Raw genomic sequence first — 52811 nt, 5'->3', positions numbered from 1 at the left:
AGGAGACTTCAGGAGAGGTTTGTAACGAGCTGTCACTCCTACCGAGTGTGTTTGCCCGTTCACCGTAGTCCTGTCGGACATACATTTCCAGATAAAAAATAAACATGTTTTAGAAGAAACCTCTAACTTTCAGACCGCTCCTTTTCCCCCATCTACTCCCCGCCCCCTACGCCTCCCGGTGACCCACAACCCCTTCACGCGCCATCTGGTGACACAGTCGGAGTTACCTCAACCACATAGTGAACCAGGCCGTTGTTGAACCACCTGTGACTAAGACCTGAGGAGGTCAGCACAACGAGGACTCAATAATAATAAATTATGTTGATGATAACGACACCCTAGTTAGTGCACAAAGGAGCGGTGTGCAAATAAATTAACATTTGTTTGTTTGTGAGTGCGGTCGGTCATGTAATATAGGGTTTCAAGTCAGGTCGGGCAGATGGTCGCACTGAGGTGCTAGCAGACGATCAGAACAATGAAGGAAGTCGATGAAAGACTGAAAGACTGACTAATCCGGAACATTTCGCAGACAGATGGCAAGAGAGGTAGATGAGGACGAGACACAGAGACAGACGACGGTCATAGTTGTTCTCCTGAATCAGGAGACAGAAAAAAAGTCTATTTTATAGTAACAGTCAGCGAGGCAACGATAAAACTTTATGGAAACAAAATAGAAATATGGTATACGGATATATATTTGACATAGACATGCGCACAAGAACATTGTATATCAACGTGCAAAACTTAAAATAGCAAAATGTACACGATGATTTCGGGACAAAGTTTTCGTCTTTGTGGCTCACAGCGGATTTAGAAAATATCTTATTACCTGACGATGAATCAAGAGTTGCTACATCATCTGTAAAATCTGTCTCCTCTTAAGAACCAGTTGTGAAAATTTGCAGAAACTTGAAACTTAAAAGCGACAGTGTTTGTTGTAAGTTGCCTAGCAACCAAACTGTTCATCTCCCCAAACATCTTGTTGCCCCTTTATCTCCCCTTCCCCACCCCTATCTCCCAGCTCGCCCTCCCAGCGATGCTTAGTTACAGAATTGCCATCCATCTACCTTATCGTCTCCTCCCACCATCCTCCTTCCAGCTGCACCCGCGCTTCTTACAAATCTGCGGCGGTATCAGCAACATTGCTGTGCCACGTCACCACAAAAACGTTGATTACCTTGTCAGGTATCTCACGAGCTCCGGGTGGCTGTAACCCGCCTGCTTTAGTAACTGCCGAGCACCGGCGCCCAACACCCGACTCAGCAGCACCCGGGTAGCAGCAGGCACGTGCGTGTGCTGGGTGGAAGATGCTGGTTGGTGTCCATACCTTCTACACACTCAGAGCCAGAAACCTTCAGGTCCATGAACAGACTTTGCTTGTTGCCGTGGCGAGGACAGGTCTGTCAACAAAATTTCAGTCCTCCTGTGTCAGGCAGACTAACATGTGTTGTCAGTTGGTAAGATGTGCAGACAGACATACAAACAACTGTCAAAGTAAATTCTCCCTGTGAGGATGATAACGATCATGGAAATGTTCCAAAACCGAAGACATAAAACATTTCTCCATCAAGACGGAGAGAGTGACAGCGCCATTTTTCACTGGCTTAATTATTATTTTATTCTAGGATCTGAAGCTGCCTGGAATTTCAAGAAAATATTCTCTTTTCAAGGAAACTAATGGCCTTGACTTCTGTGCATGGCCACGAGGCTAGAAATGTCTTGAAGATCGTCAGAATATTTCAGTTTGTCGATCTTATCAAGAGATTTGCTGCTGTCTGAAGATTGCGCCTTGATGTTCCGCTTGGCCGGCGCTTGAGAGGCTCAGCTAAGTGTTTTAACAAAGACATGATAAAGTAGCTAGCTTGATGATGATGATGATGATGATGATGATGATGATGATGATGATGATGATGATGATGATGATGATGATGATTGATGATGATGCATCAAAGTATTTGTTGCGAGTGGGGGTTAAACAGGGATATAATTTGGAAGGAATGTTATTTGGCCAGCGGCTTCATATCTGAAACACATATAAGCAGACTGATGAATTCTATATAATTTTTGTAACCAGCGACGGGTTCTTCAGAATATTATCACAGCCTCATCTTTTATGTCTACTGCTCTCAAAAGCTGACAATTTTTATTTTTAAAAAATCTATGCACATTTGAGATGTTCTAACATCCTCTAGACGGTAATGATAAATAATGAATTGCCTGGACGGAGGACCTTATAAAAAGTTTTGAAAGGACATTGGGATCACAGACTTCTGAACAAAGCCTCGCCATTGTTCACATGACAAGGTTTATTTTATAGTTTATTCCTTTGTTATATCTCGAGGAACCACACTCCACATGAAAGGACCGTCTGGAAAACCTTTGTAACTTAAAATCTCACCCCGCGGCCTGCCCGTCCAACTTGAAAATTATATCGCAAACACATCTTCCCCACTCAAAGACAGTTTCATTCATCAACTTAAAAGAATTTTAAGAATATTCTTAAAAGATTTTAAGATTTTCATCTTTGTTTGTCCGTAATAATAGATATTTGAAAACTACTCGGTGCATGCGAGAATAAACTCAAACACTGTGCAGGCCAAGCTTGCGTCTTCGTCAATCAACAATACTATGGAGGGACAAAGAGTTCGCCACCCGGCACTCATTTCACCGAGCAGAAAACTCATCCAGGGGGGAAACCTCAAGATCTGTGAAGTTGATTGCCGTGCAAACATGTCTGGCCTGCAGAGACTGGCTATAAAAGTGGGAGGAAGGAGAAAGAGCGATGTCGATATTGTGGACGTTGATGACCGTCCACAACAAGTTGACTCCCTGTGAGTCCCAGAACAAAGGGCGGGGGGCAAGTGCAGGCTGCCATGTGTGGACACCACCATCACTTTCCCATCCACCCAGCCAGTCGTCTGCAGCGGGCAGGGAAAGGGTGGGGTTGGGGGTTGGGAGGGATTCACTCGGAGAAACGATGTCTCACATTTCATCACAAATGTAATGGCTGGAAAGTGGAAATCTTGGGACTTTCATCTCATATGGTCAATTTGTCAGTGAAAGAATAAAGGAAGAATTAATAAGCGTTTGAGCAAATCGCTAGTTCAAAAGTGAAATGTAAACAAGGTGCGGGGATCAGCTCAGGAGTACTTCAGGGAGCACCACACACTTCACTCGCAATGTCGTCTTCGTCTTTGCTGTCTAGGGGTCAACGGGTGCTCCTGTCATTTCTCGGTATCCCCATCCTCCAGCTCTAAGTTGTCATCCTTTTTTGCGACTTTTTGAAGTTATTGTTTTCTGGCCAACACACACACGCACAAAAACTATAAAAACAATTTTTTATTTCCAATGTTTTCGTGGCTTTCTAAAATCAGATAAATGGACAAGCGTATTGCAATATCCGTAAGTTTTCAAAGTTAAGTTTTTAATTAATTAATAAATAATTAACAATGAAAAGTCACGTGGTTGTAATATCATTTTCGAGCCAGAAACTAAGACTATATATCAAGCCCTGTAAACGGATGCTGCATGCAGAGAAAAAAACAGAGTGCCCGAGACGAGAGCTGAACACAGGACACCAACTTTCCCTGACCTGGTCGCAGGCGCTGACAACCCTAGCGACAGAAAAGGAGCAAACAAACATATCCATCAGCAACTAATGAAGTGTCTACAAACAGCTTTGAGGTCAATAAAGGAAATCCGTAACAACAATCATGATTGTGTGAAATATTTATGTGGCTTACATGTCCAGGCTCAATATTGAAGTTCATCATCACACGCTGTCAGCTGATTGGTCCTCCAACTGCACACATCATCGTCTTCTCTACTTCCGTATGTTTCCCACACACCCATCATCACTTTGCTATGATTTAATAGTTTAAAATCATTCATAAGGTACAACAAGTACTGGATACGATAGTGTTTTTACTTGTGTGGAGTGCGAATGTCTGATGTTCCTAATAAAACGAATTGCTTCAAAGTTTATTCTAAATTTTTATTCAGTGGGTGTTAAAAATCTACCCGGCCTTTGATATTCAGCAGCTTTTGAACACCAACATGACATTTAAACACGAAAAATAACTTTACAAGTTACACGAAATAAGTGATAAAAAATTGTTAATGCCGATGATTGAAATACAAGAAAAGAAAAGATGACAGTTCTAGAAAATTCTGAGAATATGTATATTTTATTACATATTATATAAAACAAATTTAACTTGATTTTTTTTCATTTCACGTCGCAGACAGATGTTTCATGAAGCATTTCAATCTAAAATATGTTTTGTCTCTGTGAAACATGAGAAAACTAACTAGAAAATTGATATCGAGACAAAATATTTATTGGCACAATTTTAAAAATGCAAAACAGATATTATCTTTTATCAACGTCTCTTACAATGTCCAAAAGATTTCACTAGAATCTGTGAATGTGTTTCAGGTGAAAAATTTCTAAAGGAACCAGTCCACTGACATACCAAAGACGAAAGAGCATTTTAAAACTAGTCTGTCACGTGACACTAGACCCACAAAAAGTAGCTGCCAAGATAAAATACAAATTAGTTTAAAATGTCTGTGGGTTACAGGGTCTTGGCTTTCATACTCATCGCCTTTAGAGTGGAATGGCTGACTTTCTCACCTGTAGATTATCCATCGCTGAGGTCACGTAAAGTCTTCGACCTCCCAGGTGTAAATTACAGGTTTGGCATCCTTCTAATATTAACATCACCTAAAGGTTATACCTGACATCTGCGACAGGAAAATTAGAAATGACAACCTACGTGACGGCAGGTGCGACAAAGACCATCTGTCACAGGTGTGAGGACAAAGGTCACACAATCCAATTGCGACGACAAAGACTGTCTGATTATAAACTTACCTGTGATAACAACTTGCTCACTTTCATTGACTTATAGTCTACCTTGTGGAGTAGGTTGGTGTGTCAAGCATTAACTTTTGTGTTCTTTGGAAGCAAACAAAATAAAGACATCTTCTCTTTTATTCATTTTTGTTTGAAATGTCTGCGTCAGGCCAGCACACCTGTCAACTCCGAGACAAAATAATACAACAGGCGTTAAACAGTAAATAAGAAATAAAGTTATGTCTTTAATGTCACCTGACACTTTTTATTCTCAGTTTTATGATGTCAAGGGATTCCCCATGAACGGCCAGTTAAAACAAACACATTTGCACTGCAGCTCGAGTGTTCGGCAAAAACGCTTGGCCACGTCCACGTCCACGATGTCCTCCATCATCGCTCCATCCAATAATTTACCATCAACCTATATTCTATATTGCATGGAATGCACGCACGCAGCACACAACAGTTCAGCAGTAAGAATTAATGAGAGTCTCGCCAGGTAGACAAGAGGATGTTTCAAGAAAACATGGAGACAGAGTTGGAGACAAATAACAAGTCACGCACCAAACAAGACAACATCCCTTGACTGCCGAGCAACAAACAACATATTTTCTTCTGATTCCTGACCCGTAAATAGCAAAAGAAAGAAAAAGGACACGAAGGGAGGAGTGGAGAAAAAGCGGAGGAGTGTGTAGCCGGAGACCTAGCGGGTCGCAAGATGAAAACAGGGTGGGTTGGGTGGCGGGTCTGTAGGTGGGAGAGACTGACAGACCCGAGATTTGAGAGAGAGAGAAAGAGGGAGGGGGAGCCGCGGTGCCGCGTCGCCGGCTTTCCTTGCCGCGTGAGATCATGTCTATTTTTAGCCACGTCGATAGCCCTAATACCGCCTCGTGCCGCTGCTGTCTCGGGTCCGCCCCTCCGCTCTCCCCGCGACCGTCACGTGGTCCGCCACTCACTCATTTGGTGAAGTCAGCTCACTGCTCCCTCGCCAACAAATGATGCGGGAAATAACCTGCTGCAGCAGCCAAACCTCCGGTGCACGCACACCAGTCATCTGGGCGGTAATGGCAATGATGATGGGTGCAGTGATGACAGATGATGAGGATGATGATGATGAAGAGGAGGGAGGAAGGAGTTAATAGGAATGAATAAAGGGTGGCCTAACTTTACGGTACGGATAATATATATATTTTAGAGCTGAATCCGGGTATCGAGTCCTACAATTCAACCCAAATCACTGCCGACACCATATTGGAAGATGCTTTGTAAATTTATTCCACTGTTGAGTGCAGAAGTTCCTTCTGTAGAAAGTTCCATGGTTGCTTGAGTAGAATGACCGGTCAGCTGTAAACATCATGAAATTGCTTGAGTACAGGGGCAACAGTTGTTTCGGATGTAGAACTTTGCTTTGTATTTCGTTTCATCAGCTGGATGTTGTGTCCGATGACTGCGCACTGTGGCAGCTTCTGTAGTCTTTGTCCTACAGGTGGCTGCTTACATCACAGTCCTATAATTCTTTTCTCGTCTGCCAGTCTTTTAATTATAGTCTATACAATTATTACATTTGGTTCATGGTTCAGCTAATTAGCAATATGTTGATGTGCTGACATCACTGTGATGTACAGTTGAAATGAGTGAGGACAGCTGTAGTCTTCCCAACACCTCCACACAACTTATCCAGCTCTCCTCACTCGTTCTTAGAAGACACACAGGGTGACAGACATTCGCCAGACACACACACACAGGACCCAACATTTCGGTCTGCGAACGGAACTACGACTGGATGTTGCCATAGGAGACCATCCTGAAAATGTAAGAATCCTGCGACCTGTCTGGAACTTTAAGGCTTTGTCTTTGCGAATAGGAACAAGAAGAAGAAATGCTTTTTTCAGCACGAAAACATTTGTGCTCGAGATGGTCTGCTTAATATAATACTGATGCTGAAATGATGATTTCACCTTCAATGCACTGACTTCATGTAAAACAGTTTAGCAGGTATGAGATATTTTGTCTAAATACAACAACAGCAAAAAGAGAGTACGAAAAATCCACAATAGGGAGATCAGTTAAACGGATAAAAATGTAAAAATTTTGTATTCCAAAGCAAAATTCTGCTGCAGAAGCGACACCAATGGCAATGGGTCCTACTTTGAGGCCAGCAAGACAAGGTCCACACACAGCCAGACTACAAATGCCAGGATGCCATCTTTGGGAGGTTGCCGACCTCCTCCAGACACCATGGTGATGTGTAAGTGTGAGGACACAGAGCTTGACTAACACATACAGGTGTGTAAACAAACAGTTGAAGACAGAACACATGGAAAGTGGACCATGGTGGTTTTGAACCTACTAAGTTTCACAGAAACAATACCAAGAAAGTGAAAGCCATTACACAGATTTTTAAAAAATGTCGCCCACACCCATGGCAACCAAAGTAATAAACCCCTCGGTTAACAGAAAGAAAAATAAAGACTTTGTAAGACGACAGTAGAGGAATAAATGGAGGGAGAAAAGGTCGCCAATAAGTTGATGATATTGGTGAAAAAAAAAGCGAAATGAGGAAAAGAAGACGATAGCAAAGGAAGAATATTTCTTGTTTGTTTTGTCAAAACCCTTTAAAAAAAAACGCTCAGTGGGGCAAGCCATACTGATGGTGGAAAGCTTAAAATGTTTCTTGCTCTTAGGTTTCATTTACAAATCCATGCATCTTCCAGTAAGTATTTTTGTCCTCCGTTCATCCACACTACATCGTTCATTTTTTACGACATGAAGTTGTCTGACTCATTATTCTAGTGATGGCAGGTCCCCCAAGGTGTTGTTAACACAGATATTTAGCTCGCTGACAGACCAGACTGCTCTAAGTGACACATTCACTTCCGGATCCGGTGATTTTCATAATTTTTCTGAGGATGATCGACGACGAGTGCAATACTTCTCGAGGATGATGACTGAAGTCACTGGCTTCTAGAACAACCCGGTCCCACCCGACTGGTCTCTAGCACATCACGTGTCCACTGTCTTGTAGCTTTATATAAAGTTGTTGCCATCAATAAAGTTGTCTAAGTGGTGTTTCCCCTCTGACCTCTGTGTACTAAAATATTAGCTGTCAGCTCGGTTCCACGTCCTCTGATATCATGTTTCTCAGGTAGGCAGCTAAGTGTAGACAGATGATGGCTGTTTCTCTCAGTACCACACTGTTCCCCTCGCTGACATGTGTTAGCAGCTCATCGTTGTCCCCTCTAGAACTTTCCCTGAGGCTGGCCAACAAGGACCAGGGTATCGGTCGAATGCATTCGACAATAAATTATATTGGGCAGAAAATACTTTCCCCTTCCTCAAACGGGTAACTGGGGGGACTAGTGTGGGTCAAACTACACGTCACGGGCTTGTGCTCCCCCGGCCCCCGCCCCCGGCCCTCGACCCCCCTCCCTCCCTGTGAGGCAAGCAGACAAAAGTAGGTCAGGAGAACACTCCTTAACGACTGGAACGGATTTTCCAAGGAAGCTGACATCATTCGCTCAGCAGGAAAAAAAATCTGCTATGTTCGCAACACGCATCACAAGGGAGAAAAGCTAGAAGAAGATAAAAAAAAAAAATAACGAAAAAAATTCCTCACTTTTCAACAACAAAAAGTAGCCAAAAATTCATCCCATTAAAGATGAACCAAAAAGTCAGAATAATTGTATATATAAGAAAAGTTTTTTTTTTTAACTTTAGAAACACTTTAGATAATAGAAGCCATGGTTTTTTTTCTGTAAAATTTTGGTGCTGAAGCAGTCTGCCAGATGACCACTTGACTCAAAACCAACTGAACTGCTACACGACACAAAGGTAAGAGGTGAACACATCCCCTCTACAAATCCCCCAAGCAGCAACCACCCCCACCCCAGCCACTCACCCATATCTCTTGGTTCCCGCACCCTAACCCTAACCCTAACTAGGTTGTGATGGGAAATCTTGCAACCATATACAATTATCAGACAGTCTTCCAAAAAATGTCTTTGCGTGTCTGTCTGTACATCGCTGCACAGTCCCAGCAGTCAACATGATATCTTGTTACCTGGCATGTCTGTACTTTTCTTGTTTACCGCCACCACCCCCACTACACACTCAGGTCTGATCCTCTCTGACTCTCTAACCCAGTTCTTTCTTCCCTCAGTCTCTCCCGCTCCCTCCATTCTCCATCCCCTCGTCTGTCGTCTCCCTCCCCCCACATGTCAGCTCCCTCCACGGCACTACCCAGCCCCTCCCCTCCCGCCTTCCCTCCCCTTCCCCTGTACCCCGCCAGACCAACATAAGAGCCGTTGCCCCCCATCATAAATCCAGGGGGAGAGCAAATGTTGCATTAACAAGGCAGCATCCTTCATTCTAGTACAGCCTGTGAAAGCTCCTGTGTTTCAGACATATGTATCAGCATGACAAACTGACGAGAACATTACAGAAAATATAAATGCTGGACAAGGAGCTGTCGGCACACCTGCTGTTGAGAAGTAACTGGTGTTTCATGTCACTGGATGGCGGGTATCATCTGTCACGTGACACTCACAGGAGGTTGTTGAACTAGAAACACCTGCTGTTGAGGCAGTCTGCCACACGTGCGGGCAAAAATAAAAGTTTAGTTGTCTCGAGTTTGGTGCGAATATTGTAAACACAGGTTTTTTCAATGATGATCGTAGTTTGCTGAAAAGATTTAGTGAAAGTCTGGCTTTTTCTTATTCACCATCTTTAGAAGTAAGTCGCGCCGTGTCCCACTGCCCTTACATAATCGGTCTTCAGCTTCCCTGTCGTTGACAAGTTTGTGGGAAAGGAATGGAGGATGAATGTAATCGTAGGTGATGGTAAGATTTAAAGAGAAGGAAGCCATGCAAGCTACAATCAACAAGTTGGAAAGGTTTCTTCACAAAACACATGGAAACTGAAAAAAATATGGGATTGGCGCAGTAATCAGACAGGTGCAGTGAGGAGAGGCATGTCATAAATAAAAGAGAGAAAATAAAGAAAAAAGTAACAATGACAGAAATAACAGACAATAACAGAAAATAAAATAAATAAACAAAGACACACAAAGAAAGAGAAGGAGGAATAAGATATGGAAGAAATTTATACCTTTTCCCTGATACCTCCAAACAGGTTCCCCACTGACCTGGCTGATGAGAAAACGAAGAAGCTCTGTTTATTTTTATTAAATTTATTATTGAAATTACCCATATGTTAAGACACGTCTTCTGGTCTCCTAATATTTATAAACAAAACTTTTGCAGACAATAATAAGCTGTGCCAGCAGCAGCAACAACTCCACACAGGGAGCGGACAGGATGACCCAGGGCCTCCACAGAGGAAGCAAGATGTTTTTCTGCGCAGCAAAAATAAAAATAATAATTGTTTTATGTTGTCGGAGGGAAAAAACTGTCAGCAAATGTTGGAGTCTAAAGCATATATTACCATTTATTTTTTTGTTGTTTGCTTTTTTTTTTTGGTAGAAGTAGTTTATTTTACACTCATCCGTTCTGCTTGGTTTTTTGGCATGCTAGCGATCTTGATGAAAATCCACATGAAATCCGGGAAGATTCGACCAGGAAGACGCAGAGATATGAAATAATGTGAGGACGTGGACATGAAGTGGGTGAATCAATATGGATTGTATTATATGTTACCTGCATCGCCAGGCTATTGATGCACCTGTGCAAAGGACAAAGGACGGAGATATTTGCGCCCAGCAAAGCTGTGAGAAGGAAAGTACGACAAAAATAATAAAATAAATAAAAAGCAAGCTTTCAATCTATCACACGTGACACAAAGCTGCGTTTGTCTAGCTTGAACAATACACTTTATATTGAACTCTACAACATGTCTTGTATGGCCATCCAACACATAGCCTAGAACCTTCTTGGAGTGAATTTTCTTGTGTCTGCAAATATAAAATTATTTTACAAAGGAAATGAAAGTATTTTTTCAAAGTGAGACGCAGAAATGTCGGTAAAATAAATCATTAATGTGATGTTTGGTGTCTTAAAATTAGTGATGTATCAAAACAAAGCGGATTTTTCAGATATAATGACTGGCGGTGCTTGTACAGGCTAAGGACGACGGGATTGCAATACGGGGACAAGAGTTCACAGATTGCAGGCTGCAATATTACACATCCTCAACCTTAACAAGTTGTGAGATGATTGGTTTCTAGACATCCAGCTACTTGACGATGGAAAATGCAATTTGTATTGGTTCGTGCTCACACATGGAGAGGGAGTGGGAGAGAGAGAAGGAAGATGAGGAGGAGGGGAAGGGAGAGAGAAAGAGCCTGGTCAATATACTGGATGGAAAACCTGCCATCATTGTGTGCAGCAGCATGAAGTAGTAATCAGTCCTTTGGTGGGCATGACAAGTACCAGCCGCTGCTTTCAGATGTCTACAACATGATAATGTTACCATTCGTTCATCTTGCCACTTCCTTTTTTCCACCCTTCCTTCCTTTTTCCCTCCATCCAGTAGGCCATTCCCTTCTTCAGCCTCCACCCGTTCTCCAGCTCTACCCTCCGTCGAGACCAAGCAGACATTGCCTCCTGTCCGTCTCCGACACCAATCCTATTTCAATAGCATCCTCATCTTGTGTTTTGAGGAGTCATCAGGAGCAGTGACCCGAGCGGGGGACGTTATCCTGCGCGTGTCGGGGGGTCAAGGTCGACTGTGTTTTCCCGCGCATGCGTAGCAGACGTCTAGACGTGTGATGTTCATCGATCATCGTGGGGAGGGTGAGAGGACCACTTTGCCAGCTTTCATCGCTGTTACAGCCAGTCCGTATTATCTGTTTCTTTGTGAAGATTTTCTCGCATTTTCTCTACGATAAGTCGGACGTAGAACTACTTCCGGTAAACAACCTGCAATAAATAAAGCTTTGGTGGGCGAGACTGAGACAGGGCATGGGTCACACATAGGTAACATGCATACAAACATACATATGCTACATATGCATAGAGGCAGACAATTTACAGGGAGAAATAAAGAAAGAGAGAGAGAGACAAAAAAGAAAAAGAAAGGAAAATAATAACAGGGTAAGTGAACGACTGAAAAAAAAAAAAAGAAAAAAAAAAAAGGAAACAAATCTTAAAGAAACAGCTGCTGAAGGAGATCGTCCATATGAATTCAGCAGATGCACCCAAGACCTGACATCTGACAGCTGACTGAAATCTTCAACAAAACTCTCGACATCTGTCCTGCCATTGTATCCTAGCAACATGCACTGCGGACAGATGAGATGTGTGCGTGTGAGGCAGCATGGCTTTGTTACTACTTTGTAAACTCAGTTGCCATAAACATGGTGGAAAGGGCCAAAATTATCCACAACCTAATATGAATTATCTATAACAAGCTAAAATCACGCACATGTTCTGTCTTATATGTTTATTTACAGGAACAACTCGACAATAGAAAATGCTTTTGATCGGCTGCAAAGTATGAAGGATGAATATACTCCTATTATTCTAAAATAAAATGCACATGCACATTAAAGTTGTAAACATGGTGAATTATCGTAAATTATTTATTAAAGTTGTTTGAAATATGAACATTTTCAAAAGGATGTTTTCAAGCGGTTGTGGCTCGGTGCTGTGATGTCGGGATCAACATCGAAAGCAATCCACGAAAGTGAAGTTGGGGAGGCAAGTCCCCTGTCACTGACTCCATGCAACTTTTTGTATCAATCTGCTTCCGAAAGCTAAAGTCTCGTGATAGACCATCATTCCAACTCAAAAGATGCAAGACAATTCTGCGAACTTTCAGGATTTAGCCACCAAAAAGACATTTAATCTCCTTCTATCATTTTATTTATATAATTCTTTTTCTTCCAGTCCAGCGCCTGCCCCTTAGAACATCCCATTAACAGAAGATGTACTCTTGTGCAGGTTTTTAAAGAGTAACAAAAGGAGCATGACATGGACATTTGTCTTATCGTTATATAAAGCCAAGTCATTTTTTCTCACATTCTTTGTCTTTTCTGTCTGCATTTCTGTCTCTATGTTCGCAGCTATTTCTCCTTGTCTTACTTAATGTCACTCTTATGATCTCAGTTTTTATCCATTCTTCTCCCACCTGACGTTTGCCTCGTAGTAAATCCACCACAAGTAACATCTACACACATACACACATATACACACAGACATACACACACACATACACACATATACACACAGACACACGCACACATATACGCGCAAAAGCGAAAACACGAGAATCTTTCTCCCTCTTTCTCACTGCACACCAAAGCAAACATTTATCAGCGGATCCTCTGTGGAGTGGCAAGGGTTAATACACTGTTAACTGTTTCAACGCCACCCAAATCGAGTCCAACCAGTCGTCCCGGAAGCGGAAGTGCCGTCAGACGAGATAGAAGACGTCTCGCGGTCTCCACCATCAAGAAGGGCAGTGAATCTTGTCTCTGTCTCCCGCCTGACTATTGCCGACCACCATCCCAGCGTCCTCCTCTGCTGATGCCAGCTCCAGGAGGTCAGACGTGGCAGGTCAGCCAGTGCTAAATGTCTGGCGTGAACTCCGCCGCCCACCTCATCTCTTCTGTCCTCCATTTTTCGAAAGAACATTGGCTTAAGCTGGTTATGGTGAAGTGAAAGTCGCAAAGATAAAAGTCATGGGGCGGAGGATGAGTTTGACTGTGTGGATATTGAAAAAAAAAGGTGTCTGATTCGAATTCGTTTTCCCGAAGTGTATTTCCCACAAATACCGTTTGTAATGCGGTTAAAGAACTTCCAAAGATGATTTTGTTTTGGATGGGACAAATAGAAGATGAAATATTTTCTGTGTATTTTGTCCTCCATATCGCTTTCCTTCTCAGAAAGAGTGTGGACAAGGGAGGAAAAAAAACCGACCCTCCCATTGCATAAACCTGAATGTTTGACATCGGCGTACGTGTGTTTCACCTACATGCACACATCACTTGTCTTGCACGCGCCTGCAAACGGCAGAAGATCTCAGACAACAGAAGGTCCATTGTGTGAAGCATGGGCGCCGCATCCTACACTGTCTTCTACCGACAGTCACGTGATGTCTCGCTGCAACCTGATTGGTCCGGACCCGGGGCGCCATGGAGGCAGCATGACCCAGGACATCTTGCCGCAGCCTGTCCGCCGTGCTGCAGAGACCATTTCATTTGACAAACAGCTTCTTTTATGATTTACCTGAGAGGTGTTTCTGTCCGTCAGTGCAGATGAACATCTCGGTGCCAAGCATCCTGCAGGCATCGCCATCTTTGAGGGATTGGGCAACAAGGACACATTATCGCGCGTGCTGCTTCCCACGCACACGCAAATAAACAAAAGTGTGAGAGAGAGAAGTAAGAAAGTGAAAAAGAAGTGTGAGATATATTAAATATTGGAAACGGAATAACGGATGAATAGAGTGAAACAAACAGAAACAAAAGCCGGTGAGGAGGGTGAGTGAAGAAGACTAAGTATGAAATAAAGAAAACAAAAAAAGAGATTCGTGACATTATTTCTGCGCATGTCTCATCTTGCAGACATTTCATTTTCTCACGACGAAAAAAATATTTTCACATAATAGAGGTTGTTAATAATGGGAAGTGGGGCATTGTACCTGAGCAAGGAGAAAAAAAAAATCCTTCCTACACGAAGATCAAGTCACGATGACACAGACAACGTCGGTCTTACGATGACAGACAGGTGTATCGCTACAGGAGACAGGTGTATCGCTACAGGAGACAGGTGTATCGCTACAGGACAAGTGCTGTATCGCTGAGTGCAGGGCGATACGGAAGTGAACCATCAACCAGGAGTTGAAATGCCGGTGTAGGGGTTCTTCACCTATATACACGCCACGGACACCCACGTCGATATATTCCCCTCAGGAAAGTTCGAACAGCATGCGTATCCATGGCAATGCACAAAGCCAACAGCTTCAGTCAGCACCTGCTGAGAGTCGTGAGAGATCGAACAATAACAAAATCCACAATTAGTCAACCGAGAGAAAAGTTCGACATCCTGTTCAGCTCAAGACTTTTACAATAATTATACACTCAGAATCAGAAGATGCATGATGACGACCTGAAGATGGTGTCTCTAAACCACGTGTTAGCCCTCGGGCAGTCCGTCCTTTCTTGTAGTTTGTCATTCACCAGACGTTTGCTGTGTGTGTGTGTGTGCGTCTGCGTGCGCCCTTCCCTATCCATCAAGATGGTTGTCGCTTTATTAAAAAAATAGGAGGAGTGTAGAATGACTGGGAAATGACACACAACACGTGAGCCTGAATAAAGAACGAAAGAACGACGGTGGAAATGTCATGATGGATGATTGTTTGAATAACCCGTGCAAAGCGCTGCATGACTACACAAGGAAGAAGGAAAGAAAGAAAAGGAGAAAATAAAACTACCAGTAAGCTGTGGGACAAGAACAGGTGGCTAGTGACTGCAAACACTGCATTGTGCATTATTGTGCACTACACTGCTGCATTCTGGGAGTGTTTCCACCATCTATAACACTGCCTCACCGTGAATTCCTCATCAAAGCTCGAGTGGAATAGGAATTTGTTTCTAACAACGGAATAAAACTCAGTGCAAGATGCTATTTGCATCATGTTCTCACCCGGGTATACTCAATCACCATAAGGTGTCGTCTCTCTCATGGACTGTACCCTTCACAACAAACACCTACCCACATGTAGTCCTGATGTCTTGTTGACCTGTCTGTCCATGACAATGTTTGAACACGTGGGACATGAACAGGTGATGACTATGAACATTTACAAAAAGGTGAATATTTCTGATGGAGCATTCCTCAGGTACACGCTTCAAGGGAAATAACCTCAAGACCAGATTCACATTTTCTGAAATAGCATCTTGCACCCAGAGGTACCCAAACATTGCACCCCACTTGACCATGTTTTGATTGAAGTTAAATGTTAAATTAAAAATCAGACTTTTAAGGTAGGTATGCATGCACTATTATATCCTACAGGTGTCTGAAGGCTGATATATTCGTAAGAAGACCTTTCTGCACTCACAATGTTTTTCAGTTTCACGTTTATTGATAAAGCTTCATCTCTTGATGAAAACGAGTTTCCAAGTTTTCCATTATTTATTGTGAAAGATAGGTTTAACCAATTTTTTTCTGTTTTCACACATACTCCTTCAGTCTATTTAACTTTTAAAAAATGAGAATGAAGAGTATACATTGAGCTTCAACAAATACATCCGTGCTGCTTTCAGACAACTTCTGATGAACATGTCTTTCAAAGAAATTCCCTGCCCAGATTTCAGTCGATAACAAATCCTTTAAACCGAAATGTTTAGTATTTTTTGTTCGCTTTCCGGTTTTTTTTCCATCGAAACTCATTAACGATGACATCCTGTACAACAATCTGGACGATTTTCCTGTTTTTTTCTCTCATCTAAAAGAAATATTTTTGAAAAAAACATATTTCAACCAAAAGTTCGCAAATAAACTCCAAAATAACGAGTCCTTCACATCGTAACAACTCAGCAAGGAATCCGTTTTCAGTTCTCTCCATCCATGAAACAAAGAAGCGATGAAGGCGTAGAGGGAAGCTAACCAGAGAAAGAAGTAAAAATAAACTTGTCAGACACGACTGCCGTCTAAAATAAAAATGTCGACTGAAAATCATGACAAAAGACTAGGAAGTCCAGGGTACAGGTAACGATTAGCCTTGAGGATATATATATATACAGGAATGCTTCACTTTGGAGCCGCACCTGGCGCAGGTAACAGGTGAGAATTCTTTGGATTCCTTGGCATGGCAAAAACATTCATTCACATCATGTGCAAAATCGATCTTCTGCAGACAGAGAGGAAGGGAAACAGGGTGGAAGCAGAGAGAGAGAGAGACAAAGGGAGAGAGAGAGAAAGGTAAACAGGGTGGCAGCAGCGAGAGAGAGAAAGAGCGACAAAGGGAGAGAGAAAAAGGGAGAGATGGAATAAAAAGGAGAAACGGATGAAAAAGAAAATTGACGCAAAGACATATAAATACTCAAACAAAGTTTAACACAATACGCACAAATAAGTTTTGAGGTTATAGGTCAGCAGCAAAGACCAGACAAACACAGAAACAAACGCACAAACGTTAAGCATAGAAGCGAGACAGCGCGCGTGCACACACACAAACAAACAACAGAGAGGCAGAAATCGAAAACAGCGGGAGAGGGAAGGGAGGAGATGCGGAGGTGGCTGCAGTCGCCATTGCCGGTGGTAGCCCGGCGGACCACTCCTGCTGACGGCAGGCAGACTGACCCAGAGGCGAGGTGACACAGACACGTCAGGCGGCTTACGTCATGCGCGAGACGTGGTTAGCGGCCAATAGACGCACAGCACAGACGGGACGTCACGACTGCCCTCCCCCTCCCCCTTCCCATCCCAGCCCCTCAACATTTATGATCGACCTACTCCACACTCAGTAGGTATTTATATTTATCAGTATATGTATATATGCTTCAAGGAGGATAACTCCAGATATACACTGTAGTGTCACGTCACGTTATCGGAACTGTGCGTGAGCGTGGGAGAGAGAGAGAGTAAAGACAGGAACAAACAAGGAATAGAGGGAAAGAAATGAAATAAAAAAGCTAGGAAGAGGAAAAAATTATCATTTCGCTTGGCTCTGCCGTCAGTGTCCGTCTGCAGGCAGGAAGCCGCTGGGTGGCAGCACCGTCGTGTAGAGATGACAAGATGGCGGTGTCGGTGTTTAGCGTTTGGCTTTGTGTTAGTGTGGATACATGCGTGGAGAGGAGCAGGAGAAAGTGAAACTATTTAATATTATATTTCATGGGATATAATGGAGGGTCTGTGTGCGCCTACATGTATCCTAAAATATATATACAATATACATGTATACCTACAATAGCAAATACACATACAACTGTTGCAGACATCTTTCCAGCATCCACACCAAAACAGACAAACAGTATAATTTTTCTATCATTTATTTGGAGTCTACACATATTTTACCAATCTTCATGAAAATGCTGAGAGCCGCAGCTCATGTATATATATCCTTTTTGTGTATGTGTTTATCATTCTTTGAACAAATAAATAATTTATTTAAAATAAATTGTTGAGATTTGTTATAATTATTCACAAATTATGTGTTTTTGTCGGCATGGCCTACTGATGACAGAGAATGGAGGTATTTCGTCAATTATTCAGCGCATGCGCAGTCCCAGCTGGTCGGTGGCTACAACAGATGCGGGTGTCAGTCTGTACAAACATTCAGTCGCTGTTACCGAGACATGATATGTAATATTATGAGTGTAAAGAGAAGGATTAAAAAAGATCGCCATTGTGTTATAAACTGTCGCAACAGCAAATTTAACTCGTCAGGAGAAAGTTGATATCTGCTTTCCAGATAGTAAATGTCTAAAAACTCGGCAGGAGAAAATTATGGTGAAGTAAGCAATATGAAGAGAGAACTTCGTGTTGACAGCAAACTCAACAATATACTGTTGACATTTATATCAGGAATTTAATCTGAGATACATGTTAAATGAGCCAGGACCCAATATTACACCGGGGGCATAACAGTGAAAGTAAAAACTTCTTTGCCACTTGGAGAATGTCAAAATGTTAAAGATGAGAAGTGTCAAACATTGATTCTGAAATAACAGAGGGCGGAGTGAGCAGTATAGGTGTGAGGATGAGTGCTGCTGTAAGATATACATTAATATATTTATCTAACTGTCACAAAACTTCAATTGCTTTGCAATGAGAACGAATCGTTGGAGAAACGGAGAAAAGTGTAGAATGACCTTTTGCCTTTAAATGTTTGCCAGATCCCGATATATATATATACAGAGAGAAACAGTAAGCAATACATAAGAAATAATACATTTGTTTTGCACATATACACACACACAAAGAAAAAAAGAGGGAAAAATTTCTTCTCGCTAAGGAGCTTGTCCCCACATAATTTAAGTACATAAAAATATGTGAAAAACGCACATAGTTACTAATATTGCTCGATGTGCTCCTACTGCGATACTTTACGTGTCTGCCATGTTGTGTTACAATGTTGCTTAACACTTCATTACTGCTGTAGGTACACAGTATTTGATATTGTGATTTACACTCCAAAACTAAGTTTTCTGACTTTCTGTGATATATTATTACATGTGTGCATGCTGTAATATAATGCTGTTAGACACAGGATTGAATGCGCTTTGTCCGGTGTAGTCACAACCGGAAGTAACGCCCTCATCCGGTTGTCTTTCCGGAAGACGTGTCCTGCACTTTAAGACCAACATTTAAACGCACAGCATCCCCTGTACATGCAGTCAACAACATCCTTGACCGGCGAGAAGATTCACTTCTATTTGCCACGGTACTGCTGCAACTGAAGATGCAACTTCCGGTGCAAAAAGGAGAAGCAGCCAGTCACAGTCCAGTACACATCCGAGGCTAACGACCGCTCGACCACCGGGATACTTACAAGGGCAGGTGACTGTGTACCTACAAGGGCAGATGACTGTGTACATACGAGGGCAGGTGACTGTACTTACAAGGGCAGGTCACTGTGTAAGACAGATGTCAGGCAGGACAGGTCATGCACTGGAGAGCTTGCCATCACACGAGTGTCCTCTCAGATTCCCTCGACAAGAAGTCAACCCGACAGGTCTGTGGAGCTGAGATGAGAAGTGTCTGGTAGGGAGCCTGGCGGCTAAAGACGAAGTAATGATGCGCAAAGTTGGGGAAGCCGCGGGTAGGGTCCACCCTGGGTGGTGTGGGTCAACATGTCCGGTTAAAGGCTGAACCACAACATCGCAAGATACAGGTCAGAGGAAGCAGATTGTGGTCTTACGACATGAATGGTCAGGTCCATCAGTTGAAGTCGGTTGTCATAGAGCTCAACATATTACGCCGTTGCCTTGGAAACGCGCTCCATACTGAAAAGAGCTTTAGTCCGACGCAGGTGCATTACAAAACAATGTCCACTGAACTGAAAGAAAATTTTTCGCTTTCTTTTCAAGAAACAAAACTTACCCATACAGGGAAACCCACACTAGCTCAGAGGAGAGGTTGACAGAAAAAAGAACTATTTCTGGCTTGGAGTGAGCAGGTTAGCAGTGGCCAGACAACCGACCAGAGATGACAGGAGTGGGGTCAAGTGGCGGAGCAGCAGAGGGCAAACTGTTTTGCTAAAAACAAAAAGCCATGTACCCGAGGAAGGGATATCAGAGTTCAAGAAGGTCACCCCATTCTTGCAGGAGTGAGGACAAAGTGAAGGAACCTTAAGATCTGAGTGAAGAGGTGGGTTCCTGGGAGAAAGATTACAGACGGAGGAAGAACCCATCCACCCTGCGATTTCCATAGTGGAACTCTGGTGACAGAGCAGCACACGGCAACACTGGTTGCATGGCTCAGTGCAATCAATGATGTTTACAGAGGCAGCCGTCGCTAGCAGAGACTGTAAACATGCAATTACAAAAGATAAACAACTTTAAATGTGTAAAGATACATTTGTCGTGAGAGCGCACTCGTTTATCAACTAACAACAGACTTTATTAGAGTACATGCAGGTTTACAGGTAAAGTGAGGTATACTGTAATGTTAACATTCTACATGCCAAATAAATTCAGCATTAAAAAAAGTTTTCTAATAACCTTGGCGGGTTGGCCATTTTCTTTTTAAAAATTTTTTGAAAGACGTAGTTACAGACATTCTTCCCAAAATATTTGAGATAAAATACGCGGTGTGCTCCAGATTCGCATCCATCGCTCTCACCTGCTGGCTGGTAATTTTCCAAATTCACTTATCATCATGCAAATGAGTGATAAGCTGATTAGAGACCAACAGAACCTATATTTATTTCTCCAGCACTTGTCGTATGTCATTACCTATGGTTTATCTAATCATCCAGAATGAACACACGCACACGCACACACACACACTAATCACTAGTTTATTAGGTCCTCTGGGGATTATCGCCTGATAAAGCTGTCTCTCCTCTTGCAGTCAGTGCAGGGATGTCATGGATCTCATTAACACGTCGTTGATATGCTCAACATTATTAGTTAATGATGGCGGACATCGACTGACTGCAGCTGTCGTTATTGAGGCAATACTCTGAGTGTAGTACATCAATGTGTCTGCTTGTGTGTCCCACATACTAAGTGTGAATGACCTGGCGAGAGGTTAACTCCCAGTACGTGACAGGTCACGGTGACACAGAGGAGCTGCAACTGCAGCTGCGGGGAGCTGCACAGCTGGGAAATGCATGGAGTGGGTGCTGTCAGTCGTGACACGAGTCATAATGTTCCTCAGCAAAACAAACATGGAGTAGATGTCGGGCAGCTTGCGATATATATATAAATTATAACTCACTTTACATAGTCATGTTCTCGAACACTGCAATATTGTTTCTACGGGTTCACGTAAAGTTCACGTACTTGGTCACGGTGTGTACAAGTGTGGCGATGGTGGTTACAAACAAGTGTCGGAACCTGACAGAACTCAAGTTTCAGTCCACAGCCTCAAGAAAGGAAGATTCGATGCAGAGCTCATGCGTGTGCAGATGGCGTCTACACATGATTAATTACCTTCCGCTGTAAATTAAAAAGTAGGAAGCATATGGTGCGAGAGGATGGTGTTAATAAACTTACCGACTCTGATTCACACACACACACGGACGGGAAAAAAAATTAACTGCCGTGCACGTGTGTGTGTGTGAGTGTGTGTGTGCCTGAGCGCTGTTGGGTTTTTGCAGATGTTTCCGGTTTTTTAAAAATCGTGCGCATGCGTGAGTGTATACGTGTGTGCACGTGCGTAAACTGTTTGGGTTTGCGCATACAATTTTTGCTCGCAGAGACCAGAGAGCAGGCTGCCTATCATCATTCGCCTCATCCTGATGGCAGAGCGATGCATGCAGGAGGAGGAAGGTGCTGGCGGCCATCCGCACGGCCCGCCAGCCACCAGAGATAATGATGCCCAAAGTAGACGTGGCGGTAGCGGCGTCAGGCCACACAACAAACGTCATCACCGCCGCAACATGTGGCATGTTTTAACATGTATAACACACTCTTTGTTTGCACGTGCAACATGTTCAAGTACATAAACGGAGAGGGATGGTCATGAGGACAGGAAGAGAGAAACGAGCGAAGACCATAGAGTGAGAGAAGAGAGAGCATGGAAGAAGAGGAACTCAGAGAGAGAGGAGCGGAACACGGAGGTGTGGGAGAGAGAGAAGGGGAGAACAGCAGATGGTGAAGCTTACGACCAACTCATCTCCAGACCAATAAGAGAGGCGGAAGGCTAAGCCTTTGTTTTCTGTCCCCACTTTTCTTGTGCAGTTGTCACGATTCCAGCTGGAGACGATTAAGTCTCGGAAAGGCCAATCGCATTTCAAAAAACAGAAACGGTTTAAGATGTTGTGTGTGAAGTTAAGATCAGCTTCAGAAACATCTTAATTTTTTTCTGGGGGTGGAATGTTCGAAAATATGTATTTATGGAAATAGGAAGAACTTTTATAATACCTAAACATATTTACATCAACAGGAAAAACCTGCTTATCACCTGTTTTTTTTCCCGTGAACGCTCGTTTTGGGACTAGTCGATGATATGTAGATGTTGTAAGGATGCTAGTTCAAAAGAGGAGCAATGCCGGGCATCATTTAGACCTGATGAACTGTCTGTTGAAATTTACGAAAAGGCGAGCTTGGATATTATTTTTACCCCTCATCCTGGACAAAATAGAAAGTTTTGGTCTCAGTGTGAAACGAGCGTTAAGTTATTAGCACTGGTAATAAATTTGACTCGTGTAGTCAGAGATGATGATGATTTTTTTCTGAATGAAAAGTGTATCAATCACAAACTGATGTAGTATTTTTTCAACGATCAAAGTCTCGGGTTTTTATTTGTCCATATCTGTACATACGTTGAAAAAGTCAGAGTGTTACCTTCGTCAGTGGACTGATGTCCAAAGCTGAGTTTGCCCATGTTAACCAAACAGCCAGGTGCTCTTTTCTATCATTTGTAATTAAAATAATATCCGGGCTTACTGAGCTTTTAATGGACCACACCCGGTCTAAGGGACGCAACTCTAGCTTAGGCCGTTTAGTTAGGAGCACGTGACAACAGCAGTTATTTGGACTTGATTATTTCTTGTATACAGAGACACACTGGATGACAACAATACAGACCTACTCTTATAGAAACTACCTCTGTAACAAATCAACACACACATACACTCATGGAGTTCGGAGCGTGCGCACGCGCATGTTTGTGCTGTCGTACGTTCATCCACCAACTGACTGTCACGTAGACTGTCACGTGTCCTCGCTGGTTCAGATGTTTGTCTTGACAAAACCAAGATATTTATAAAGTTGAGAAAGGAATGACAAACTGTTTTACTTTCGGTCTTCACACAGCTGCGGGAAATGTGAAACCAAAAGTAGAAACATAAAAACTTCGCAAGCACGTCTACCTGCTGACAGCGTTTTCATTATGATGACAGAGAGCAATGCTAGTCTGTCTGTAATGAATTCCTTCTTCACAACCTAACGAGAAATCACTTTTTCGGAAGCGATTTTTTTCCCATGGACTGCCATGATATACACTAATGGGATTACATGTTAAGTGTGTTGTTGTGATGTGCTTGTGTATTTTTGTTGTTTAAATGTTGCCCGTGTTCTCCTTATTGCACCTTCATTGAGGAACAGAAGTATATAAAGTATGCTTCTCTATCTACTTTATCCTCAGTTTCTTCCTCGTACAAATATGTTACACGGCATAGGTCCACATTTAATATCAATTTCTTGAGTTCAGATGCCCTATCATATGGTTGACAAGGAATAGTTCAGAAATTTCTATAGCGACTGAGTTTTTGTTTGCTTTGAAGGCTCTCTGATGTCACCTTTCTTGTCTTTTCCCTCCTTCGTCTTCTCTGATGTTGTGGTGCTGTATGCACTATTAATTCTTATCTTTTCTCTGTCAGATCCCACACACACTATAGACGCCGTTAGCGCCTGAATTAATTCCTGATGTGAAGCCAGGACACAACAACAACAACAACAACAACAACAACAACAACAACAACAACAACAACAACAAAGAGACTTTAGACATGAGGCTCTCATGATTGTGGGCTTTCTTCTAATTAGGTTGCAAATGTTACTCCGCACTGGATACCCGCTCAACAATATTTGCCTTACAGTTGGTTCTACACGTATTGAAAACGCTTTCTGTGCCAGTTGACAGACAAGAGACCAAATAAAGAAGGCGACCTTTGTGAACGAGAAAAAAATATCAGTGTAGACCCTCAGAGTTGCTAGTAGCGACGACTGGACAATGTGAGTAGCTGTGTGATCTTTCTTTTCTTTTAATTAACTCTGAACATGTATTGTACCTGGTCATCAACTGATGGCTCCATCCTACCACCTTTTTCTTTCTTTTTTTTTCACACCCGAGACATTGAAGTTATATTCAAACGGATTGAGTGTATGGCTGAGATATGTAGTGTGCTAGCAATGTTGGGAGCCATTGGAAGTTTCCAGAATGTTTGAATGTCAGGGTGTGTGCTTTGTATAAATATTGGTTTATACATGTAACTATTAGTATGTGCGTGTGTATAAACATTAATATACAGTGTTTTTATGTACACCGCTTGTTAAGTGTGTACAAACATTATACATAAATATTGCATTGCTTACAAACTTTGTCTTCAGAAATATTGTGTCTTTATTATGATACTGCCAGTTCTTGTTATTTGGTTCCTATCTGTATTTTCTGTATTTGCTTTTATTCATCATTAGTTTTGTAATTTATTTTTTCTTAGTTCATGTGTTATGTGTTTGTTTTCCTGTCCCTCGTATGTTGTCCATGTTTCGTTCTTGTTCTTAAGTACTAAGAGCTTGTATACTTCTTACGAGTGTGAGTATGCGCTTTACAAATTCTGTATTTTTACTGTGTATTGTGTGCAAAAATCGTGTGTTTTGTGTGAAACTTTTATGTGTGGCAAAGCGTGCAAGACGGGACAGAGACTTTCACACATAAAGTGTACAAATAGCAAATCGAAAGTGGCATGATGTTTAAGATAAAACTCACAGAGCTCAGGGTTATTACGAACTTTAAAGCCATTGAGCTCGCAATTGAATGTTTAGAGACTATCACATCCATTATTCTGACTCGTATATCAGCTTCTAAAGCAGTTTACAAGAAAGAGGATACTGGTTACAGGTCATTAAATGATTTTTAGCCGGCTGGAGTAGCAGTCTCAATATCTGTAAAACATATTCCCTGCTATCAATATCAGTATAAACATGAAACGTCTGCAACATTCATTACATCAACAACCCCACCCCAGGCTCCAGTCCACATCATCGACAAGGGAAGCCTCCTGTACATCTGTGTCTGTCTGTGTTAGTTAATTTCTATAAACTACCATGAGCCTGCCTACAAGACTCCAATATACATATAAGTTTACTTTATTACTATTATTACTATTGTCAATGTTATGGCGTCCACATGCCTTCAAAACCGCATTTATACCCGGGGTAGTTTTGGGGTATTAATGTCATTCAGCTTATTCTACCCGTGTTAGGTTCACATCTGCATGTGAGTGATACCATAGGTGACCTCAGTGTCCTGACTAGACTTACAAGGTTTTTAGGTTGTTGTTGTACACAGTAGAAAATGTTGGCTGTGGGTGTCGTGCAAGCAACAGACCGTGGGTTGTATATGACTGCTGTACCTACACAACTTGTTGATCATCGATAACAATTCCCCGCCTGTCTGTTTATTTTAATACCTGCCTGAGCAGGATTTGCCAAGGAGAGGGCACATAAGGGTAACAACCTAATCTGACCTCCGTGACCTCTGCCCGTCGTCTACCAAGGGTCACGTCTCCTGATTTCCAGGTGCACGCTGAGAAAAGATTAAATATACACAAACGTTTTACGTATATGACCGTCTTTTTTCTGATACAAACAAAGCAAACAAACAAAAATATATTGGTGAAAACTGTAGGCTCTTCTTGGGCACTTGTCTGATGTATCCGCCATCTGTGGAACATCGTCGCGTTCCATCTGAACCAATCAGCGGTTGAGAGCAGTCGTCCTGTGCTTTTGTCAAGTTATCTTCCCTTCTCATCGCCACGAGCGCTCATTTGTGGAGAAGTTAAGGATATGCACGAACTCTTGTCACTCCCACATGCACACACATACAAAAGGAGCTGACGAAATCTTGTCTGAGTAGAAAGAAGACAGAAGCATTAAAGGACAGGTCAGGCCAGTTAACCCCTTTTCAAAATCTTTTTACCGTCAAACGGTTGCCGATCGGACGGCTCTTGTGTCATACAGAGACATGCCGTGTCATGACAGTTGTTCTGACAGCATTGTCTTGGGTTGATCAGGGTTAAGACATCATTAGTGTCAAATTAAAAGTAGGCGTACAATCTGTGAATTATCTTCTGCCTTCATCTGGATACAGCTTTTAAAATATGCGTGTGTGTGCGTGTGTGTGACTCTGTTGCTGCTGTGTCCATACATTTCAGTTTTGGAAGCTGAGTATTGGGTTTGAGTGTTGCTAAAAATAATATGTCGGAATTATTTTAATAACCACATCCTTTGATCAGGTACCAAGAACTGCGTCATCGATTCGATAAGGAAACAGATGACCAACTCGATGAAAGTGGAGGGCGAAGAGGAGGAGGAGGAGGACGTGGTGGAAGAAGAAGAGGAGGAAGGTGGGGTCCTGCGGCGGGAGGCAGAGACAGGAGAAGGGAGAGTGAGATGTTTGATGGTCGGTCTACAAACAGAGATGAGCAAGTGGAGGGTGGGGCGGTACGGAGATACACGTCAGCGGAAAGTCTGAACAGGTTAATTCTTTTGTGTGATTTGTTTGTTTTGTTTTGTCTTCGTCGTTTTTCTGTAACTTGGGAAACGTTCGTTTTCGATCGCAATATCTATTATTGGTCTGATGATTAATCGGTCTCGTTTTATTTATTCAGTCCATCGTTGAATCGTTTTTATTACTGCACCGATAATCTGCTTTCTCCGACATATTGTGTTAGAGTTAGAGAGGTTTACTCCCACAGCTGGTTTTTTCTATTAGATTGAATAATGTTTCTCAAACATCTTTTATATACTAAGGGAGATAAACGCAGAAGATTATTTCCCTTGTACGTAACTGTTCACAGAAGTTTCGAAGACCACAGAGGTTTGTCCTGGAGAGAAAGAGGGTTTCAGAGAAGAGGAAGAGACGAAGGATATGAAGGAAAATTAAAAGATGATGGTTCGGAAAGACTAGAAAGAGACAGAGGTCTCGCAGGACGAGAAAGACATGCCGGTTTTGGTGGACGAAGAAGTGGAGGATTTGAAGAAGAAAAAGAAGACAGAAGTCATCGAGAAAAAGGATATGAAAGAAGATCCAGCTATGGCTACGGCAGCAGCAGAGAAGGAAGATTCGGAAGTAACGAAGAAGGTGGAAGAGGTGGAAGAGCGGGATTGGGAGTAAGAGGAGGCGGCAGAAAGTTCCAGGTGAGACACTTTCTTGATGTCACGGACCCTGTCGACACGACTCTGAAGCTGACTAGCCAACTCTACCAGTTTGAAGACTTTATAAAATCGAAAAGCATCTCCACAGATGAGACCTCAGAAGTTCTCAGAATACTTTGGACGATTCTGGACTGCGACATGCACAGGGAAAGCGTCCTCAAAATCCTCCAAGTCGTCTGCAACTCGCTATTCCTGAGCACCCACTTAAGCAACATGCTGCTGAAGCTGGAGTCCTTGCATACAGACGGTCTGTTCTCTGAAGAGCAAGTCAAGAAAGTGCAACAGAACGTGGAGATGATGTGTGAACTGATATCGCACATCTGCTCCAGGCTCCCGACACAGGCATCCAAATGCTATCTACTGCTGACATCCCTCAGCTCTTACACAACTGTAATGTCAGCAGTGAGAACAAAGACAGGCCTGGAGGAGGAGGTGAAAAATCTGATGTCTATATGCCAGAAAAGAATGAAAATGGCCCAGGACTCAGCTGAGCGGAAACAGCAGACTAGGAGGGTCATAGGTCGTAACCAAGATTACGAAATCCCACCTGACGACTTTTCTGAATTGTCCATCTTCCCAACAGTTCAGGACATGGAATGGAACGAAAGGCCCTTTCTCAGGTAGGAATTGTCTTTTTGCTTGAAGGGACCTATCGCCACACACACACAAACACACACAGAGATTTACTAAGCATGTATCTGAACAAACGAGAGATTTTTCTTAAATTTCTTGAATTTTGTAAATAAGTAATGTTATAATAAAAAATAATTAACATAAAATTATATTCTAGAAGTGTATGAAATAAGACAACATTCTTTGTTTACAACTGAAATACACATGAGGTTCAAATACTGACTGAACTCGTCAGGGCTAACAAGACAAAGGGAGGGTACAGAAATGTCCATCACTACCTGGATGTCCAGTTTCGTCTACTTCGTGAGGACTACATACGGCCCCTGCGTACAGGTATTAGGGAGTATCAGGCAATGAAAGAGAAAGGTGAAAGTCTTATGAAGAATCAAGACCTCAGGTAAGTAATTAGTGAGAGAACTGTTAGTATAAAAATGAACAGTATGAACGCTAGCAATGACGATGAGATATACACTGCTAGAATGCTGTTGCTGTTCATTAAAACAACTGTCAAGACTCCAGTGAAGCATAATGACAAACTAAATCCGTACAAAACTAAATTCGAACTTGGTTGGGGTGATTTTTTAATAATAATAATAATAATCCATTACTATACCCTCAAATGTTACAATGGGAATTTTCTTTTCGCCTCAAGGAGAAAGATAATTATATAGACAGATGGTCTATTTTCTGATGAGACAGATAGTTACTAAGGTTAAAAAGATAGTAAAACGTTGAAAGTACAAATAAATAAACTGAATAGTTTAGATGAATATCCTTTCAGTTCCGTTCCAACTAAACAGTCTGGTTCCTGAGCCTTACGAGAGTTTGGGTAGACAAGACAGGACTAAACAGCTGGCTCCAACACTGCTACATTATCTGCCTCATAAGTCAATCACACAAAGGTTCATCATCTTCATTAAAGTTACAAACAATGAAAACAAGCGCAGAACAAGCTTCCTGATGTTGCCATTTATTGTGCAGGTTGTACCACAATGTTAAGGTTATTGGTCTGGCATGCGAGGAAAGCCTGGAACATCGTATTCAGTTTGACAACACACATCTGAAGAACATCCGATGGGAGTCTTCCAAAAGGCTCTTGTATGGCTCGCTCGTCTGCTTGAGTAGGGACGACTTCCAGAGCATGTACTTCGCAGTGGTGACTAATAGAGAAACAAAGGACCTTGAGGAGGGGATCATCCAAATCCGATTTGAGAACGGTCTTCAAGACATCTTAGACGCGTCCTCCGAAGACACTTTCACGATGGCAGAAACATCAGCATTATTTGAGGCGTATAGACACGTTCTAGGGGGTCTTCAGGAAATGAAGACTAGCTTCCCTCTTGCTCGCTACATCGTTGAATGTAAAGTAGATGTAAAACCTCCAAAATATTTACGCGCACATGGCACCGCTTTCAATTTTAGACATCTTTTTGATTACATTGATTACTACTCGCAGGATTCACCCATGCTAGCACTGCTCTCTGCCCGTTGGCCATCCTTTGAGAATACCCGCTTAAACCAGTCACAGGTAAGAGCCCATTTTAAAAGTTTTGAAAGAGTAAACTTAAGATAAAGGTTATGATAATCAAGCTTCGAAATTATTAACACGAGTGGCTTTTATCATGTGAATTTGGACATATTTTGATAAAAGACTTGGCTCAATTTATCAGAGTTTTTCAAGATTTTTGTTAAAGGAAGAGCAGCGTTGGATTAAACAATTTAAAATTTTTCTTGTTGGCAGATATGAGTTTTATGCCTTAAGGAGAACTGTTGTACATTTAAACAGATGTTTAGGGTGTATCAGTCGATATTTGAAATTGTGAAAAGTATATTCTTCAAAGTAACAAGCCATGTTCAGTAGGTTGAATTGTTTTCACAGTATGATGCTGTACAGACGGCCCTGACAAAGGAAATAGCCATCATTCAAGGTTCCCCCGGGACTGGCAAGACGTATGTTGGACTTAAAGTGGCTCAAATTCTTTTAGACAACAGACAGGTATGGACACAGAATATTGACCCCAAGCCGATGCTTGTTGTCTGCTACACTAACCATGCTTTGGATCAATTTCTGGCACAAATGACAGAATTCTGTCCAAACGGAATTGTTCGAGTTGGCAGCAGGTGCACAAAAGAATTTCTAGAGCAATATAACTTAAAGAAGATTCGATTAGTGATGAGGAGTGAAAAGAAAGTTAGGTTAGATATTCACAACAGCATCAAGGACTGTAGTAGGGAACAGAGTGTTTTGAGAGAAAGAGTGGAGCGATTGTCAGCAACTTTGGAAGCCACCACCAAAGGCATCATTGGGGAGAAAGCACTAAAGATGGAGATGCCTGAGCAACATTGCAAGTCATTACTTGAGAAAGACTTTCATGTAACAGGTCGCCCAAACTCGATAATGATGTACTGGCTAACAGAGGGCATGCTGATGAAATCTGATGATAAAGGGGAAAAGGATGGCTGCGAGAGTTTAGAGAAAAAAGTGATGCAGAAGATTCTAGAAGCCGCAGAACTGAAGCAAGACCCCAGTTTCGAGAGAAGCGAAATTTATTGTCTCCATCCAAAGAAGAAAGCTCAGATGTATAGGTAGGTTGTAGATAAAATCACAAATGCACTAATATCCAAACCTGCCAGGTATAGCATTCCAAATTGGTTAGTGAAAATATAATGTTTTAAAGAAAGACTTTTTTTTTCAAATTCTTTCAAAGAAGTGATCAGTGAAATCAGTTGTTATTTCACAGATTCTGGCTGAACAAGATAAAGGACCAACTGAGGCAAACACTCGCAGAAGAATCTGATGCCAACCTGAAGCAGCAGCTGGTGGAGCTAGAAGACCAGTATACCAAGGACATATTACCTGACAGCATGCTGAAGCAAGTGATGGACAGAAGCATTTTTACAGAAATCACTCAGGCATCCTCTCAGTCAAGATGGCAGCAAAGTGATTACAGAGTGAGAGCATGGCTTGGATTGTCCACAGACAGACACTCATTACAGGTAACGACCTTTCCTAATGTTTTACACCTGGTGTGTACACCATGTATACTGTCACAACCAAGTACAAGACTACGCACAGCAAACGAAAAAAAGGAAGAAAAGATGTAATAAAGGATGAAGAGGGGAGAAACGAGCGTTTTCAAGTTGTTTAAACTAGAATAGTATTATCAATTCTGGATAGTTGATGGCCCCTTGTACCAAGTATGGAAATAATGTTAGTAAAATGTAGTTCGCAACTCTGAAACGGTATTCTTCAGAACCTCCTGGACCAGCTGCAGGAGGAAGATAAAGGTGAGGAGGAAGAGGCGAAACTAAACGCCGAGGAGGACGCGGAGTATCTGCAGAGAGAGCGACAACTAGATGATGATGACGATGACGATGATGATGACTTCGCGAAGCGTCACAAGTACACCATCAAGGATGCCATCACCGACCTTGGCATTATCATGACGGAAGGAAAGGACGATGAGTGAGCGACGACACACACACATGCACACACACAAGCACACATTTACATACATATATATATATTCTCTCTGACAGACAGTAGATTGAAAAACTAAAGATTGAGAAAAAGCAGGGACAAGTTTGCTTTCAGCGTTTTTTGTGTGAAAGTAATGTAAGGGACAAATACTTTGTAAAAGTTGATGTAAAATACAATAAGCTACATGGATCATGTATTATTTGACAATTATAATGATAATAATTTAATCATCTGTAGGGAAAATTGAACACCATCAGTCTCCGACCTAATTTAAAAACCTGCATATCTCGAACCATCCATTCACTCACAACGACAAAAGGCAACAGTACCTCAGTCTACTACTTCCACTTATCAGACAGGTGGCGTGCAGGTAGCACTCGTCTTCCTGTCACCTCAATCAACACTATCAACAACAAACACATACACTTCTCACAAAGCAAATAATACAACAGAAACAAAATCCATTGAGTCTGCATTACTTCTCGTAACAAGTTTCAGTCTACTTTAACCCTTTCCTAGTGAAAAAGACATGGATGGTTGGCTTTTACCAAAGCAACATGGGAGAAAGCAAGTCAGAAAACTTCAACATCTTATCAGAACATCCCAGGCTATGTCTGAGGAGGAAGCATCAGCCATCACTGATGTCTGGAGTCAAGATCAGAGGGACAGAGTGAGACTATACCTATATTGGCGCGAGAGATACCAGACACCATTAAAACTGTCTATTAAAGTAAATGCTGAGATGTACGAGATGGAGTCAGCACGCATGCGCGAGCTGAAGTTCGCCGAAGATCGCGACATCCTGCGCAGGATGGCTGTCATCGGGATGACAACCACGGGAGCTGCTCGCTACCGCTCGGTGCTGAAAGACATCGGCTGCCCCATCGTGCTGCTAGAGGAGGCTGCTGAGGTTAGTAAATACACAACATCACTGCTGGACTTTCAGCTTATACCACTTATCACCTCCTTGACAGAAGAGGGGAGCTTTGAAAGAGACGATGAGTTCTAGCTTTTTTTTTTTTAAAGCCACCATTTTCCCCCATACAAGTTATTCTCCCACTTTTTTGGCATTAATATCATGACAACTAGACTCAATGGCACAAAAAATAGAGTTACTTTAAGTAATATGGATGATTCATGGCCTTGCGCATGCGTAAACAGGTGCTGGAGGCGCACGTGGTGACGACACTGAGCGAGTCGTGTCAGCATCTCATCCTCATCGGCGACCATCAGCAGCTGCGGCCGTCGCCCACAGTGTTTGAGCTGAGCAAGTTCTACAACCTGGACATCTCGCTCTTCGAGCGCCTGATCAAGAACCAGCTGCACCACACCACCCTGACCCTGCAGCACCGCATGAAACCGCAAATCGCCAACCTTGTACGTCACGTGTACCCGACATTGGAGGATCACGTGTCAACCACGAAGAGAAAGAATGTACGAGGATTGACACAAGATGTGTTTTTAGTGCATCATGAGGTAAGACACACAGTGTGAGTGTGTGTGGGCTGCAACAAGTTTCAAGAGTGCTCACTCTTTTATATTGTAAGTTAAACATTATGAAATATGTTTATGTGTTAAATAAAAAGTTTTATATTGTATTGAGAAAATCCTGAGACCTAAGGAAGAAAAGTATGTTACCCTTTTTAGTATATTTCAAATAAAAGTGTTACACATTTTTACTGACTTCATTTTAAACTTGTTACCCTTTTAAAATTTTGTTTTCGATTTTTCATTTTACTTTGTGAATTTTTTCCCTTTTTAAAATCAACATTAACATTTTACAAATTTTACATTTTAAATGATGACCCAACATCTCAACATCTTCGTAAGAACACTTTCAGAAAAAAGAAAATCTGTCGGGCCAGTCCAAGGGAAGGAACTACTGCATGTGACAGCGGAATCACGTCTGCAGAGTTAAATTTCTTGAAAGTTTACTTTTCTAAAGAAGGAAAGAAATGTTTAAAAAATTATTTCACTGCTTGTAGACTGCTAAAAATGATTCAATATTGCACTATCACCGGTAAAGAATAATTGGTAAAAGTTCCAGACCTTAAAGATTATGGAATGTGGGTGAAAAATATTTTACAAAATTCCAAACAGTTAAATAAAATTAGCTGCCATTAAAGGAGAGGCTGGCAGAAGCACATCGCCCTTCATGAATAATCATTTGTTTGCAACATCGTCTGACCACCGTAGACAGTCTGAGCCTGATCATAAGTTCAGTAGTTAGCTTCTGCTTGTGCAAAAAAATTGAAAAGTTAATATATATATATAAGAATATGAGAATATTAGGTCATCCAGGACAACAACGAGGACATGGAATACGATTTGCTGTAACAGTTGATGCCCGTGTGAACAGTCTGACTGGTATTGACTCGCGCTGGATGATAGTACAGATGAGCGGCCAGCAATATAAATATGCTCGAATGCTTCCAGTTCTTGGTAGCAACAATTTTCAAAGATGGCTGACCAGCATCAGGACTGCGACAGCAACAAGAGCCAGGCTGGGCAGCATCTGTACCGCAACACCATCAGGCTTGATGCAATCCTTGTTTAGTTCCGTTACACAGGTTTAGGATTGCGTCTTTTCCATTCCTTGTTTCTTTTTTTTCTAGTTTGGCGAGACGAGAACGAACGAGACGAGCAGCAAGATGAATGATCATGAGGCTGACTTCTGTCTGTGTCTTTGCCGCTACCTGCTACAACAGGACTACTCACGACATCAGATCACCATCCTCGCAGGCTACTCCGGCCAGGTCTTTGCTTTGAAATCTCGAATGAAAAAGGAGGCAAAATTTTTTGAGGGCGAGTTTTTCTCTAATTTGTTACTTTATTATTATTTGGATCGCATTGTGGACTGGTAAACCCGAAAAGGTGGTATTATCATAGAAATATTCCATTGAAAGAACAGGATTATTCTGTAGCCTGTTAATCAGTAGTGTAGCCAGTAGAAAAAAAAATTCTGAACATTTCAAAAGAGAACGTCTGATCACCTTCAGAGTAGTAATCAAATATTTAAGTTTATTTTAGTTAAAAATAGTTTTTATTCACTCATCGTCTTTTTACTCGGACTTTCAATATAAACTTGAGAGTCAATATTGGATAAACATAATCCAAAAAGAGCTGTTTCGACTTTATTGTTACTGTCTGCGTGACAGGAGTGCGTGTGACGACCATTGACAACTACCAGGGAGAAGAGAACGACATCATCATCCTCTCTCTCGTACGAAGCAACGAGGAAGGCAACGTAGGGTTCCTAGGGACAGACAACCGCGTGTGTGTGGCGCTGTCCAGAGCCAGGGATGGGTTATACGCCATTGGCAACTTCAAGTAGGTCACCAACACTAAATATAGTTTGTATATATGATACTGGATATCTTCAGCATATGTTTATTTTGACAAATTTCTTTCTCTTTTAAAACTTCTCAAACTCTCAAAATAATGAAGTTGAAAAATTTGCTCGAATATTTTGGTAAATAGCCATTTTCAGCTCATGCTTCCCTAAATAGAGATATTTCATTTCACTACGTGGTTGTGTCCTGCAGAATACTGGCAGAGAAAAGTGAACTCTGGAGGAAGATTGTGAAGACCGCTAAAGACAATCACCAGCTGGGTAACAGCTTGATACTTCGATGCCAGAACCATCCAGGGACCGAAACCAAAGTTTCTTGCAAGGATGTTAGCACTTCCTTCCGACAATATTCTTCCCTTTTCTTATTTATTGCACACACACACACACAAGCGCTGGGAGGGTTATGTTCTACAATATATTTCCTTCAAAGCGGATAAACGTCTGGACGGAATAGAGGACACACTTATCCTCACTTAGTCAAAGTAATCTTTTAATACTTTGTCCACGTTTGGTGCCTTTAATTTTGTATCATATATATATTGAATCCTGCATTATTTGATAGATACAATTAATCCTTCTGTATAGAATATTTATGCTAAAATGTTGCCTGTGTTTGAGCGTACGCTGCTCAGTTTGTTCTCCTTAATATCCCACCCACATGTAATACAGTTCCATTAAATTTCTCACCTTTTCAGGACTTCAAGAACGTTCCTGAAGGTGGGTGTAAGAAGCCCTGTGCATTCAAACTGAGCTGCGGTCACGGTTGCCTGAAGCTGTGCCACGGGTACGACAGGGACCACATCGAATACCAGTGAGTAAAATGTTTGCAAATATCAGGATAGTGTACAATTTTTACATTTATAGTAAATGTAAAATTTTAAAATTAAACAAATGTAAATTAAACAACAAAATGTTCCTGAAACAAAGACATTCTCCACTTATAACGTGCAGCACGGGTCAATCCATCATGTGATGACGATCGTATTTCGTATGCAGGTGCAAAAAGAACTGTGAACGTATGGCCTGTAACAACGGACACGTGTGTCAACACAGATGTTACGAGCCATGTGGAAAATGTACGTACAGAATAGAGAAGGTCATCCCTATGTGTGGGCACAAGGCCCGGGTGGAATGTCACAGAGACCCTGGTGCGTGGTATTGCACGAGCCGCTGTAACCAACCCCTTGAGAAGTGTGGCCACCAATGCTCTGGAAAATGTGGAGAGTGCAGAAAGAGTGGCAGGCACGCTGATCAGTGCACAGAAGAGGTGACATTGTTTGTTTGTTTGTCTGTCTGCTTGTCCGCCACACACATGAGGCACGCATGCACAGCCTTTAAAATTCATACGGATTAAATGCACTGCACTTTATTAAGCTCTTATCAAGACAATATCGAGCATCTCAAAGCGGAATCAATTCTCTATGTTGTACCACTGATGACCTTTGCTCGCGAGATGTATAATATCACACTTACTAGACTTAACCATTAGGCTATCTTGACATGAGAATAGTTTCTCTACCTGTGCAGGTGGAGCGCACGTGGCCATGTGGACATCTGATGAAAGTCCCTTGCAATGCTACACCTGCTACACGGCCATGTGCTCAGCCCTGCCAAGCTAAACTAGAATGCGGTCACGTGTGCCAGGGCACGTGCGGGGAATGCTGGGAAGGACGGGTACACAAGGATTGCGGAAAATCATGTAATAAACTTCTGCCGGGATGTGGTCACGTGTGTCCTTTGCCATGCGGAAGCAAATGTTTGCCTTGCAAAGAAAAGACTTGCCAAACGAGATGCAAGCACGGCAACTGCGCTCTTGTCTGCGGCGAGCCGTGCAAACCATGCGAAGAGCGATGTCCGTGGAAATGCGAACACGTGACATGCCAGTCCTTCTGTCACATGCCTTGTCAGCCTTGTAGCTTAAAATGTGACCAAAGACTCAAATGTGGACATCTTTGCTCGGGTTCCTGCGCTGAGATATGTCTTTGCTACAAATGCGAAAATGATAAGTTTGTTCCTCTGGCCATGGGTGGACTGCTTTCAAAAGAAGAATGTCCAAAGGTTGACGAAGCCATGTTACTGATCAAGCTACCAGAATGTAAACACATATTTAGAGCAGATTCTCTGGATGAGTATGTCGAAAAGACACAGTTTACTCCAGGTAAGTTTCTGCCGTGTCCAGCCTGCAAGACGCCGGTCAAGGACTGGGACTGTTGGAGGTATCACAGTAAAATCAGAGAACGTCGATTGGAACAGGAAAAGAGTAAGGCCATGCTGAAGACCTCCTCATTAGTGTCACAGGAGCGCCAGGACAAGATCTTCAGATCCATGGACATGCTCAAGAAGAGTCCGCTGGACCCACGCAGCTTTGCCGCAAGTCATTTACAAAGTAATTTAAAGAGCAGAAACCTGGATGTCAACATGTGTTTTGCTTTAACCAATCAGATCAAGGTTGCCAGAGTTATTGAGATGCTGGAAAGTTTCTTACTGAAATCAACTGGCATGGCTATAGAAAGGTTAGCTTTGTCGAGTATAGTTTATGTTGTTCATTTAAGTCAGGTTAGAGATTATTTTTACAATTTGACTGAATAAAATATAGACGCTTATATGTATATCAGTATTCTAAAATAATAATATACAGTAATTTATAAAAATAATACTAAGGTTTTAAGCGAACTTCAGTTGACGCCTACCCCAAATAAGGATTGGACATGTGGTCACTGTTAACCACCCAATAACGGAAGCTTAATCTATTTCAATTTTGGTAGCACCATAGGTAAAAACGTATATAGTTAATAGTTATATACATATATTGTTATAGCCGACTCAATAGAACAAACACAAATTTCTTCACATTCTCGCTCCTTAGGGACATTGTCAGAGACCTTGAGGTTGACATCGAGGCTTTAAAGAGAGTCGTGTTGCCTCCTGTCGATAACATGAGTGGACAGCGATGTCAGATGATGAACTCAGAAACGAGGCGGTTGGCTTATACAGCGCTTCTTGCCCTAGCTGAAGGAATACCTCCCTGCTACCATCCTGAAGATACTATGTTGATTCTACAGCGCCAAGCCCACCAGCTCGTGAGAACCCTAAGGTCCTGGAAGGAAGGGACTATCCCTACGGTAGAATGTGAACGAGTCATTAACGAGTGCAGAAAGAGAATAAAGGTTTTTAAGAGGGAGACAGCATGTGTCGATTTGTCCATCCTTAATGCATCACCGGAAGTGGTAGGTGATTAGTAAATACAATAAAATATAAAAACATAATAATAGTTTTGGTAATAATTGCTTATTCTAATAAATAATTGCATTGATGTTATTGTTAACTGGTTGTTAGTGGCAAAGGAATTTAAGCTGTATTCTTGTTAACGATTCTTGTTACTGCCTGCATCATGACTCCTTTCATTTTGACAGTACTGCTCTTTCAGAGTCTACTGTTTGTTTTGTTTTTGTTTATAAAATAGCAGTGATTCCTCTCATAAAAAGGACTTTTGTAAAAGGATCTGTCTCGAAGTAAGTTGTTAGCCTAACCTGAATAGAGGAACAACACAATAATTCCATTGTTAATCCCATATTGTTATATACCTGTTATTGGTTCTTAACATTTCAATTAATATACATTTTATGGATTTTAAATTTACAGGATTTGTGCGACATCGAGCAAGTCTAAAGCAGGTGTCCTGACAGGTGAATGTTGACAATGAGATGATATTGAAACTTTTTTACAATCCGTGGGGTTTGTGATGAACACAGCTTGTGGCCTTTAATTAAACAAGACCAAAGGTTGTGGGCTGGTTAATCGTATAGCCTACAATATTCCGATCTTACCTTTTCTGCGCCAGCCTCCCAGCTTCTTGTTTTTTTTTTTTTTTTGACTACCTGGGAAAGCAAGTTTCAATGATAACACAATGTTTATTTACATGATGCTTCACTTACACATTTTGTCCTTTCTTTTTTATGATCTGAACGTATCAATCACAATAAGTTAAGCAAAACACAGCTGATAATAATATATACATATAATCAGAGAGCTTTATTTCTAATTGTGTAATTATGCGAGTAGACAAAGGCATGACCGTTGCAGAAAATGGTTAACATGTGTGAAATGATTTTGTGTTTACTTTATTCTTGTGGTAGAAGATTTTATTAATAAACATACCTTAAGAAGAATGATTTTTAAACATTCTTTTGTTACAGATATATTCTTCCATCTTAAGACATTAATACCTTTGCAAATCATTAGTGTTTTTTAATTTCCTAACTACGTTCTTAATTCCATTGTAATCATGAAATACTCAACTGGTTGCAAGTAATATTTCTGTCTTGCAAGTGGTTTTGCAATCATGCACTTGATGATTTATTTTCTTCTTTAAGTAAACGAAAAGCGCACAGAGACTCATATCCGAGTTTATCCAGTGAAATATCCGAGCGATCTTGTAATCGAAAGATTAAATCTCTGCTTACTTGTAATGTAAGATATTACTTTTCAATTCCAGTCCTAACATTTTGTACACTGATTTATGTGTTTAAAATTTTGAGATTTTTATGGCGTCTTTTGTGTGAAACAACTTTCCATTTCTTTACTTATAGGAAGACACTGCTTCAAATATCGCACCTTTAGACTTGATTTTTCATAACTACTTTTGTTTAGTTACACAATAAGATATGCTTTTCCACCCTCTCTTATTTTATCTCATACAATGTCTTTGATCGCTTTTTATGAGATAGTTGGCTGTTCTTGTATTTGTAATAAATTTTAATTTTGTTTAATCTTTTCCTGGATTGAGTTGTGAAGTTTTGTAGATTGAGAGAGGTAGATGTAGTGATTTGACTTGTCATGAGATGTCATAAAAGATGGAAAATTATTTCACATTTAAAGATGTTTCCCATTTCAAATAAAGGAATGTAGTAGACAGTTTTAACATATTTATTAAGGGTGTGGTAAAATCTATAACAGGTAAGTCAACATGAGTAAGACGAGACTTTTTAAAAACATTTTTGGCCGACTTTTAAAATAAATCTCCGACATCTTCAATGTTTCATGTGAAATTTAATTTGTACATTGAAAGGGACATTTAAAAGTGCATGTAGGTTACAGAAAAATAACCAATTTCTTAATCTTTCGTAAAGAAAATTTATATTAGATGACATGTACACTTACAATCCTTTTGTAGTTTTTGTGTTTTTCTGTCTTCTTGTCAAAAAAGAGCTTGTAAGAGTTTTTATAATATACAAAGAAGCTAAACTATTTAAGACCTTTTGGATACCTTAGCTTGGACTATACCAGTCTTGCTTCCGTTCAATTGAATCCTAAGTTTTGTTCAGTTTGAATTTAAGTGATTTTGTCAAGATCGGCCAGACCCTGTGAAAATGTAAAAATTTATTAATTATCTGAATACTCTGGACATTCAACTTTCAAAATAACTATATCTGTGTGTGTGTGTGGGCGCGCTTACAAGCGTCCAATGCATACGTTAATGTAGCTCTGATGTGACGTAGTCATCCACGGTTGGTTTTAACAGACGATGGACTGGTGAGACTCGTAGACGTCTCTTGTCCCAGCATGCCTTGTCGCGTAGTGTCTTCTGCTGTTCTCCCCTAATTCCTAATAAATTCATTCGTATTAGCACTGTAAACAGAATATTCATTTCACTTTCGCGCCACACTCAACTTTGTCTATCTCCCTCATAAATGTGATTACTGCGTCACATCAGATTGTCTGCTCAGCCACAAATTAAATAGCTCAAAATTTCGAAATAATATATAAATGAACAGAAAATATGGAGTTTACAAAAGTTACCTTCCTTAGGGAAGAAACTACTTCAGATTTACTGTCTCCTGAACGTTTTTCTGTCACACACCGCAGGCTCGCTCCCCCATCATGTCAGGAACCTTAATCTACTTCCCTCACTCACACACGCGGGAGAGTTAACTCCCTTGATTACTGGCTAGCTTCAACTTGTGAGCTTTCAATTTCGTCCTTACAGCCACACGTGTGCACAAACATTACATTGCTGACAACAACACCAAACACGTGCGCGTGTTTTAAGAGAACATATGTGTACAGGGAACAAAGTTTGCCACGTCAGCCATGGAGCGAAACAAGAGACAATCACGAGACAAGCATCTCTGGTTGTTAAACTTTTCTGTCCTTCACCTGGTTGACATCAAGCAGCGTAACGACTCAACGACGAAACCCGACAGATGGACTTGATTATTTCTTATATACAGAGATATACTGGATCACAACAACACAGACATAATCTTACAGAAACTACCTCTGTAACAAATCAACACACACACACACACTCATGGAGCTCGGAGCGTGTGCACGCGCATGTTCGTGCTGTCGTACGTTCATCCACCAACTGTCAGGTAGACCTTTGGTCACGTGCCCTCGCTCGTTCAGATGTTTGTCTTGACAAAACCAAGATATTTATAAAGTTGAGAAAGGAATGACACAAACTGTTTTACTTTCGATCTTCACGCAGCTGCGGGAAACGTAAAACCAAAAGTAGAAACATAAAAACTTCGCAAGCACGTCTACCTGCTGACAGCGTTTTCATTATGATGACAGCGAGAAATGCTAGTCTGTCTGTGTAATGAATTCCTTCTCCACAACCAAACGAGAAATCACTTTTTCGGAAGCGATTTTTTTTCCCATGGACTGCCATGATATATGTCGCGTGTCGGCGATTTTTCTGCTGTCCGTGTTGTGCTTTCCGTACTGTGATGGCCTGTCGCTGGGTGTGTACGTACGGATGGGGAGAATCAAGGGACGGTTTACCGGGTCCTTGTGTAACCCTATCCGTCTCGCGAGCCCAAGAGCCCTGACTCGCGGCGTCACAGGTATCTTTTTCTTTCGGATGGGACAGCAACCCCCCCCCCCCTTTCTCTTTTGTCTGTTTCTTTGCTTTTCGCGCGCGTTGGGGTCCTTGGCGCGTTTTTCTGTCTTTTCTGGAGAGTCTTCATCCAGCAACGGACGGCGCCGGACGTGGGGGACGGTGGAGGACCGTGGCCCTAGCGGCCGGCGCTGGTCTCTCACCATCACAAGCCGATTTGGGTTAGTAGAGTCTATTTTCTTTGAGTTCTACACGCTTCTAGTCTATAGGGCCCTTAGTTGGGGGTTGGAGTGCGAATGAGTTGACCTTTATATGTTAGTGACTATGTTGACGATTTTTGGAGTGTAAGACTTGTGTCCTGTAAGGATGGCCTTTGTGTTGGCCGGGTCGCGGCGCATGTGGCGCGCACCCGTTTTTACTAAGTGGATTTGTGTTTTAGGACCGGCGTTTAATGGTCACATGTATGTACACTTGTGCTAAAAGATGTTATTAGACACTGAGCAGTGTTTAGAGTGCCGCCTGTTGATTGAATGAATTGTTTTTCCTCTACAGGCTTTTTTGTATATTTTCTACGTTTTTCTTCACATTCTTCATGTTGGATTTGCTCTTCATCAATGTCGTCGTTTCTGCACGTTGCCTTTCGTGCTAATGTCCGCCATTGTGTCGACCCTGCGCCTTCGTCTCCTCGCCGGCGCGTGAGCGCGACCCTGCTGCGCGAGTGTGGAGCCTGGCCATCGAGGGAGTACCTAGGGTGGAGGCCGGCGAGCAGGGACTCACGTGACCAAGGTCTACCCGGACGGGAGAACCGAGGGGGGACAGCTGGTCCAGAGGGAGAGAGGGGGGGTCACCGCTGTAGCGGCACGCGGGCCAGAGAGGGCGGCTGCCGCCAGCGAGCACCTTGAGCGGACATTTGACTCGCCACCCAGCAGTGCGTGCGGGTGGTTTGTCTTCCCTTGTTGTTTTGTTTTTTTTTTTCTTCTTTGCCTACTGTAACATGCCTGTGCACAGGGCAACTCTTTTATTGTGAATTATTTTTGATGCTTGCCTCCTGTTAGTGTTATTTTATGTTTAGTTAATAAACCTGTCTGTTTTGTAAACTTTGTCATCGTTGTTGTGTGGTCTGCGCTCAGCCTGTGGTTCGAATGGTATGTCAGCAAGCCGTCTCCGGCCGAGCGGAGGGGGTTGCGCGTTCGTCTCCGGCTGTGCGAGCGGACTTCGGGCGTGCATCTTCCGGCGGCCAGGGGGTGGTAACGCGACAATATACACTAATGGGATTACATGTTAAGTGTGTTGTTGTGATGTGCTTGTGTATTTTTGTTGTTTAAATGTTGCCCGTGTTCTCCTTATTGCACCTTCATTGAGGAACAGAAGTATATAAAGTATGCTTCTCTATCTACTTTATCCTCAGTTTCTTCCTCGTACAAATGTGTTACACGGCATAGGTCCACATTTAATATCAATTTCTTGAGTTCAGATGCCATATCGTATGGTTGACAAGGAATAGTTCAGAAATTTCTATAGCGACTGAGTTTTTGTTTGATTTGAAGGCTCTCTGATGTCATCTTCCTTGACTTTTCCCTGCTTCGTCTTCTCTGATGTTGTGGTGCCGTGTAACGGATAAGTACTAAGTAGAGGGGGTAATGCGGGAAGGTCGACAACCGTGGTTGATCTGATCTAGGGTAGTGGGCTGGAAGTTGTTTGCCCTTGAGCAAATGACGTAAATTGTGATGTCAAAATAAGGTGACGAAAAAGATAGAGGAAAATAACGTTAGGAAAAAACGGTAGCGGAGAGCAGACGGCGGAACAGAAGTTGGAGTTGGTGGTTTTTCTCTGGACTTTCTCGCTACTGGACAGGTCAGGCCAGTTAACCCTTTTTCAAAATATTTTTACCGTCAAACGGTTGCCGATCGGAGAGCTCCTGTGTCATACACAGACATGCCGTGTCATGACAGTTGTTCTGACAGCATTGTCTTGGGTTGATCAGGGTTAAGACATCATTAGTGTCAAATTAAAAGTATGCGTACAATCTGTGAATTGCCTTCTGCCTTCATCTGGACACAGCTTTTAAAATATACGTGTGTGTGCGTGTGTGTGACTCTGTTGCTGCTGTGTCCAGACATTTCAGTTTTGGAAGCTGAGTATTGGGTTTGAGTGTTGCTAAAAATGATGCGTCGGAAATATTTTAATAACCACGTTCTTTGATCAGGTACCAAGAACTGCGTCATCGATTCGATGGGGAAACAGATGACCAACCCGATGAAAGTGGAGGGCGAAGAGGAGGAGGAGGAGGTGGAGGAAGAAGAAGAGGAGGAAGGCGGGGTCCTGCGGTGGGAGGCAGAGACAGGAGGAGGGGGAGTGAGATGTTTGATGCTCGGTCTACAAACAGAGCAGAACCAGTGGAGGGTGGGGCGGTACGGAGATACACGTCAGCGGATAGTCTGAACAGGTAAATTATTTTGTGTGATTTGTTTGTTTTGTTTTGTCTTCGTCGTTTTTCTGTAACTTGGGAAACATTCGTGTTCGATCGCAATATCTATTATTGGTCTGATGATTAATCGGTCTCGTTTTATTTATTGAATCCATCGTTGATTCATTTTTATTACTGTGCCGATAATCTGCTTTCTCCGACACATTGTTTTAGAGTTAGAGATGTTTACTCCCACAACTGTTTTTTTTTTTTCTCTTTTAGATTTAATAATGTTTCTCAAAACTCTTTTACATACTACGGGAGATAAACGCGGAAGATTATTTCCCTTGTTACGTAACTGTTCACAGAAGTTTCAAAGGCCACAGAATCCGGTCTTGGAGAGAAAGAGGGTTTCAGAGAAGAGAAAGAGACGAAGATATGAAGGAAAATTAAAAGATAATGATTCTGAAAGACTAGAAAGCGATAGAGGTCGTGCAGGACGAGAAAGAAACGCCGGTTTTGGTGGACGAAGAAGTGGAGGTTTTGAAGAAGAAAAAGAAGACAGAAGTCATAGACAAAAAGGATATGAAAGAAGATCTAGCTATGGCTACGGCAGCAGCAGAGAAGGAAGATTCGGAAGTAACGAAGAAGATGGAGGAGGTGGAAAAGTGGGATTGGGAGTAAGAGGAGTCGGCAGACAGTTCCAGGTGAGACACTTTCTTGATGTCACGGAACCTGTCGACACGACTCTGAAGCTGACTAGCCAACTCTACCAGTTTGAAGACTTTGTAAAGTCGAAAAGCATCTCCACAGATGAGACCTCAGAAGTTCTCAGAATACTTTGGACGATTCTGGACTGCGACATGCACAGGGAAAGCGTCCTTAAAATCCTTCAAGTCGTCTGCAACTCTCTATTCCTAAGCACCCACTCAAGCAACATGCTGCTGTGGCTTAGTAACTATCTGTCACATCAGAAAATAGACCATTACCTTTTTAAAATCAACATGAACATTTTACAAATTATACATTTTAAATGATGACCCAACATCTCAACATAGCCTTCCTTCGTAAGAACATTTTCAGAAAAAGAAAATCTGTCGGTGCAGTCCAAGGGAAGGAACTACTGCATGAGACATCGGAATGACGTCTGCAGAGTTAAAATTCTTGAAAGTTTACTTTTCTAAAGAAGGAAAGAAATGTTTAAAAAATTATTTCACTGCTTGTAGACTGCTAGAAATGATTTAATATTGCACTATCATCGGCAAAGAATAATTGGTAAAAATTCCAGACCTTGAAGATTATGGAATGTGGGTGGAAAATATTTTACAAAATTCAAAACAGTTAAATAAAAATGGCTGCCATTAAAGGAGAGGCTGGCAGAAGCACATCGCGCTTCATAAATAATCATTCGTTTGCAACATCGTCTGACCACCGTAGACAGTCTGAGCCTGGTCATAAGTTCAGTGGTTCAGTTGCTGTTTGTGAAAAAAACTTTAAAAGTTTTCACGCAGCAATACCGAGGCAGCTCAGCCTGGTGGGTGGCAACAACAATAGAACGAGGAACGTGGAGTATTGAAAATTTAACAATGAGTAGACAATAAAAATTTTTTCGCTGATGTTGGGAATAAAGCTGTGTGCTTAATTTTCCGAGAAAGCATCGCAGTTTTTAAAGAGCACAATCTGAAGCACAATCTGAAGCAGTATTTTAGTACAAAACATCCAGAGTATTGCAGCAAACTTTCCCAAGAAGCAAAGTTAAAAATATAGAGCCAGTTGGTGGAACAGTTGAAGAAGCAACAAAATATTTGTACATAGCAAAACCCAGCAGGGGGCAACAAAAGTGAGTTTTATTGTGGCATATAATATCGTGAAAGATAACAGAGCGTTTTCGGACAGCAAATTCCTAATGTATACATGCTTGAGGTGGTCGAAATCGTGTGTCCAAATCAAGGAATATGAAAATATTAGGTCATCCAGGACAGCAACGAGGACATGGAACACGCTTTGCTGTAACAGTTGATGCCCGTGTGAACAGTCTGACTGTTATTCTCTCGCGCTGGATGATAGTACAGATGAGCAGCCAGCAATATAAATATGCTCGAATGCTTCAAGTTCTTGGTAGCAACAATTTTCAAAGATGGCTGACACACATCAGGGCTGTGACAGCGACAGCGGCAATAGCCAGGCTGGGCAGCATCTGTACAGCAACACCATCAGGCTTGATGCAATCCTCGTCTCGAACAGAAATGCATCTTGTTTATTTCCGTTACAACAGTCGAAGATTGCATCTTTTCCATTCCTCCTTTCTTTTTCTTTTTTTTTTTTCAAGTTTGGCGAGACGAGAACGAATGAGACGAGCAGCAAGTTGAATGATCACGAGGCTGACTTCTGACTGTGTCTTTGCCGCTACCTGCTACAGCAGGACTACTCACCACGTCAGATCACCATCCTCGCAGGCTACTCCGGCCAGGTCTTTGCCTTCAAATCTCGAATGAAAAATGACACACATTTTTTTTTGAGGGCGAGTTTTTCTCTAATTTGTTACTTTATTATTAGATGGATCGCATTGTGGACTGGCAAATCCGAAAAAGTGGTATTATCATAGAAATATTCCATTGAAAGAACAGGATTATTCTGTAGCCTGTTAATCAATGCTGTAGTCATTTAAAAAAAAATTCTAAACATTTATTTCAAAAGAGAACCTCCGATCACCTTCAGAGTAGTAATTTCAATTTATTTTAGTTAAAAAGGATAAACGCCTGGACAGAATAGAGAAAATCCAGGACACACTTATCCTTACTTAGTCAAAGTAACCTTTTAATACTTTGTCCACCTTTGGTGCCTTTAATTTTGTATCAAATTATATATATATTGAATCCTGCATCAATTAATAGATACAATTAATGCTTCTGTATAGAATATTTATGTTAAAATGTTGCCTGTGTTTGAGCGTACGCTGCTCAGTTCGTTCTCCCTAATATCCCTCCCAGATGTAATACAGTTAAATTAAATTTCTCACCTTTTCAGGATTTCAAGAACGTTCCTGAAGGTGGGTGTAAGAAGCCCTGTGCCTTCAGCCTGAGCTGTGGTCACGTTTGTGTGAAGCTGTGCCACGGGTACGACAGGGACCACATCAAATACCAGTGAGTAAAATGTTTGCAAAGACGAGGATAGCGTAAAATGTTTACATTTATTTTAAATGTAACTTTAAAAGCAGAATCCAAGCATGTGTTACCCACCAAAATGCACGTAACTCAGCTCTTCTGTGTGTGAGTGAGTGTGTGTGAGAGAGAGAGAGCGCGCGAGAGAGAGAGAGAGCGAGAGAGAGAGAGAGCGAGAGAGAGAGAGCGCGAGAGAGAGAGAGCGCGAGAGAGAGAGAGCGAGAGAGAGAGAGAGAGCGCGAGAGAGAGAGAGCGAGAGAGAGAGAGAGCGCGAGAGAGAGAGAGCGCGAGAGAGAGAGAGCGCGAGAGAGAGAGAGCGAGAGAGAGAGCGCGCGAGAGAGAGAGAGAGCGCGCGAGAGAGAGAGAGCGCGAGAGAGAGAGAGCGAGAGAGAGAGCGCGAGAGAGAGAGAGAGCGAGAGAGAGAGAGCGCGAGAGAGAGCGAGAGCGAGAGCGAGAGAGAGAGCGAGAGAGAGCGAGGGAGAGCAAGAGAGAGAGAGCACAGTCAAATTCCTTAATTTGGTAAATTCAAAATTCACGCTTTTGCTGCAAAAATAGTTTGACCGATTCACGTCCGGTTTTCACATAGTTACTTTTACACATCGAATAATCTTTGAATAAATAATATAAAGAGATTCTATTAAAGCAAGGCATTTTTTAAAATCACGAGTCAAATTATAAATGAGCAATTAATTGATAGTAAGTGGCAACACCTGACCCTTCCCCCTCAGGCGATTATTAAAAAGTAGCTCGGTATCTTATGGAATATCAATACAAAAGAGAATTATACGATTAAGAACTTATTTAACTGATCTTAACTCCATGTAACAATCTTTCAAATCATAAAAGGTAAAACGATATTAGACTGTCAAAATATCAAATATCCAAAGTTACTCGAAGGTCGCGGATTGTCTTACTGACATGTCAATGGTTACAAATACTCAAGTTTGTTTACTGTGCTCGGGATTCCTTAATGGCAATCTCAAGAGCAACAGCAAGGCTTTCAATCTCAAAGTCTGTAAGATTAAGGTATTTGTCTGTAATCTGAAGAAGAAAATGTTGCAGCCCTATGCTACTCGAGGAGTAACAATGGATAAACTTAAACTGAAGAAGACATACAACCATAAATAAACAATCAAATGTTCATGAAACTAAGACATTCTCCACTTATAACGTGAAGCACGGGTCAATCCATCATGTGATGACGATCGTATTTCGTATGCAGGTGCAAAAAGAACTGTGAACGTATGGCCTGTAACAACGGTCACGTGTGTCAACAAAGATGTTGCAAGCCATGTGGAAAATGTACGTACAGAATAGAGAAGGTCATCCCTATGTGTGGGCACAAGGCCCGGGTGGAATGTCACAGAGACCCTGGTACGTGGTATTGCACGAGCCGCTGTAACCAACCCCTTGAGAAGTGTGGCCACCAGTGCTCTGGAAAATGTGGAGAGTGCAGAAAGAGTGGCAGGCACGCTGATCAGTGCACAGAAGAGGTGACATTGTTTGTTTGTTTGTCTGCTTGTCCGCCACACACATGAGGCACGCATGCACAGCCTTTAAAATTCATACGGATTAAATGCACTGCACTTTATTAAGCTCTTATCAAGACAATATCGAGCATCTCAAAGCGGAATCAATTCTCTATGTTGTACCACTGATGACCTTTGGCTGCGAGATTCATAATATCACACTTACTAAACTTAACTCCTACATTATCTTGACGCGAGAATAGTTTCTCTACCTGTGCAGGTGGAGCGCACGTGGCCATGTGGACATCTGATGAAAGTCCCTTGCAGTGCTACACCTGCTACACGGCCATGTGTTCAGCCCTGCAAAGCTAAACTAGAATGCGGTCACGTGTGCCAGGGCACGCGCGGTGAATGCTGGGAAGGACGGGTACACAAGGATTGCGGAAGACCATGTAATAAACTTTTGCTGGGATGTGGTCACTGGGATGTGGTCACGTGTGTCCTTTGCCATGCGGAAGCAAATGTTTGCCTTGCAAAGAAAAGACTTGCCAAACGAGATGCAAGCACGGCAACTGCGCTCTTGTCAGCGGCGAGACGTGCAAACCATGCGAAGAACGATGTCCGTGGAAATGCGAACACGTGACATGCCAGTCCTTCTGTCACACGCCTTGTCAGCCTTGTAGCTTAAAATGTGACCAAAGACTCAAATGTGGACATCTCTGCTCGGGTTCCTGCGCTGAGATATGTCTTTGCTACAAATGCGAAAATGATAAGTTTGTTCCTCTGGCCATGGGTGGACTGCTTTCAAAAGAAGAATGTCCAAAGGTTGACGAAGCCATGTTACTGATCAAGCTACCAGAATGTAAACACATATTTCGAGCAGATTCTCTGGATGACTATGTCGAAAAGACACAGTTTACTCCAGGTAAGTTTCTGCCGTGTCCAGCCTGCAAGACGGCGGTCAAGGACTGGGACTGTTGGAGGTATCACAGTAAAATCAGAGAACGTCGATTGGAACAGGAAAAGAGTAAGGCCATGCTGCAGACCTCCTCATTAGTGTCACAGGAGCGCCAGGACAAGATCTTCAGATCCATGGACATGCTCAAGAAGAGTCCGCTGGACCCACGCAGCTTTGCCGCAAGTCATTTACAAAGTAATTTAAAGAGCAGAAACCTGGATGTCAACATGTGTTTTGCTTTAACAAATCAGATCAAGGTTGCCAGAGTTATTGAGATGCTGGAAAAATTCTTATTGAAATCAACTGGCATGGCTTTAGAAAGGTTAGCTTTAGTTTTTGGTGTTAAATCATGAAAAAGCTGGGATAGAGTATATTTTTTGTGTTAATTTAAGTCAGGTTAGAGGTTATTATTTTAAATGTTTAACTGAATACCAGAAATATTGAAGCTTATATGTATATCAGTACACTAAATCATAATATACAGTAGCTTATAAGTTTAGTAATAAGTTGTTAAGAAGACTTCAGTTGACGCCTCCGCGACATAAAGATTGGACATGTGGTCATTGCTAATCACCCAACAACGGAAGCTTCATCCATGCGTAATTTCAATTTTCGTAGTACCACAGGTAACAAGTGCATTCTTATAGCCGACTCAATAGAACAAACACAAATTTCTTTACATTCTCGTTCTTTAGGGACATTGTCAGTGAGCTTCAGGCTGACATCGAGGCGATGAAGAGAGTCGTGTTGTCTCCTGTCGATAACATGAGTGAGCAGCGTTGTCAGAATTAATTGCTTTTCTACCTTCTTTCTGTATTCCACTCTAGCTGTTCTTGCCTTTGCCCTGAACTCCTCCTTTTCTTTCACTTTCTGTTTGTCTCCCTGCATAAAAGCTATCTTCTTTTCATTGAGACAGTGCTTCAGTTCTTTACCCAGACATGGTTTGTTATTCGGATAGCTGCAGATCTGCTTGGTAGGGATGACAGACTCTTCACAGAAGGTGATGTAAGAGGTGATTGTGTCTGCCAGACAGTCCAGGTCGGCCCCACAGTTAGTGAAGAACAAATCCCAGTCAGTGGCCTCTAGGCAGTCTCTGAGCAGCCCAGTTGCTTCATTTGTCCAGGTCCTAATACATAGTGTTGTCGGCTTTTCACGTTTAAGGAGCTGTCTGTATGTGGGTAGCAGATGAACAATGTTGTGGTCCGATCTGCCCAGCGGCGGCCGGCACATTACCGAAACACCTGTCTAGCGTTCTGTCGAGGCGGGTGGGACACGTGACGTATTGATGGAGACAGGGGAGCAGTTTACTGACATCACAGCGGTTGAAGTCACCGAGCAACAATACAGGCTGATCAACGGATCTTGTTGTCGCTCGGTTATATGTGTCTGCAATGTGCTCAGCTGCGAGGTTGAAGTCGAGGCCGGACACATAGACGAGGACCTCAGTGATTTGACCGAATTCACGAGGTAATTAATGCGGCCTGAAGGACGCTGTCAGTCTCTCATAATGGGGGCTACTAGTCTGTTCTCGTACTGTGTAGTTCACGGCCCATTTCTCATTTGCAAGCATACACACGCCTCCCCCTACATGCTTAGTTGTCGCTTGTGCATTCCTGTCAACTAGAATCGTTGTCTCCGACTGTCTCCTCATCTGTTAGCCATGTTTCAGTGAAGCAGAAGAGATCACAACGTCGGTAGTCCCCATCGAATTTAATGAGCGCAGAGAGTTCGTCCTGTTTGTTGTGGAGAGAGCGCACATTCGACAGGGTGATGGCTGGCAGTGGATGTCGGCACCCTCTCCTCTTCAGTCTGTGTCTGACTCCTCCTCTAGATCCTCTCAGTTTCTTTTTTCTTTTCCCGCCCTGTGTCGGAATGTCACTGGAATTCACATCAGGGGCCTGTGTGGCCTTCTGCCGCAGCGATAGCAGAAAGTCCCGACTGTAAATCAGCATGACGACAGCGCCACTCTAACACATGGAAGTGTGAAAGTCTCCCGTACAGGGACACACGCACAGAGTACACTGCTCATAGCACGATCTTGGCAGCATACCCCGGGGTCCCACAGGGGACTTATGCAACTGCCTCAGTTTTAATACGGAGCTTCATGCACGCAAATATCCATTTTTACACAGTATATATTTTTTAACTATAACATTTTATTTCTATAACAATAGCATGTCAGAGAAGTTTAAAGTTTATTTAATGTCAGATGAACATTTTTAATTTTTAATGTCTCCTTTTGAGTTCAGGTTAGTGTGGAGTAAAGATTCACTGATGTAAGTACCTCTGTACTGTCAGGGACGCGATGTTTTTGATCACACTTTCACTCACTACACGCACGTCCCCTTTCGTGTTCTTTCAATCACAAATCACATAGATTTGTCGTGGGCAACAAAACTTTATATCAATCAACATTAACTAAATATATACAAAGTCCGCAGGTCTTCCACACAGCGACCTGTAACTCCAAACTGTCGTATGTTTTTGAATAATTCGTTAGAGTCTTAGTTACTCACACCCAAAAATGAAACGTCCAGGTAAAATCCTCACTTCCCTTGTCCAACAGTTGTGCAGTCTTGCCCACACGTGACTGATATCCACACACACAAACGTTTAGAGGAAACCACATACACGTTCCGATGCTTAATAATAATAAGTGCTGACTTGGCAGACACCTAATCGACGACTCAGAATATATTTTCTGGGATCGACACACACACGATCCAAAGCCGGACACTCCACACTTTCAGTCCGCCTCTCTTCCACAAATCTTCTCCGTCGTCTCGGCGGTTTCGTTGGGATTCCACACTCCCAGTGAGTCCCTCCGTAGTTCCTTGACTCGGCAAGCAACTAGTTTACTTATTACCGGTCCCTGTATTCACACGTACAGCAAGACCTCTTTCCCGCCTGTCTTTCCTATCTCTCGTCTCCCAGTCGTCTCCTTTCTTCCAAAATAATTTTTCACTCTCAGCACAATCTAAAACTACGTCAACAATTATTAAATAAAAAATATGAGGAAATGGTAATTGCTATTAATATAAGCGACGAGCCATGATTGGTATCTCCCATCTCGCTGCCAGTGCGCATCAGTTTTTTGGGTTTCTTTGTGTTGTATAATTTTTTTAACACTTAAGT

At 42.1% G+C, this 52811-nt stretch overlaps 2 protein-coding genes across 2 annotated transcripts; both read left to right on the top strand.

Annotated features, from left to right (window-relative positions):
- The first annotated feature begins 24140 nt into the window (after positions 1-24140).
- LOC112553139 (NFX1-type zinc finger-containing protein 1-like) lies at positions 24141-39962 on the top strand. Its single transcript, XM_025220164.1, has 18 exons — positions 24141-24170; positions 26453-26695; positions 27017-27994; positions 28243-28404; positions 28989-29535; positions 29887-30593; positions 30749-31004; positions 31262-31473; positions 32008-32398; positions 32650-32964; positions 34104-34293; positions 34647-34818; positions 35034-35166; positions 35536-35651; positions 35837-36107; positions 36368-37353; positions 37707-38067; positions 38483-39962. Coding segments are annotated over exons 1-18 (6069 nt in total). The 5' UTR covers positions 24141-24168; the 3' UTR covers positions 38510-39962.
- Positions 39963-44119: 4157 nt separating this feature from the next.
- On the top strand, positions 44120-50879 carry LOC112553141 (NFX1-type zinc finger-containing protein 1-like). The gene is made up of 4 exons (XM_025220165.1): positions 44120-44127; positions 47116-47231; positions 48472-48742; positions 48999-50879. The coding sequence occupies exons 3-4, from the start codon at positions 48494-48496 to the stop codon at positions 49359-49361; spliced, it is 612 nt and encodes a 203-aa protein (XP_025075950.1). The 5' UTR covers positions 44120-44127; positions 47116-47231; positions 48472-48493; the 3' UTR covers positions 49362-50879.
- The last annotated feature ends 1932 nt before the right edge of the window (positions 50880-52811 follow it).

The sequence above is a fragment of the Pomacea canaliculata genome, linkage group LG12, assembly GCF_003073045.1.
Source record: "Pomacea canaliculata isolate SZHN2017 linkage group LG12, ASM307304v1, whole genome shotgun sequence".
NCBI lineage: Eukaryota > Metazoa > Mollusca > Gastropoda > Architaenioglossa > Ampullariidae > Pomacea > Pomacea canaliculata.
This window is presented reverse-complemented; position numbering and strand designations above follow the sequence as displayed.

Coding starts and splice junctions, on each gene's coding strand:
- LOC112553141 (XM_025220165.1), top strand. CDS start 48,494: ATGGCCTGTAACAACGGTCACGTGTGTCAACAAAGATGTTGCAAGCCA. Junction 48,743..48,998: donor CTGATCAGTGCACAGAAGAG/GTGACATTGTTT, acceptor CTACCTGTGCAG/GTGGAGCGCACGTGGCCATG.
- LOC112553139 (XM_025220164.1), top strand. Junction 30,594..30,748: donor AAGAAAGCTCAGATGTATAG/GTAGGTTGTAGA, acceptor GTTATTTCACAG/ATTCTGGCTGAACAAGATAA. Junction 32,399..32,649: donor TGCTAGAGGAGGCTGCTGAG/GTTAGTAAATAC, acceptor ATGCGTAAACAG/GTGCTGGAGGCGCACGTGGT.